Source organism: Hordeum vulgare, chromosome 1H (genome assembly GCF_904849725.1).
Source record: "Hordeum vulgare subsp. vulgare chromosome 1H, MorexV3_pseudomolecules_assembly, whole genome shotgun sequence".
NCBI classification, from domain to species: domain Eukaryota; kingdom Viridiplantae; phylum Streptophyta; class Magnoliopsida; order Poales; family Poaceae; genus Hordeum; species Hordeum vulgare.
Genome location: NC_058518.1, coordinates 412,965,046 through 413,037,134, shown reverse-complemented (window position 1 = coordinate 413,037,134; position 72,089 = coordinate 412,965,046). Strand labels below are relative to the sequence as shown.

At 45.5% G+C, this 72,089-nt stretch overlaps 1 protein-coding gene across 1 annotated transcript; it reads left to right on the top strand.

Moving 5' to 3' along the window:
- Positions 1 to 59,451: 59,451 nt before the first annotated feature.
- On the top strand, positions 59,452 to 61,460 carry LOC123412490. The gene is made up of 3 exons (XM_045105439.1): positions 59,452 to 59,995; positions 60,094 to 60,356; positions 60,967 to 61,460. The coding sequence occupies exons 1-3, from the start codon at positions 59,662 to 59,664 to the stop codon at positions 61,021 to 61,023; spliced, it is 654 nt and encodes a 217-aa protein (XP_044961374.1). The 5' UTR covers positions 59,452 to 59,661; the 3' UTR covers positions 61,024 to 61,460.
- Positions 61,461 to 72,089: the final 10,629 nt, after the last annotated feature.

The following is a 72,089-nucleotide window of genomic DNA, read 5'->3' as shown; positions in this document are numbered from 1 at the left end:
CCTGAACTCGAAATCCATGTCATTTGTGCCCTGAACTCTTAGATCCCGGTCTAAATCTAACCTTGACAGCGTTTTAGTGGGAAACATGCTGATGTGGCCAAGATTTCTTTATGTCTTGTGGGACAGTTTGCTTTATAACGGCAACGCGCAGGGAGAGACGAGGCAAAGGAAGATAATAGAGGCCAGAGCAAAACAGGGTTAGGGGCGGCAGTGGCGGATCCAGAGCGGCGCGACGGCGGATCCTGAGCGGCGCGGCGTCGGAGCAGATTGCGCAGGGCGGCGGCTGATCTATCCAGGGGGATGTCATGGTCATCGGGTCATTCTGCTGTTGCTGCTCCTAGTTTCCGTCGAGCCACATGAAGGAGAGGGGACGAGTCGAGGTCGCCGGTGCCCTACAGGGAGAGCCCGATGGCTTACGAGCCGGCGAAGTTTTGCTGGTGCAATCCTCGTCGGAAGGCACCAAGGTGGATCTCCTGGAGCATGCCTAACCCAGGCAGGAGGTACTACGCATGCGTCGATGCCATGGTGAGTTTTATTTTGATTGTGTTTCTCTTATTTATCCCCTCCCCACTGATTCATTTCTATTACTACAAATGAACAGCATGGTGGTTGTGGATTTGTTGAATGGCATGATGATCCATTGCCAAAGTTTTTGAGGGATCTGATTGGAGATCTGCGAGATGAAGTGCGTAGGCTGAGATGTGGAGGGAATGGTTCTCAGTTTGTTCCTCAGTTTGAAGATGCCACTCCAATTGTGGCTGTGCCTGAAGCTCAAATTGATAGAGAGGTGTTGGCTATGTCTCTGCAAGATCAACTGAAAGAGAAGAATGCAGAGATAGATGCACTGAAGAGGAAATATCACAATGTTGTCTTTGTTTTTGTTGTCTTTGTAGTAGGTTTAGTGGCTGGGAAAATGCTAGTGCAGTAAGATTGTTTACTGACAGTTGAATGCAATGTATTAGTTGTCTTTTGGCAAGTTAAGTCTATCCCAAACCCTAGCTGCAAATGCTGCAAATGGTATTGCTGTATCTACTGACAGTTGTGTGTACTGAATGAAATAGCAGTGAAATTAGTAGTAATTACTTATGATAGCAACTCCTTTCAACACTTTCATTTAGTTATCATTCAGCACTACCACTGATATGTTTGCAATATGATCAACAAAAGATATGTTTGCAACATGAACATTACATCAGAAATGTTTCAAGCATTCCAACATCAACAAAAGTAGTTTCCACTAGTAGTTTCCACTGCAAATGATCAACTTTGATCAGTGACTACGAATTCTCACTGCAAATGATCAACTTTGATCAATGACTAGTAATTTCCACTGCAGGTGAAATACTGATAGGTTGGAAATGTCTCAACAGCCCTTTTTCTACCCCTTATATCTCGAGATCCTGTCCCTCTTGTAGTAGATGCATCAGATGAGCCAGGAGAAGCAGATGAGCCAGTAGCAGACCTCTTTCTTGGAGGTTTAAACCTGTTTCTTGGAGCACCAGATGAGCTAGCAGCAGCAGATGAGCCAGCAGCAGCAGATGAGCCAGCAGCAGCACATGTTCCTTTGGTTTGTTGCCATTTTTTGGCAAGTTAGGATAAGTGTGAAGAAACCACTTTAAATGTAGTAAGGAGAGATGAACAAAAAAATACCTCATCTTGATTCTTTTTCTTAGAAAGATGTGCATTCTTCTTCTTGCCTCTCTCTGGATTCTGCTTACAACTTGACTTGTTGTGTTCAGTAGTACCACACAATGAGCATTTGATAATTGTGCCATGTTTGCTCATTTTCTTTCCCTTAGGTTGCTCAGTTTCTTCTCTTCTCCTATCATTTCTGCTAGGCCTTCCTTTCTTTTCTTTTCCTGGCAACCTAACATATTCAGGAGGCACTGGCCTAGGATTGGGTGACACTAGCCACATCTCCTCACCCTCAACTGGCTGCAAGCAATGCTGATAAATTTTGTTGAACACTTCAACAAAATAGCAAGGAGCAATGAAATCCTCAATACTTTTGTGGCACCTGTAGATGGCACTAATTGCATGGTGGCATGGAAGCCCTGCCAGCTGGAAGTATCCACAAGAGCATGTCCACTTATCTAGGTTCACCGTATATTGCCTTCATCTCCCATTAACTTGCTTCACTTCAAAACCATCTTCTCCATTCCAAAGCACATCCATATATTGTGTCCTTGCTATGCTTTTCTTGAGCTTCTTGAATATAGCAGGGCATATTTTTCCTGTCATCTTCTCACCCTTCTCTCTTTATTCTTGAATTCTCACTAGTAATTTCTTCCTAATTCTTTCATTCAGTGATATAATAGGATAAAACCTAGCATCAATTATTGTATGATTAAATGACTTACAAAGGTTGTTATCAACTGACTCACAGTTTGACCCAATTTGAAAAAATGCCCTTGCCCAGTCCCTGGCTTAGTTCTCATGATATCTTTTGCCCCCTCAGGTGTCAGTTGCGCAAGCTTTGCCTTGTAGTAGTTAAAATTTTGCCTATTTGAAGCCTTGGCAATTGCCCAAAATCTCTTTTGCCACTCATGATCTCTATGTTTCTTCCTCCAATTAGCATAAATGTGCCTAGCACACATTCTATGCTCTGCTTCAGGCATGTAATCCTTCACTACATTTATTAGGCCCTTTTGTTGATCAGAGATTATAACCCAACCAGCACCATTATTGATAATCTCCAAGTCCTTAATGAGCAGCCCAACAAACCACTTCCAGGTTATATTTGTTTCATGCTCAACAACAGCCCATGCAAGAGGATACATTTGGTTGTTGGCATCTCTGCCAACAGCTCACCCTTCACTGCACCTTTGAAGAAACACCCATCAAGGCCTATTACCTTTCTGCAACCAGCTTTGGATCCTTGTTTCATTGCATTAAAGCAGACATAGAAGCTTTGGAACACACTTTTCTCCATAATTGTGGGATCCATGCAAACAGCCACTGTGCTTCCAGGGTTGCTCCTTAGCAGCTCAAGTTGATAATCAAACACCCTGGTGTATTCATTACTCATCCCACACAACAGTTTGTCCATCACAATTTTCTTTGCATGCTTGCACTTTGCAGTGGAGACATCAGTAAACATATCTTGCAGAACAGTTGCTTTCATGCTATCAATTTTCCACATAGGATTTGCCAATATGAAGTGCTCATACCTCTGTGCAATCACCTTTGCAGTAACCAGTTTGTTGCATCCATTCTGTGCACATTGGTGATCATAATTGAATGTTATCACTTGAAACCTTGAAGTAGTTGATCTCTTGTCTGCATATATAAGCCATGGGCAGCCAGGCCATCCACATTTTGCTCTTACTCTGTCAGACTCGGATTTCATAAATAGGATGCTCCTCTTTGTGACTAATCCATATCTTCTCAGAGCTTTGCACAACTGGTTCTTGCTTCTAAAGACCATTGTCAAAGCAAAATGTGGTACTTCACTTTTGGGGTTGTATCTTGGGAATGTAGTCTTCCTCCTCCTTATATGACCATCTGAATCTTCATCATAGCTATAGTATTCATTAGATGAATCATAATTCCAGTCCATTTCTTCTTTTTCAATTTGTTCCTCCAAGTTGGCTATCAGATCAGTTGGCACTGGACCTGTTGCATCTCTTCCAATCCAGCTTCTAATGTCCCTCATCCTTTTCTTAAACTTCCTAGCATGTCTCCTCAGTTCCACAACTTCTCAATCCTCCCCACTGTCATCAGTGTGACCAATGTATTCACTGTCATTGTCAGAATCAGAATCAGAGTCTGAATTATGTTTATCAGCATGTTTAGTTAATGCCATTTCATCATGATCAACTTGAGTAGGATCCAAAACCTAAGAAAAAGAACCTTCAATTATTCTCATTTCATCATGATCAACACCTACTTGTCCTATACTGCTTCTTCTCTGCTTCATAGGACTACAATGCCTCTGTGTGATCACACCAGTTTCATCTGGAATCAGAACATCAGTGTCAGATTCAGCAGGTTCAACAGCAGTTATCACTTCATCAGGTTCATCACCACTGCAGTTATCACTCTCCTCTATAATTTCATCCTCATAATCACTCCCAATGCTGCTGTCATTATCTTCCTCTCCATGATACTCCACATACACATCTGCAACTCCTCCAACACAAATATAATCAACCATCTTAACACAGCCACTATGATCATACAGGAACACCAATACATTGATAAGGTCTTTCCCAGGAAGCAAAAAATAAACTTCATCAATTCCTTATATTGAGTATGATCTTGCAAAAAACCTTTCACTTCCTGCAGAGACAATTTATCCCTCTCAATCTCTGACATTGCTTCTTCTCCCCCAACATAGTCCATATTTGGACCAATGCGCATGAACTCCCCTCCAATATGAAATCGAACGTTCAAAATCTCTGTCAGGTCCATGATTAAACTGAAATAAACACACAATGGAGTCAAAATCAAGCATACCAACCTATTCCTCTCAACAAAAATCGCAACTTTTCTGCCACCAATGTCGTCCCCAAACTCGAACCTAAAAACCCTAACCCTAATGCGGGAACAACCAGGAACTACTACTACCACGGGAGGAGGTCATCGAGAGGAGTACCTGCTTGTGCGACGCGTCCTCAAGTCGTCACAACCGTCGCTACGTCGCCGATCAACCGCCTGTCGCCATTGTCGTCGTCGAGAGGAGGAGAAAGAGCAGGGGACAGGGAGAGAAGGAAACGAAGCAGGGGACAGGGGCTGAACTGGGCCGGCCCACTATTATCAACCCAGGCGCATGGACCCATCCCGGCAATCCCTGCCACGTCGGCAATACCCGTTTGGGAACGCTGCCAAGGTTAGATTTAGACCGGGATCTAAGAGTTCAGGGCACAAACGACGGGGATTTGGAGTTCAGGGTTCGATTCACCGAGGCACTATCAGTTCATGGTTTAAAATGGACTTTTTCCGCCCGCATCAGCACTGTAGCTCTCGTGGGGACGGCAACCGGTACCACAAGTGGCGGCGGAGGTGGAGGCATGGAATGGGAGGCAGCAACAAGGGTAGCATGGAGGGTGTCCGCAGGCGCCAACGCATCGTCGGCGGGGGCCCGGTCGTCGGGGGCGGAGCCGGCTCACTCACAACATGGTTAATAGTATAGCCACCTGCTGGCTATAACTCATCGTCATGTCATCTATAGGCCATCTTATAGACAACATGTACAATAGTTGATTAGAAAAGTATACTATTTTTTTATTATATGGCCCACCTTTCATTCTCATAAAATGCTTAGGAGCACGTGCTAGAGCTGGCTCTTAACTAAGAGTCCCCTTACCTTCTCTCTCCTCTTTCCTTTCCTCCAACTAAGCAAAAATATACTAGTTTATTTCTTATAGCCAGCTGACTCAGGGCAACTCCAATGGGCCAATCCAAACGGATGGCGATTTTGTCCGCTTTTTGTCCGTTTGGGTCGGCCCAGCAAACACGAATGTCCGCTTCGGCGTTTGGGTCGGCGCATGCGCCCAACGCTGGCCCGAGCAATTTTTACCAGCATGCGAAAAAATATATATAAAGTATTTGTGAAAATATTAAACATGCATAATTAAACATTAAAGGCCGGCCATGAAGCCCTACGAGAGTCCACATGTCCGCATTACATTAATTAAACATAAGAAATCCTAAAACTATGAGGCACCCCTAGGCGTCGTCAGCATCGTCGGGGCCGGTGAGGTCGACCAGCGTAGGCGTAGGGCCGGCCATGGGAACGCCGTGTTCCATAGCGCACTTGCCTGCGCCTTCGTCGTCTGTCCCGCCGGTGCGGGCTGTGCTGGTTGAAGTGGCAGCGCAGCACCACGGGTGTCGTGGGAATAAACCTGACAGTAGAGGTGTAGGGTACGAATGGAGAGGGCAGAGTCCCTGCTACAGCAAGATTGTACGCAAGATGTATGTGTTCAGGCCCCTCTCTTGGAGGTAACAGCCCTACATCTCAGGTGCTCGGGAGCTCTTGTGGTGTGTTTTGTGTAATACAGGGGGTGCGAACCCTTGTGTCAGAGGGGAGGAGTGTCTTATATAGAGTGCATCACATCTCATCAATACCTCAACATCTAGGGGCTCGATCAATATGATTTAAAGATATACGTTACTGATAACGTAAGTGGGTAATAAATTCTACTAAAGACCATTGGTTGAATGTGTGTTTGTTGGCCCTCGTGGGTGGCTTCTGGTCTTCTATACCGACTGGAATCCTTCCGAGTGTACATGGCTTGTCGAGTGGATGTAAATATAATCCGAGTGTTTTCGTACCGAGTTACTTCTAAGCACCATCCTCATCCAATCGGAATCTTCTGTCTGACCCTTGGCCTAATAATGAGGTGCCCTTGGGTAGGAAATTTAGGTCAGGCCTATGACCCTACCCTAGGTACATATCCCCATCATTAGTCCTTCAGGGTTCGAGTGATGAAGGGGTCAACGTGAGTTCTTGTCGAGTCGTTCTGATCTTGGTCCTTTTCTTGGAATTGACAAAACTTTGGATCGACTGAAATCTTCGTCATTCGCCTTGATCGATTCTGTTACGAAGTTTTCCCGAGTGATTTCATATGCTTGGGCTTACTCCGAGTGACTGTAGGGATCTTTTGATATGACTGATCACTGCGGCAGGTCAGGATCTTACGGGATTCAAAATTTTGGTTTCGACACGCCTCGCGGTGATGACGCAACTGTCAGACAAGTGGAGCAACGATGCCTCGATTATTGCATCGTCATCATCGCCATGCGTCACGTCTCCATTAATATCAGGATATGTTGAGATCTGGAGGTCCCACCAGTCGGTGACTAAGTCGGTCGCTTATATAAATGCAGTCGTGGCTAGGGTTACGTCTGCGCCTTCGTCTTTTCTTGTTTCTCCTCCTCCTTTGTCTCACCAGCCTTGTTCAATATTCCCCGCACAACCGCAGCCATGACGAAAGGCAAGACCTCCAAGCTTGAGTGCACCAAGAAGGGCGGCAAGGGGAGAAAAACTGGTCGGACCGCAGTGCCGCCACGGTGGATATAGAGAGATTTTCTCCCGTCCACCGTGACGAAGGAGGATGTCTTGGATCTCCTTGAACACGGGATGGTGGCGGAGAAATCATGGAGAATGCCAGGGGAGGATCTTGAGCTAGCACCTCATGAGAGGGAATGGGTCCTCCTCGTCGCTCATGTCGAGCGAGGTTTTTCTCTACCTCCACACCCTTTCTTTCGCGGCTTCCTCTTCAATTTTGGGATTCAACTCCATCATCTTCCTCCCAACACTGTTGCATATCTTTCCACTTTCATCACTCGGTGTGAGTGTTTCTTGGGCTGCCCTTTTCATTGGGGGTTGTTCAAGAAAATATTTACTACCCGATCTCAAACAATGAAAAAAGAAAATCCTGGGGACACTCAAACCAATGTTACCCAGTTGTGTGGTGGCATAGGGATTCAGGAGAGAAATAGGAGTACTTATCCTCCGATGACCCTCCCTGAATCGATTAGGAACTGGCAGTCGTCATGGTTCTACTATAATGATATTGCATCTACGAACATGTCGATTGGCCTTCCCCTTTCACCTTAGATCGTCCGACTGCTACTAGAACATTGACTATATTCGAGGATGAAAAGGCAGAAGTGGAGATGTTGGCGGGGGAAGTGATTAACTTGGTTAGAAACGCGTTGATTGGTTTGGACCTGCTGGAGACGTTCGTCAGTCGACGCATCCAGCCCCTTCAGGAAAGGGACCATGCCATGTGGCATTACTCTAGTTCTGAAGATTCCACTCGGTCACATCCAGAGGAAGTCGATCAGGGTACAGTAAGCCAGTGGATCAGAAGCATCACTGATCCTTACGACAACCCCGAGGGATCCAAACGAGTCGCGCCATATTCTACTCAGAATAAGCCGCGGAAGTTGGTATGTTACATCTTTTCTGATTGTATTCATGCCTTCGTCGAGTGACTTCATATTCATCCGATTGACTCTGTTATCTTTGTGCTTTGCAGGAATGGACAAATCTGCACTCTCCTGTGCCCAACGGGGAGCAGTTTGATCTTGGAGGAGAAAGTGAAGGTGACAGTGCCGACAGTGACTATGTGGATGACACCGAAGAAAGCAAAGATGCTTCAGAATACAGTGAGGGAGAAGAACAATCTCCTCCCCGTCGTGAACCACGAACTAAGCAACGCCATGACCCATCAGTTGTACCGAGTAAAACAATCGCTTCCAGCAGCAAAAGTGTGAAGTGGGACCGAGCCGTCGCAACCGACTCCACGGAGAAGGCTGTAAAACAGCCAAATCCTGACGCGCTGAAACTTTGGAAGTCTTTGCCGCGAATGAGAATCACCGTGCTAGTTGCCTCAGCGTGAATGTTTGTCTTTTCATCTCGCCATTGTGTCTTTTCAAACTGTTGGTGACCTAGTGCAATTTGTTTGCTAGTGCTGCTACTTCGGTGTCAACTCCTGTTGAGATGGGAGAGGATCGTATGGACCTGGACGTAGTGGATCAGCTTGCACCTCGACCAGGTATTATAAACATTAGCTTCACTCCGTTTTATATACTGGATCGGGACTGATTTGACCATCACTGTTTCAGCTGGTGTTATTTTCTTGGATGACGATCCAGAGCCTCAACATACAGCTACAGAACAAACTCCTGCTGAGCCAGTTACATCTGCACTGGAGATGCATGTGACGCCTACGTCAAATGCTCCTCCAGTCAGTTCGGGTGCTATTGCGATGGCCCCTCTGACTGGATCAACTGTTGTGACGACTATGCAAAGTGTGCCCCTAGTAGCCCAAACTATCCGTGTTGTGATGCCCACTTCTTCATCAGTTGCATTCTCTATGCATCGCTTCCCAGAGGAGCAGACTGGCCCTGTCAAAGAGGCCATGGTCCGGGCCGAGTTGATGATGCAAGGACCGAAGGAGGTGTTCGAGGCCAGTAAATTGGCGTATGACGTCAGCTCGGCACTCGAGGCGAACATCCGAGTAAGTTCCACTGTAAGTTATTTTCCGATGGAATCTCGTTTGCCAATCCAACTGATTGTTGTCAATCTTGTCAATCTTGCTTTATTGCTTTACACCCACTCGGGGTTTTCCGCATAGTAGTTTGTCTTTACTCAAGTGGGGGCACGCTTAGTGAACCCACTGGGTGTAGTCCCTGAGACTGTTGTTCAATGCTTGCATCAACAGGAATCTGAAGTTGAGATGTGTGCTCTATTTTTGACTCGGCCAGGTCGGACCTGGTCTAGTGTTTCTGTATTCCAGTGGAGGCACTCTTAGTGCACCCACTGGGTGTAGTCCCCGAGACCATTGTCGTGTGCTTGCCTCGGCAATGGTCTAATTGAGAATCGGTAAATGTACTACTCGTGCAAACTGGTCTGGCCGAGTAGTTTTGTATCTAGCGGGGGCACGCTAAGTTCACCCATTGGGTGTACTCCCCAAGACTAGTGTCGATCGTTTACGAAGGGCAGTAGTCCTAAGAACTTGGGTGGGTGCGGAGGGCCGCTAATCCAACTGTCAACTGACTTGTATGTTTTCACACAGAAATAGAAAAATAATTGCGTCGAATGACTTGTGTTTTTCCACTCGGAGGTAGAAAAATAATTGTGTCAAATGACTTGTATTTTTTCCACTCGGAATTAGAAAAATAATTGCGTCGAATGACTTGTGTTTTTCCACTTGGAGGTAGAAAAATAATTGTGTCGAATGACCTGTATTTTTCCACTCGAAAGTAGAAAAATAATTGCGTCGAATGACTTGTGTTTTTCCACTCGGAGGTACAAAAATAATTGTGTCGAATGACTTGTATTTCTCCACTCGGAAGTAGAAAAATAATTGTGTCGAATGAAACTTACTTTTCCACTCGGATGCTTTTCAGAAGGCTTGCGAGATTGGATCATAGTATACCCAAATGGAATCTGAGAAGAACCAACTACAACTGGAGTATGATGGAATGAAATAGGTGCAGGAAGACAAGGATCTAGTCCTTGCAAAGTTGAAGGAGAAGTGTGAAGTTAATGAACTGAAGCTTGCGGACTTTAATAAGTTGATGGCAGAAAATAAAAAAATGAAGAAGGAAAGAGATGAATGGGCAAAGAAGCTTAACACTATGGCAAAGAGGGGAAACGCCATAGAAAGTTTTGTAAAAGATTTCCTAGCGAAGATGCTTGCGTCCCTCATTGGTATGTTCGCTTTGCCAAGTGAATTTTTACACTTTTCGTTGAATGAAATGCCGGTGATGCTTCGTTTTTCTTCTTCCACGGAATTCTGTCCGGACTTCGAGAAAGAGACCTTCGAGGTGGAACCATACTTGGACCCCATCAAGCTTCCTGTTCCTGATGAGTTGGCCGTAAACATGTATCGCATCAACTGCCGCCTCGTGAAAGTTCAAGGATATCTCACTCGACGGCGAGCTGTTGTGGGGGGAATCGACAAAGAGTTGTGGCCTGAAGATGCATTCCTCGTCGATCTGGATGCGGTGATGGACCGCTTGGGTCGGGTTCCTGAGAGAGTCCAAGCGTGGAAGAATTCCGCCGCTCGATGCGGAGCTGATGTTACGCTTTCACTCGTCAGGGTCCATTGTAAGGAGGCGAGAGAAGACAAACTGAAAACACTCCCAGTAGCGAACACCAAGAAGCTCCAGTTCGAGGATTTCATGGAGACCTTCATCAGTGCTGCGATTCGCATCGCAGATGGAATCGATCTCGATACCTTTGTCGAGCCAGCAAATCTCGGAGGTCCTTGAGGAGAAAACTATTGTTATTCTTAAAAAATTTAAATTTGCCTCGGTATGCCGAGTGGTTGATGTATCGCTTAAACTTCGTTCGGGTGTTGATCCCGAGTACTTTGTGGTTGCGTAGATAACTTTGATCCATGTTAAGCTCTTTTGAATCTATGTGCTTTTGATATTTGCAAGATTTGCTTGGTTTCCTTCGAGTGAATAGATTGCTATTCATTCAGAAAAAAGTTTTTGACTTGGGCGATTTCTTCGCAACTAAGTTTCCGAGTGTGAAGTCTTTTTTCCACTCGAACTATATTTTTACTTAGGCGAATCGTGTCCAGCTAAGCCCCCGAGTGTGAGGATCAGTCTCCACTTGGAGTGCATTTTGTACTTAGGCGCAGACTGGTTCGCAGCTAAGCGTCTGAGTGGATAGTTTTTATCCACTCGGAAGAGTTTGTTAACTTAGGCGAATCTTCTTCGCAGCTACGCCCCCGAGTGTGAGGATCGCTCTCCACTCGGATTACATCTTGTATTTAGGCGAAGACTGGTTGGCAGCTAAGCGTCCGAGTGGATAGTTTTTTATCCACTCGGAAGAGTTTGTTAACTTAGGCGAATCTTGTTCGCAGCTAAGCCCCCGAGTGTGATGATCACTCTCCACTCGGAATACGTTTTGTACTTAGGTGAAGACTGGTTCATAGCTAAGCGTCCGAGAGAATAGTTTTTATCCACTCGGAAGAATTTGTTAACTTAGGCGAATCTTATTCGCAACTAAGCCCCCGAGTGTGAGGATCGCTCTCCACTCGGAGTTCATTTTGTACTTAGGCGAAGACTGGTTCGCAGCTAAGCGTCTGAGTGAATAGTTTTTATCCACTGGGAAGAATTTGTTAACTCTGGCGAATCTTGTTCGCAACTAAACCCCCGAGTGTGAGGATCGCTCTCCACTCGGAGTTCATTTTGTACTTAGGCGAAGACTAGTTCACAGCTAAGAGTCCGAGTGAATAGTTTTTATCCACTAGGAAGAATTTGTTAACTTAGGAGAATCTTGTTCGCAACTAAGCCCTCGCGTGTGAGGATCGCTCTCCACTTGGAGTTTATTTTATACTTAGGCGAAGACTGGTTCGCAGCTAAGCGTCCGAGTGAATAGTTTTTATCCACTCGGAAGAGTTTGTAAACTTAGGGGAATCTGGTTCGCAGCTAAGCCCCCGAGTGTGAGGATCTCTCTCCACTCGGAGTAGGATTGGGGCGTGTAGCCACTCGACCGGAATCGACGAAAATCGAAGAGGTTATTAATTTAACAAGCAACTTTATTCAGCAAACTTCATCTATTACATCAGATAGTCCGGTGATCAATCATAAAAACGTTTGAGCAGATCCGCATTCCATGCACGCGGGTCATCAGTCCTCTTCTGGAGATTGTAGAGTCGGTAGGCTCCATTGTTTAATACCTTGGTGATGATGAAGGGTCCTTCCCAAGCAGGAGCTAACTTATGAGGTCGTTGTTGATCCACTTTGAGCACCAGATCACCTTCATGAAACACTCCACTCCTTCCATGCCTTCAATGAAAACGACGTAGGTCATGTTGATAATCCGTGGATTGAATAAGCATCATCTCGCATTCCTTCTCCAAAAGATGCACTCCATCTTGACGTGCTTGCTCTCCTTCAGCTTCTGAATAGAGATCCACTCGGGGGGAACTGTGAAGCAAGTCACTTGGTAGAACGGCTTCGGCTCCATAGACCAGGAAGAAAGGAGTTCTCCGAGTCGACCGGTTCGGTGTTGTCTTCAGACCCCAGAGAATAGAAGGTAGTTCAGTCACCCAAGCGCCTGCGGCATACTCAAGGTATCACATGAGTCGAGGCTTTAATCCTTGTAGGATAAGACCATTTGCTCGCTCTGCTTGACCATTGGTTTGCGGATGAGCAACGGATGCATAATCCACTCGGGTACCTTGGTTAGTGCAAAAACGTCTGAACTCGTCTGAGTCGAAGTTTGACCCATTGTCTGTGATGATGCTACGCGGGACTCCATACCAGAATGTAATTTCCTTCACAAACTTGATGGTTATGCGGGTATCGAGCTTCTCGATTGGCTTAGCTTTGATCCATTTGGTGAACTTCTCGACTGCAACGAGCAAGTGTGTGAACCCACTCCGACCTGTCCGAAAAGGCTCGACCATATCTAAGCCCCAGACAGCAAATGGCCAAATGAGAGGGATTGTCTTGAGGGCAGATGCAGGTTTGTGAGACAGGTTGGAGTAGAACTGACAGCCTTCACACTGGTCGACAAGATCTTTGGCCATTTCATTTGCGCGTGGCCAGAAGAATCCAGATCAGTATGCTTTGGCAACAATGGTCCGAGAGGACGCATGATGGCAACAGGTCCCTAAGTGGACTTCTTCCAGAATCAGTTGGCCCTCCTCGGGGGAGATGGATCATTGAGCTACGCCGGTCATGCTCTCCCTGTAAAGCTGATCACCCATTACTGTGAAGGCCTTCGATCTGCGGACAATCTGTCGGGCTTCGTCTTCTTCCTTTAGAAGCTCTCGCCTTAAGATGTACGCAATATACGGCACTGTCCAGTCAGGAGTAATCACCAAAATTTCCATGATAAGATCGACAACTCCTGGAACATCAACTTCACTCGGATCAGAAGTACTTGTTGGTTGTGGGGGCTCTTTAGTGAAAAGATCTTCTTGCACAGATGGAGTGTGCAAGTGTTCCAAACATACATTGCTGGGTATAGTCTTCCGAGTAGATCCGATCTTAGCCAATTCATCAGCTGTCTGGTTCTTCGGTCAGGGTACATGATGGAGTTCTAAGCCTTCAAACTTATTCTCCAACTTCCTCACTGCATTGCAATAACCTGTTATGGCAGGGTTCCTGACGTCCCACACCTTCATCACCTGATTGACCACTAAGTCTGAGTCGCCGTAGACCATCAGGCGTCGGATGCCGAGTGAGATGGCCATACGCAACCCGTAAAGGAGAGCTTCATACTCACCTTCATTATTGGATGAATCAAAGTGGATCTGAAGGACATAGTTAAGTGGGTCACATTTTGGAGACACCGGTACAACACCAGCACCGGACCCATTTAACATTTTGGATCCATCAAAGAACATAGTCCAATGTGCCGAGTGAATCTGGGCTCACTGTTGTTGTTCCACCCACTTGGCCATAAAATCAGCAAGGGCCTGATATTTGATGGTTTTCTTTGCTTCAAACTTGATATCCAAATACAACAACTCCATAGCCCACTTGGCCACTTGGCCCATTGCATCCCGATTGTGAAGGATCTCTGATAGGGGAGTATCACTGACGACTGCTATGGAGTGATCTTGAAAGTAATGTGCCACTTTCTTTGTGGTCAAATATATTCCATAAAGAAGCTTCTGGTAATGGGGATACCTTTGCTTCGAAGGAGTTAACACTTCTGAAATATAATAGACTACACGTTGAACCTTGTAGGCTTTACCTTCTTCTTCTCTTTCAACAGTCAGGACTGTACTGACGACTTGATTGGTGGTTGCGATGTATAGGTGCAGTGGTTCTTTGTTGTGCGGAGCAGCAAGCACCGGCTTGGTGGAAAGCAGAGCTTTGAGCTCACAAATGCTGCTTCTGCTTCATCATTCCACTCGAATACATCCAAATTCTTCATCAGTCGGTACAAAGGCAGTGCCTTCTCACTAAGACGAGATATAAACCGACTCAATGCTTCCAGACATCATATAAGTTTCGGCACATCATGCACTTGCACAGGGCTCTGCATTCGGACGATGGCACCAATCTTCTCGGGGTTAACGTCGATCCCTCGTTCGGAAATGAAAAAACCAAGTAACTTGCACCCAGGAACGCCTAAGTGCACTTAGCTCAATTGAACTTGATTTCGTATTTCCTAAAATTAGCAAATGTTTCTGCCAAGTCAGTCAGTAGGTCGGAACCTTTGCGTTACATGACAACAATATCATCCATGTATGCTTCAATATTCCGACCGATCTGGTTGAGCAAAAACTTCTGGATCATGCGCATGAAGGTTGCAGCAGCATTCTTTAGACCAAAAGGCATAGTGATGTAGTACTAACACCCGAAACAGGTGATGAAGGCTGTTTTTATTTCGTATGGGCCAAACAGATGGATCTGATGGTAACCAGAGTAAGCATCCTCAAAAGATAAACGCTCGCATCCCGCAGTTGAATCGACAATCTGACCAATGCGGGGGAGCGGAAAGTGGTCTTTCGGACAGACCTTATTAACGTTTTTGAAGTCGATACACATGCGAAGGGAATTGTCCTTCTTGGGAACCATGACAACATTTGAGAGCCACTCAGAGTGGTAAATCGAGAATGAATTTGGCTTCCAAGAACTTCGCTACCTCCTTGCCGATTGCTTTCCTCTTCTCCGATGCAGATCGTCGCAGGTGCTCTCTGACTACTGGCTTCGCCTTTGGATCCACTCGCAAATGGTGCTCAGCCAGCTCCCTGGGTACACCCAGCATGTCAGCAGGCTACCATGCGAAGGTGTCCCAATTCTCACGGAGGAACTGGATGAGCTCAGCTTCCTATTTGTTGTCGAGTGTCGTGGATATGTTGGTTGTAGCTGCATTAGGATTAGTCGGATAGACGTTCACTGGCTTGACCTCTCCTGTCGACTAAAAAGCGGACTCAGAAGCAGGCTTCTTAGAACGCATTAGGTCAGCTGGGTCGGCACTTCTCCGGTACTCTTCCAATTCTACCACAGCCATCTGCTGATCTGCAATCTTGGAACCTTGTTGCAAACATTCTTCAGCTCTCTGCCGATTGCCAGAAACATTGATGACCCCCTTAGGTCCTGGCATCTTCATCTTCAGATACACATAACATGGTCGGGCCATGAAACGTACATAAGCAGGACGACCCATAATAGCGTGGTATACACTCTGGAAGTCCACCACCTCAAATGTCAACTTCTCTTTGCGAAAATTTCTGTCAGATCCGAAAACAACATCCAGTCCGATCTGGCCGAGTGACTTGGCCTTCTTTCCTAAGATAACTCCATGAAAGGACATGGTGCTCTCGCTGAGGCGGGACATCAGAATGCCCATCCCTTTGAGAGTTTCTGCATATAAGATATTCAACCCTCTCCCTCCATCCATCAAGACTTTACGAAGTTGAACACCTTCGACAATTGGGTCGACTACCGGAGGTTGGCGACGAGGAGTCAGAACAACAGCTGGATGGTCCGACTGATCAAACGTGATGGGGGTCTGTGACCACTTCAGATATGTTGGGGTGGAAGGTACTGCCATGTTCACTTCCCTATTGATAACTTTCAATCGACTTTTGCTTTCTATGTCAGCAAAAATCATCAAAGTTGCATTGACCTTGGGGAAGTCATATTTCACTTCATTATCCTCTTCTTGAGGGTCTTTTCCACTCGACTGACCTTTGAACTCTTGAACCAATAATCGACACTGTCGAGTGGTATGCTTTGGCAATATCAGGTTGCCTTCATCATCTTTCTTCGTGTGAAAAACACATGGCTGATCCAAAACATCTGACTGCATCTTGGACTTCTTCGGGGGGAATGGTGCCTTGGACTTTCCCTTAAACTTTCCTGCCGCCAGAGCGGCCGCTTCTGCTGGGATTGCATTCTCAACCTTTCACTTCTGCTTCCGATTGGAATTAGCGTCAGTGTTTTCGACTGCTTTACTGTTACCGCTACAGATGCAGTCTTCTTCTTCACTGTTTGCATAATGGGTGGCTATCTCCTCATTTTTCTCATTGACATGTCGCCTGAGAAACCAAACTTCAAATATAACTCTCGATATCTGACACCTGCGTTGAAGGCACAGACTCCTTCGTGCTCGGTAACATTCTCCACTGTGTGGTGAAGAGTGGTCCAGCGATGAATGTAATCACGCAAGGACTCACTCGGCTTCTGCATGCAGTGTTGTAACTCAGAAAGGCTAGCAGGATGCTTGCAAGTGCCCTCGAAGGTCTTGATGAACACTCGAGCTAGATCTGCCCAACAATATATACTTGAAGGAGCCAATTGATTCAGCCTTGCACGGGCCGAGCCATCCAGCATCAGGGGCAAGTGCTTCATCGCAACGTTGACATTGCCGCCGCCAATCTATACTGCAACTCGATAATCATCCAACAAAGTTTCGGGCTTGGACTCGCGTGTGAACTTACTGACTCCAGCCGCCAACCTGAAGTTGGGAGGAATATCAGCACAGCGGATTGCCCTACTGAAACACTCGGGACCAGACACTGCAGTTCCACTTCCACTCGGTTGATCTCTGTAGAGACCATCCCGGTAGGCTCTGCCTCTGTCAATCCTTCTCTGTGCAAGTACATCTCTCGCATCAAATCCGGGGTTTCGCTCGTCACTGGACGGGCGCCGTTCATCATAGTGCCGGGGCACATACGTGCCGCTCCACGAAGGAGAATGCACTCAATGGTGGTCATCACGGTGACGACGAGGGGGAAACTGGTTTCGACCCTGGTCTCGGTGCTGATACCCTCGGTGACCTCCGTCCATGTGACGCTGGGGTGACCCTGTACTGTAAACTGACTAAACTATATCTGCCCTTGGAGAATTGCTGTGCGATCTATTGATCGACTGTGGTAAAGCCGAATTCTGCTGCTATGCTGCTTGAAGCAAAGCATGAATCTGTTATAAGCCTCTGTGTGCCTCTGAATCTGAAGGCTGGATTGAATCTGCTATTTTGGATGCTGCTACAAACATTGAGTACTGGAGTACAATATACCTCAATATTGGCGCGATGATCTCCTGAGAAAAGTTGTCGCTCATGCCGACTAAAAGTTTGATGACAACGATGACTGCGTCCAGATAACAGTTCACCAGCCTCGTGCTCGCCGTAACCGAACCTGGGTGGGCTCTCCGCGGATCCCACCATGAAGACCTCTGCTGCTGGGTTGCAGCTCTCGCACTCAGAAGGAACGTCAGACTGGACTGACACTGAGTGGATCGGGTCCTGAAGGCATACAGCAGGCTCGATGGCTACAACCTGAGGGGTCGACGAACACAACGCCTGACGAGCCACCGCGTGCTTCACCCATCACTAGAGTCTAGAGCGACTGATCGCTTGCGGTGGCGAACAACAGAGTGAAGAGTCGGCAACGCAGTCGACGGCTGCAGAAGAAGAACATCAAAGGAGTTTGCATGGAAATGCGTCCCTCCATGAACTGGGATCGCCTTGATGTCGAGTGGCGCTTCTCGGAGCCATGCCAAGTCATCGGCGATGAAGATGAGGGCGCCGAAATGGATCTCACCACCCACGAATGAACCGCCGCCAGAAGACATGACGAAGAGTGAAAAAATGCAAACTTGCGGGAAGTTGCTTAGACGCCTGCCCCACGGTGGGCGCCAACTGTCGTGGGAATAAACCTGACAGTAGAGGTGTAGGGTATGAATGGAGAGGGCAGAGTCCTAGCTACGGCAAGATTGTACGCATGATGTATGAGTTCAGGCCCCTCTCTTGGAGGTAACAACCCTACGTCTCAGGTGCTTGGGAGCTCTTGCGGTGTGGTTTGTCTAATACAGGGGGGTGAACCCTTGTGCCAGAGGGGAGGAGTGGCTTATATAAAGTGTGCCACATCTCATCAATACCTCAGCATCTAAGGGCTCGATCAATATGAGTTAAAGATATACGTTACTGATAACATAAGTGGGTAATAAATGCTACTAAAGATCATTAGTTGAACGTGTGTCTGTTGGCCCTCGTGGGTGGCTTCTGGTCTTCTATACCGACTGGAATCCTTCCGTGTTGGAAATATGCCCTAAAGGCAATGATAAATAGTTATTATTATATTTCCAGTTTAAAGATAATCGTTTATTATCCATGCTATAATTGTATTGAATGAAAACATAGATACATGTGTGGATACATAGACAAAACAATGTCCCTAGCAAGCCTCTAGTTGGCTAGCCAGTTGATCAATGATAGTCAAGGTTTTGTGGCTATATGCAAGTGTTGTCACTTGATAACTGGATCACATCATTAGGAGAATCATGTGATGGACTAGACCCAAACTATGAACATAGCATATTGATCGTGTCGTTTTATTGCTATTGTTTTCTGCGTGTTAAGTATTTGTTCCTATGACCATGAGATCACATAACTCGCTGGCACCGGAGGAATACCTTGTGTGCATCAAACGTCACAATGTAACTGGGTGACTATAAAGGTGCTCTACAGGTATCTCTGAAGGTGTCCGTTGAGTTAGTATGGATCAAGACTTGGATTTGTCACTCTGTGTGACGGAGAGGTATCTCGGGGCCCACTCGGTAATACAACATCACACACAAGCCTTGCAAGCAATGTGACTAAGTGTAAGTCACGAGATCTTGTATTACGGAATGAGTACAAAGACTTGTCGGTAACGAGATTGAAATAGGTATGCGGATACCGACGATCGAATCTCGGGCAAGTAACATACCGAAGGACAAATGGAATGACATACGGGATTATATGAATCCATGACACTGAGGTTCAATGTAGCGACCCGACTCAAAACGAGTCAAGCCTCTGTGTATTTGTGCCATCCCTGGATCAGTATGCTGGCACACACAGTACATCAATGTATATATCAAAGTGCAATCACATGTAAATAACGTATATACCTCAAAAATCTCAACGGTATCAGTCAAAGGGAGTGGAGTCCCAGTAAACACCAACGGCAGGTTGAGTGCAGACAGTAACCCTGAATCGTACTCTTACTCATCGTAGAAAATATATGCAACATAAGACGTTGCAGCCGTGTAGGTCAGCATATTGAATATGTCGGCATGTCACAAAAGAGAGAGGTGAAAAAGTATCATCTATACTATATGCATATATGGCAGGTGGGGATGTAAGTTTTTCGTGGAAAGCAAAGTTTTCTCCTACAACAAGACAGGGCTAAAAGCAAAAATATTACTACATGGTTGGTTGTCAATGAGATGGTTCCACCAACCATTTCTCATACCCAAGTTATAAATATTACCCACATCAATAATAAATGGTGTTGAGAATTCCTGATAGTTTCAGTTCCTTCGTCTCAAGTTGTCCATGACCGTGGACATGGCTAATCGATTAGGTTTGAGTACTCTGCAGAGTTTTGCACACGTTCCCCACAAGATTTGATCGCCTCCATTGGAGTCCTCGCACTTCAGGGTGTTTGATAACCGGATGATCAAAACATGGTCTTTCAACAGGTTCCTCTGAGCCTCTGTCGGTGCCCATCCAATCCTACCGTTCTTCTACATCTCGTAGCACCGCCCGTCTAGAGTCACCACGTTGTCCAACCAAGCCAGAGCGCATAATGACTTGTGGCTCTGCAGGTAAGCCTTGGGTCTTGAAATATCCATCCATCTCTTTGAGCCTAGGTAAAGCTTTCTGCATGATGTCATGGCGCTTCTCCATGCATCCCGGGTCCTCCGCTGGTTTATCCGAGGGAGCCCATCTGAACCGTCCTTCACCCAGAGGTATGTTGCCTCACAAGGTCTCGAAAGTCTTGGAATATCCGGTCTTGATTATTACATTCTCACAACACTCGTGAATAACACTCAACCATAACCCTGTCTACCAAAAGCATAGCAAAATAAAATTCATCATCCCGGGCCAAGTAACAAGGGGGTTGGGTGCCTACAACATGATACTACATCAAGATCCAAATTTCCAAGTACCTACTTTGCATGCAATTGGGTGAAGAAGGTAGAACTACCATGCATATAAAACATGGGTAAAAACATGATCAACGTGACTTGCCTGGTAAGGTTGATGGAGATAGATATCGTTCTCAAGAAATAACTTGATAGAACTATTCGTCACTCTCCGATAAAATCTATATAATCAAACATAGTATTCATATAAGCAATCATACTAGCATTCATCCTAGCAATCAATATAACAAACAACAATAAAAATTGATGCAATAAAATCAATAAGAAAGATCAAGTAGAAATCCAAAGGAAAACTTCAAAGAAAACTATGGAGTCTTCTACAACAACAATCACTAAATATTTTTTGTTCTAATTAAAATTAACAGAAAAGAAAACAATAAAATAGTAAAATAACAGAAAAGAAAATATAAAATTAACTAAGATAACAGAAAATATTTCATAAAACTATATTATTTCAAATAGGACATCAAACTAGCAACGAAATCAATTTGCAAGTTATTACCAAACTAGAATAGATTTCATGCTATCAAATAAAATAAAATTTTGTTGTTGTTGAAAACCTACTGTTAACCAACAGACAACAAAAATATAACCTTTCACTAGTATAAAATAAAATAACAAAAAACAATTATAGCCAAAGAAATAGTAACAATCCTAGAAAGAACTAAAACACAATCTGTTTTACATAAAAATAATGAGTTAAAATATTCCAAAAAATTTGAAATTTTACCTAGTGATAAATAAGATCACTAGTGATTAGTAGCAAAAACAATCAATTAAAATCTATTTTTAAACTCCAGATATAAGTAAAACAAGACTTAAACCAAATGTGTTTAAACTCACATTTAAATTTTCAAACATGGTCAAATTTTATATCTACAGAAACTACATAAAATTTGTGATACCACACAGAAAGAATCACCTAATTCTCAGTTATAGACTAATATATATGAATTTTATAAGTTTGCTCTTTTTCTGGAAAAAAACTGTTATAGGATTTTTTTAAGCTCATTGGAGTTAGTCGCCGGAGTTGGAGAAGCCGACGGGAAGGTGGCTCCGGTGGTGGTCCGAGGTGCCGGAGGGTTGCGGCCAGCAGAGGGGAACCACGGCGATCTCTTGGTGGCGTCGGGGTGGCGCCTGGGGCGTTGGAGGGCGCGTGTAATGCCCCAGATGTAATCCTTGCCATTTTGGGATCCTTTCCTTTTGTGGAACCATGTTTTGAATGTTATAAAGTCATCATTTCATGTGGATCATTTCATGTCATCATCTTTGCATCATGCCATCATCCATTTCATTTGTTTTGCTTTCACTCTGGTGTTGCTAGTTGTTCCATCTTGTTTGATAGCTTGCTTGTAGACATGTGATGTTGTGGTATTTTCAAACCATTGGTTTAATTCATTGCTTCTAAAACTATGCTTTTCAAACAAGGCAAAGCCCCTTTTGATATTTCTAAACTTGTGTGTCAAACCTTGCTAGAACCTATTTTAAAAATGTTAAACATTCCGAGTATTAACTTGTGATTGAGGGGGTATTGTGTTGTGGTTTTTAAGCTTAAGTCATATGGGGTTTTTATTAACAAAACAACATTATAAATCCTGTTTTGAATATAATTGACTTGTTCCAAAAATCAGATTTGTATTTTATTTAAATAGGGCATAATTCCCTCATGCCCCACGTGTTATTATTTTTATTTTCAAAACCCTGTGTTCTCTGGGTATTTTGATTTGCTGTAATGTTTATTTTAAAAGAAAAAACCCATTTTTATTTGGCTTAGCCGGCTCCACAGAGAAGCCCAGGTGGGCTGGCTCCCTCCTCTCCCCGTGGGGCTCGTCCCTTTTCTTTCCTTCTTCGCGCGCAGCAGCCGCTCGGCGTCCCTCTTCTTCCCCGGAAGCCGTCGCTTTTCTCCCTCCTTTCCGTCATAGAGAGGGTCATCGCGAGTGAGAGAGCTCCCGACACCGTGGCCTCACGGACGTCGAGACCGTCCCTCCCCTCACCTATTTATCCCCTTGGCGTGCGAGCCCCTTGTCTAGGGTTCCTCCTCCACCGCCAGCCCCCCTTCTTCTCCCTCCTTATGTCTCCTCGTCAGGTAAGCTCAGAGAGAGAGAGAGGTGAAATTCAGAGAGCGCCACCGTCGATCCCGCGTCCTCCTCGTCGCCGGCAGCCTCCCCCATGGCGTCCGAGGCATCCGCGAGGATGGGGGTTCTCCCCCCTTCCATTTCCGTCGCTAGCCGGGCTGCTCCCCCTCCCTGGCGCCTCCTCCACAATGACATCACCAGAGCGGAGCTTCGGGTCGTCGCAGGCATCCTCCCCTTCATCTTCTTCTCGGTAGCAAGCCCTTCTCCGAGCACACCAGGGTGAGAAGCTCCTCCCCTCCTTCCTCTTCCCGACTCGTAGAGTCTCCGGATGCGCGTAGCCGTCGCCGCAGTCTTCTGTTGTCGCTGTCGTCATCGTAGATAGGTGCTCCATTTCGCCGCCATCGTGGGCCTCCTCCGGTTGCGTTTGGCACGTGAATGGAGTTCCCAAGGCTCCCGCGTCCCGCGCCGTAGATTGCCGTCTCTAGTAGATCGTCGGGTAGTCGACGTCGTCCTCCCCTGTTTCGGCCGCCGGCGTGGTAGAATAGTGCAGAGGGGCTGCTCAAAAGAGCATGCTCCCCCTCTTTGTTTAGTTTCTCCCTCGTAGCGCAGTGGCAACCGAGCCTGGGCACGCGCAGCGCATCGTGGGATCGATCCCCCACAGGCCCCTTTTTCTTTCCTGTTTTTTCGCTAGTAGCAGAGCAGCACAGAGAAGATTAGGCCGTCGGTTTCCCCCTCTCTATCAAGCGCCTAAGTAGTAGCAGAGTGGTGTTGTGCATGTGGTGGCAACATTAGGTTGTGGGTTCGAACCACAACCACCCCCCCCCCCCATTTTATTTTTTTGCTTCATTTCTTTCTTTCACTGTTTGGAGTTATTTCTTTTTAAAACTAGTTGGTGTGTTGATGTTGTGTTGTTGTTTTGAGGCCTAGTGGTGTGTATGTGCTCATGAGTGTGTGTATGTGCACATGAGTGTGTGTATGTGCACATGAGTGTGTGTGTGTGTGCACATGAGTGTATGTGTGTGCTCATGTATGTGAGTGTGTGTGCATGGATGCATATGCACTTGTGCATGAGGGCCTAACCCCTCATGTTTGCCACTATGTTGGTGGTGTTGTGTGTATAGTGCTTGTGTGTGTGCATGTGTAGGTGTAGGTGGTGTGTATGTGAGATGCACATGTGTGTGTGTGTGTGTGTGTGGATAACCACATTTCCATATGTTTGTGTGACCATGTTAATCGATCCATGCTAGGCCTAGATATGTTGTTCTTGTCCTAGGAAGTGCATGTGTAGATGATGCAATATGTGCTAGTTTTACATCTGATGATAGTCATTTGTAGTAAATGGGATTCTATGTGTCATTTTCGAGCTAGCTTTGTGCCTTGATGTTACATGCAAGTACCCATGTATTATATATGATTTTGGGGTAGAATCATCCCACGAATCCATTGGTGCAATCATATTTCACTTTAGAGCAACTTCATAAAACTATTATTTTCTGTCATGATGCCATGTTTAGTGCTTTGTATTAGGTGGTGCCTTGACCCTTTGAGGATGATTCCTTGATGGAGTGATAGTGGGTGAACCCCTCTACAGCATGGGGTCTTTGTTTTGTTCTTAGGAATTTGTATGCACCTATTGTGCCCAGGCAAAGTTGACACTTGGCTGAAAATGTCAAATTTGTGAAACCCTGTGATTTTCACGAAGTCTAGGAATCTGATGTTATTTTCTTCCCATGTTGTCTTGGATGAATTAGCTCCTCTGTTGGGAATCAGCCCACGCAACAAACTAAAGTTTGTGAGATTTTGTGTTTGTTTAGCTCCCTGTTAAATTTCATGGTTATGCACTTCCAGTTGTTATCATTTTGGAGGCTCCAAAATGCTTCACGGCATAAGCAGCTCGTGAAAATCTGTGATTTTCACTAAGTCCCAGAATTTGTGATATTTTGTCTAACTTAGGGTCTGTAGATCTGCCCATGGGTGACTCCTTTGCATTAGCTTCTTGTTTAGGGTTGTAAAGATTTTGGATGGCTTTTGCCTCATATCTTGCTTGATTCATCTAGATGGTTGTAGCTACTTTAAATATTGTAGACAAACTTCTATGTTGCTGTTGAAAATAGATTGCATGTTTGTGTTGATTTGAAGCTTGTGTGGGCATTGTTGATGGTGTGGTGCGTTCCCATGCACCACCCCACTTACATTTTGTTACTTGATCATGTGGCAACCTGGTAACACCAGGGGAGTGCCATTGGAGTGTGTTTGTGGCTGATTTGAACCGTAGGTCTCCATAACTTGATTTGTAGTTTCCGGTTGATCCGTAACTCCGTTCTCTACATTCTTTATATGTTTTTGCATCGTTTTCTCGTGATGCACATGCTCATGCCATATTCATGCATTTTAAGATAACTTAATATGAGGTTCTGTCCAGAATTCAATTAACTCAACTAATGCATATGAAAGTGACTAGAATAGTGATGCATGCTTCCTTCTTCACACATGCATCATATTGGTTGTTACATTTTGTTTTGCCCGTGTTCATTGGATGTTATCTTATATTGGGTAGCATCGGGAACAGAGATCGAGTACGTGGATTCTGGAGAGTACGTGCAGGAAGAACAAGAGCACATCCAAGCTGAATAAATCACATGCAAGATGACCGTCACCTTGACACCGTATCTAGCTTTGTTATGCTTAGAATCAAGATTCCTTCGGTAAATGCTCGCTGCCTACCATTTGATATAAATGCCACTTGTCTTTTCCATGAACCCAAACACCTCCCTCTCCTAGCAAATGTTGTGTGGCTAAGTAGGCTTGCTCAACCTCTAATGTGTAGCTTTGCTAGTTGCAGGTGCCAGCTGTCTCATGTGATAACATGAGTATATTGATATCATTATGTTTAAACTGCTATTTAATTAATGCACCTATATACTTGGTAAATAACGGAAGGCCTAGCCTTTTACCCGGTGATTTGTTCCGTTGTTGCCGCCTTAGTTTCGGTTACCGGTGTTTGATTTCATAACTGATCACTCCTAACACATTCGGGGTTGTTATGGGGACCCCCTTGATAAATCATGTAGTGTTCAGGCTCGTCTAGCAGGACCCAACATTGGTTTTAATCTGCTAATCACCTAATAATAATTTGCATAGGGAATAGCTACCCCGAGGATTTAATCAACAACCAGATTACTCCTTGTATCCATGTACGAGATTGCATGACTAGATATTTCGGGAATTCATAGGTGGGATATCAAGTAGTGACTTATAGGACAATCTTCCTACAGATGCATGATGTGAGGTTGGGATTCGACATTCAGTGGGTACATTTGTTCACGGTCGTCTTACAGTGGTTGTCATGGTGTATTAAAGAGTCCTTGTAGCTTGCTACGACTCGGGGACGCTTCGTAAGTCGTGTGCACTGCCTTGCACAGGATGGCTATTGTAAATTCGAGCCCGTGCAATCATATCCACGAAGATATCGGATGGAATCTCTATCATACGTTTGTTTCGAGTAGCTCTAACTCATACTTGGTTTGCAAGTGGTCTTTAATCAAATTTTGTCGACAGTCACTTTGAGGAAGCATTCTTACTATTTTGTTCGAGTGCAATTGCTAAATATTCTTGTTCAGATATTCCTACCTTTTGATTCATCTTTACCTTGAATGTTATTCTCTGGGCTAATGTGTTGTCCGTCTTCAGGATGGCTCCACCAACTCGCCAGAATCCGGGTCACGAGGGTGCTGATGCTCCGCCACCACCTCCTCCGCCTCCTCCTCCTCCGTCGCCTCCTCCTGCAGAGGCTTGGCAAGCGGTGATGGCTGCAACAAATGCTAACACCCAGATGTTAATCCAGCTGTTGCAAGAGAGGACCAATCAGCAGCAAGGCAACTTCAACCATGGTGGTAATCAGTTTGCATCTCTCAATCAATTCCTGGCGAACCAGCCGAAGACCTTCACTAGTGGAAAACGGGCCTTTGGCCGGGACCCTTTAGTCCCGGCCTGCCTCTGGGCCGGGACTAAAGGCCCGGCCACGTCGCCCCAATTCTCATATCCTCCCTCGAGGCTTTAGTCCCGGCCCGTAAGGAGCCTTTAGTCCCGGTTGGTGCCCCAAACCGGGACTAAAGGGCTACACGGTGTGCAGCCCGCATGTGCGCCACCTTTAGTCCCGGTTTGTGTCTCAAACCGGGACTAAAGTCCTCTGCCTATATATAGCATAGCCCCCCTCTCCCCTCTTCGTTGCATTTTTTTGGATGGAGGATTGTGGGTGGGTGCTTGCTCTCCACTTTTTTTGATGCACTAGAGGTGTTTGTTGAAATGTGTGTTAGAGCGATGCCGCTTCAGTTCACCGAACATAACTACGATATGAGATGACTGAGCCACGCTTAAACCTCTTCCTCTTTATTTCTACTTATTCTAAAAGGTTAGCCACTATATTTCCTCGTTTAGACCGTGCGGTACTAATTTTTAGGATCGTGATTGTATTTGATATACTGTCGTATAACGCAGATGAGCCATCCATGGATGTACGGTGATCGACGCACAGCCGCTTACAGAGAAGGCGTGCATTCTTTTCGAGATGCAGCCGATACGAACAAGCATGGTGGTGGCTATATGTTTTGTCCATGTGTTGAATGTCGGAATGAGAAGGATTACACTTCCTCAAGAGTCATTCAGAGCCACCAGCTTCGGTCCGGTCTTATGTCGGGCTATAATGTTTGGACCAAGCACGGAGAAAGAGGGGTTATGATGGAAGATGGCGATGAAGAAGAAGAGAACGATGATGACAACTACCGATCTATGTTACCTGAGTATGCTGATACCGCAATGGAAGACAATGAAGAAGAAGATCAAGATGAAGAACGGGAACCACATGAGCCCGCTGATGATCTTGGCCGGGTCATTTCTGATGCACGGCGAGGTTGCGACTCAGAAAAGGAGAGGTTGCAGTTCGAGCAGATGTTACAGGACCACAACAAATTGTTGTACCCAACTTGTGAAGATGGCCAAAAGAAGCTGGGTAGCACACTGGAATTGCTGAAGTGGAAGGCAGAGACCAGTGTGACTGACTCGTCATTCGAAAAGTTGCTGGTACTGATGAAGAAGATGCTTCCAAGAAAGAACAAATTGCCCGCCAGCACGTATGAAGCAAAGAAGCTTGTCTGCCCTCTAGGATTAGACGTGCAGAAGATACATGCATGCCCTAATGACTGCATCCTCTACCACAGTGAGAAGTACGAGAATATGGATAAATGTCCGGTATGCACTGCATTGCAGTATAAGATCAGAAAAGATGACCCTGGTGATATTGAGGACGAGCCACCCAGGAAGAGGGTTCCTGCCAAGGTGATGTGGTATGCTCCTATAATACCACGGTTGAAACGTCTGTTCAGAAATAAAGATCATGCGAAGTTGTTGCGATGGCACATGGAAGATCGTATGAAAGATGATAAGTTGAGGCACACCGCTGATGGTCGGCAGTGGAGAAAAATCGAGAGAGAGTTTCCGAGATTTGCAGCTGACGCAAGGAACTTATGGTTAGGTCTGAGTACAGATGGCATGAATCCTTTTGGGGAGCAGAGTTGCAGTCACAGCACCTGGCCCGTTACTCTATGTATCTACAACCTTCCTCCTTGGTTGTGCATGAAGTGGAAGTTCATTATGATGCCAGTGCTTATACAAGGTCCAAAGCAACCCGGCAACAATATTGATGTGTACCTAAGGCCATTAGTTGATGAACTTTTACAGCTGTGGGCCGAACCAGGTGTACGTGTGTGGGACGAGCACAAACAAGAGGAATTTGACCTTCGAGCGTTGCTTTTCATAACCATCAATGATTGGCCTGCTCTTAGTAACATTTCAGGACAGTCAAACAAGGGATACAATGCATGCACGCACTGTTTGGATCAGACAGAAAGTATATATCTCGACAACTGTAGGAAGAATGTGTATCCGTACAATCGTCGTTTTCTTCCGCCCAAGCATCCCTTAAAGAAAAAAAGGCAAGCATTTCAATGGCAAGGCAGAACCCCGGGGGAAGCCTGTCATCCGTACTGGTGCTGAAGTATTTGATATGGTCAAAGATTTAAAAGTAATCTTTGGAAAGGGTCCTGGCAGCCAACCTGTTCCTAATGGCCCTGATAAGCGCGTACCCATGTGGAAGAAAAAATATTTATTTTGGGAGCTACCCTACTGGGAAGTCCATGAGGTCCGCTCGGCAATCGACGTGATGCACCTGACGAAGAATCTCTGCGTGAATATTCTAGGCTTCCTGGGCTTGTATGGGAAGTCAAAAGATACACCGGAAGCACGGGAGGACCAAGAACGTCATAAAGGAAGAGATGGCATGCATCCAGGGCAGTTTCAAGGGCGTGCCAGCTACGCTCTTACTAAGGAAGAGAAGGAAATCTTCTTTGAAGTCCTTTTCAGTATCAAGGTCCCGACTGGCTTCTCGTTGAATATAAAGGGAATCGTAAATATGAAAGACAAAAAATTCCAAAACCTAAAGTCTCATGACTGCCACGTGCTTATGACGCAATTGCTTCCGGTTGCATTGAGGGGAATTCTACCGGAAAATGTTCGCCTGGCAATTGTGAAGGTATGTGCATTCCTCAATGCAATTTCTTAGAAGGTAATTGATTGAGAAAGTCTATCAGGGTTACAGATTGATGTGGTCCAATGTCTGGTCAGCTTTGAGTTGTTGTTCCCGCCATCCTTCTTCAATATAATGACACACCTCCTAGTTCACCTAGTCGAAGAGATTAGAATTCTCGGTCCTGTGTTTCTACACAATATGTTCCCCTTCGAGAGGTTCATGGGAGTCTTAAAGAAATATGTTCGTAACCGTGCTAGGCCAGAAGGAAGCATCTCCAAGGGCTATGGAACAGAGGAGGTCATTGAGTTTTGTGTGGACTTTCTTCCTGACCTTAAACCGATTGGTGTTCCTGAATCTCGGTATGAGGGTAGGCTGACAGGAAAAGGCACACTAGGAAGGAAAGCAAAAGTATGTATGGACGGGCATTCTTTCTCTCAAGCACACTACACAGTTCTACACAATTCCACCGTGGTGGCTCCGTATATCGTGAGACAAAAGAATATTCTACGCTCCGAAAACCCGGGGAAGGCTGACTCTTGGATTAAAGGGGAACACGAGAAGACTTTCGGTAGTTGGTTGCAGACACATCTCATGAATGACGACACCGTTGGAGATGAGCTGTACTGTTTGGCCAGGCCACCATCTTCGACTATATGTACTTTCCAAGGGTATGAGATAAATGGGAATACATTTTACATGGTTGCCCAAGATAAAAGGAGCACCAACCAAAATAGTGGTGTCCGCTTTGATGCAACAAACAAGAATGGGCACTGTTTGGAAACATATTACGGGTACATAGAGGAGATATGGGAACTTGGCTATGGACCTACTTTTAAGATCCCTTTATTTTGGTGCAAATGGTTGAAGCTGACAGGAGGCGGGGTAGTTGTAGACCAAAAGTACGGCATGACAACAGTGGATCTCAACAATCTTGCGTACATGGACGAACCATTTGTCCTAGCAAATGATGTCGCTCAGGTTTTCTATGTGAAGGACATGTCTACATTAACGAGAAAAAGAAATCAACAAAAGAAGATATCGTCCGATGAGCCAAAACGCCACATAGTTCTTTCAGGGAAAAGAAACGTCGTGGGAGTAGATGACAAGACAGACATGTCAGAAGATTATAATAAGTTTCATGAACTTCCGCCCTTCAAAGTGAAAACTGACCCAAGCATCCTACTGAATGATGTAGATTCTCCATGGCTACGACCCAGAAGAAAACAGAAATAATAGATAGGAATATTGGTGCAATAATGTAATAATGTATTAAACCTTTTATGTAATACATGTATGGAATGTACTAAATTTCAAACACTTTTCATTTTCATAGTATCCATGTAAGAGATGAGTTCTCGTTCGAAACCCTGATACTTCGAGAGAGATTGTCCGTTTTGTACACGAAGTGCATCCAATTTTTGTCGTAGCCCTCTCAACTTTTTAACACATGCTATGTGGGTGAAATGATGATAGCATGCCAACTTTCAACATTTTCATAGTTCATTTGTAGTGCTTTTCAATTTCACGGTCAACTAGATCAAAAAAAATAAGTAAATGCACGAAATATACCAAATGAAGTCAGAAATTGTTGATATTTTGTGATGCGCCTTTGAATGGTGCATTTTGAACACACAAAAAGTATGGAGTTCAAATAAGTTAAAAAAATGAAATCCCTTTGTAAGAGATGAGTTCTCGTTCGAAACCCGGATACTTCAAGAGAGATTGTCCGTTTTGTACACGAAGTGCATCCAGTTTTTGTCGTAGCCCTCTCAACTTTTTAACACATGCTATGTGGGTGAAATGATGATAGCATGCCAACTTTCAACATTTTCAGAGTTTATTTGTAGTGCTTTTCAATTTCAGGGTCAACTAGCTCAAAAAAATAAGTAAATGCACGAAATATACCAAATGAAGTCAGAAATTGTTGACCACACAAAAAGTATGGAGTTTAAAAAACCATATTATGAAATTAAATATTATCATTGGCGATTCATCTCTATTATGAAATTAAATATATCAAAAAACCATTGCAGAACATATGACCAAATTAATACAAGTTCATCATCACATTAAAGCCAAAGAACAGTAGTGATCAAATGTTATTATTGCAAAAAATAAATACATAAAGTTCTCTCATAAAACAACATACAACTATGTAAAACATTTAAATGCAACAACAAACGCGATCAAAATCGCAACTAAGGTAACAATTGACCCAACAGCATAATGATACCAAGCCTCTTTATCAATGGCATATTTTCTAATATTCCTAATCTTCAAGCGCATTTCATCCATCTTCAAGCGCATTGCATCCATCTTCAACCGCATCGCATCGATCTTCATCTTGCGATCATCGATGACATCGGCGACATGCAACTCCAGTTCCATATTCTTATCCTCAATTATTTTCAATTTTTTCTTCATGTATTTGTTTTCTTTTTCAACCAAATTTAACTTCTCGACAAGAATTTTTATGTGGGTTGGAATTTCCGGTTCACATACCTCCTAGATTAAAAAAATATATGTCACATTGGTTGTCATAATTGTCATAAACACTAAATAAAACAAATAGTTATAAAAGATAATATATACCACATCCGAATCATAGACAGGACGAGGGCCGACGGAGGTGGATACCAAAACCATCGCACTATATAATAACAAAAAATAATGACAGTGAGTAATTTATACAAGTATGTATCTAAATCATACAAGTAAGATTTTTTTGATTTTAAAAAGAAGATAAGAACAAGAGGCTCACCACGGTGGTGCTCGCAGTTGGTGCACGGCCAAACCTAGACAAATATTAAGGAAAATGGTGCTTGGAGGTCGAGCTTGGAGAGGAGAAAGCTTAAGTAGAGTGGCTCGGGCATTTCATCGAACACGTCATGTGCATGTACTAGAGTGGCAAGAGCATGGCATGGTCACACTTCAACAACCAAAAAACAGGGGATATGGTGGGCAGGGGCGAGGGTTTATATAGGCAACACTTTAGTCCCGGTTCTTGCCACGACCCGGGACTAAAGGCCCCTGCTTCCCGCCTTCTGGTCTGCCGAAAAAGGGCCTTTGGTCCCGGGGCGTGGCTCCACCCGGGACTAAAGACCCCCTTTAGTCCCGGTTCTAGCCACACCCCGGGACTAAAGGCCCCTGCTTCCCGCCTTTTGGTCTGCCCGAAAAAGGGCCTTTAGTCCCGGGTCGTGGCTCCACCCGGGACTAAAGGGGTCTTTAGTCCCGGATCGACCCCGAACCGGGACTAAAGATCCACCTGTATAAGCGGGAGTTAGAAATTTCGAACCCAAATCGTCCATTTCTCTTCTTCTTCCTCTCGTTCTCCTGCCCGGCGCGGCAAGCAACGAACTCAACGACGTCGTCAGGCTGCCCGCCGTCCTGCTCGCCGCCGCCTGCCGTCCTGCTCGCCGTCGCCGTCGTCCTGCTCGCCGTCGCCGTCGTCCTCCTCGCCGCGCGCCGCCCTCCTCGCCGCGCGCCGCCCCGTCCTCCTCGCCGCGCGCCGTCGACACCTTCGGCCGGTAAGCCCCACGCCCCCTCCTCCCCAACACTCCGGCCAGCACAAGCAAAGAAGAAAAAGGAGAAGAAAGGAAGAAAAATGAGAAGAAAAGAAGAAAAAGGAGAAGAAAGGAAGAAAAAGTAGAAGAAAAGAAGAAAAAGGAGAAGAAAGGAAGAAAAAGGAGAAGAAAAGAAGAAAAGGAGAAGAAAGGAAGAAAAAGGAGAAGAAAAGAAGAAAAAGGAGAAGAAAGGAAGAAAAAGGAGAAGAAAGGAAGAAAAAGGAGAGGAGGAGAGGAGAAGAAGAGGAAAAATAGAAGAAGAGGAGGAGAAGAAAAGAAGAAAAAGGAGAATAAGAAGAGGAGGAGAGGAGAAGAAGAGGAAAAATAGAAGAAGAGGAGAGGAGAAGTAGTAGAAGAAGAGGAGAAGTAGAAGTAGAAGAAGAAGTAGAAGAAGAGGAGAAATAGAAGAAGAGGAAAAATTAGTTTAGGGTTACAAGAAGAAGAAATATTTTTTTGTCATTTAATTTTGCTATTGTATAGTGTATATGCTTAAGTGTTAATGGTGTTTCTTAGATTATTGCTTAATTTTGCTATTGTATATGCTTAAGTGTTAATAGTTTAATTTTGCTATTGTATATGCTTAAGTGTTAATAGTTTATTTTTACCAAGAAAATTAATAGAATTAGTTTAATTTTGCTATTGTATATGCTTAAGTGTCCGGGACTGGGCTCCGCCCGGCTGGTATTTTAGAGTTTAGGTTCTAGCCAAGACCCGGGACTAAAGGTCCTCCTATATAAAACGAGCCTTCAAAGTTTCCAACCCCTCTTATATAGTTTGTTAGTTTATTAGTTAATCAAATGTCCGTTTTTTGCAGAACTATGGATCCACATATCAGGAACCTCGAAGAGGAAGAACTTCTCGAAGATATAATCAAAGACGGCCCCGACGTTGAACCAGCTGAATCTCCGACGTCATATCTAAACGACTCCGGATATGGAATGGAGGTCGAGCGACACAAAGATGAAGCCGATGGGGCAGGAGATAGGTCCAATGACGGAGAAGGTGATAGCTCCACTGATGGAGAAGCCGGTGGAGAAGCCGGTGAAGAAATAATAAAGTCCGGCGAGGTATACATATGAAGTTCGACAATCACTTGTAATATGTGAAAAATATTGGAGATAGCTCTATATTGTATACATATACATTCATTTGACGAATGTTTCTCCCTCTTAGGCCTCCACATCGAGCAAATCTACGAAACGAGGCCCGACTAGAAAGTTGGATGCACGGACGCATTACACCTTTGAGGTGATAATACCTACGGGCGAACCCAAGCTTCCTAAGAATGCTGCTGACACATTCAAGAAGCAATGTGGAGTTCTCGTTAGGGATCACGTCCCGATCAGCGTTCGGGAGTGGAACAAGCGCAAAGGGGTAGCCGATAGTGACTATGTCGCCGAAAGGTACAAAGATAATCTTTGGAATGATCTCATGTCACATTTCAACCTGCCAGAATGTGAGAATGAAGACGCCGCAGACAAACTGAGGGCCAAAGTCAAGCAGTGGACTCTAAAGAAGATGGCCAAACTGTTCCATAGTTGGAAGAAGAAGCTATGAAAAACTATCTGAAGACAAAGAAAGTGCTAGTATTCGAGGGGTATCTAGCCAAGCAGGCGAATCACTGGAAGGAATTTCAAGAGTACAAGGAGTCAGAAGATGCCCATGCATTATCAGAAAAGAACAAGATAAATGCCGACAAGAAGAAATATCACCACAAGTTGGGGCCAGGGGGCTATGAGACTGCCATCCCAAAGTGGGATAAGAAAGAGCAAGATCTGATAGATAAAGGCATCGTACCTGAACCACTCCGTGATGAGTGGGAATTCAGAGCAAGAAATTGGTTCCTTGCGCATGGTGGGTCGTACGACGAAACAACAGGGGACCTCATCTGCAATGACAATCTTAGGATACCCAGGGAGAATTGGAAAAGGATAGTGAAATAAATTAAGGAGGGACAAAGAAAGTTCACTGCAGATAGAGATAAAGATTTGCTCACACTCGTCCTCGGCAATGACGAACATGGAGGACGAACGCGAGGCTTCGGTCCTTCTTACCCGTGGTGGCTTGGGTTTGCCAGAGACCAAGACACTTACAGAAGCCGAGAGAGAGCAAAGAAGCGGCAGCAGGATGAGGAGAATGACAAGTTCAACTAGTTGCTTGCCAGGATTAACGAGCAACAGAAGCAGATTGATGAGCTTAGAGGAGTACCGCGCCAGGAAGATCCTGCACTTGATATTACTGGCGCCCCATCTAAGCGGAAAAGCAGCGTGGTTGAATCTGAGGCCCCGCCCGACGATGGATGAAGAATGACAGAGGGCGGTCCCGGCTACCCCGTGGATGGAATCAAGGAGTCAACATCATGTGAACTCCATCAGAAATTCAAGAACATATCCATGAAGGTGGCCGTCGGACAAGCTTTACCTTCTGGCCCTAATGCACGCTGGCATGGCCGTGAGATTCCAGCTGGCTTTGCTAAAGTCGGGGTGGATGAAATCATGACGGGGTTTAATGATATGGAGCTCGACATAGCTGGACCCGAAGATGAGAGGACACTCGGAGAAGTACTGGGTGGAGTCATCCTATGGGACAAGAACTACATCAAGCTTCCAGGCTCGGCCCCAAGGACAACACCGCCTCCGAGTCGTCGCAGGTCACCTACACCTCCATTACCTCCAAGCCCTCCACATGACGTCGGCCAGCACAACACGAGTCCATCTCGACCACCGCCGCCGGACTTGGGTCGTCCGTCTCCGCCGCCGCCCGCTTCGGATACAAAGCGGGAGCGTGCCACCAAGAATGCTCCGCCGACGATTCCTAAGCCACAGAGCACCCCAAAGCGCAAACGGTTGCCCCTCCCAAAGGTACGTCATGCTAATCTTCCTATCAGACCTTATGATCGTACCCCCAAGGAAAATGCCAAGATAGCAAAGGAACATCATGATGCGCAGATGAAAAAGAAGGAACCCGAGCCCCGCCCGGAATACACCGAGAAGCAAATAGCATTTGCAAAATACTTCACGACCCTTCCATCACAGTATGACTTACACCATAAGCCTGATGACTATACACGCATATTGCAGAAGGAAGTGAAAAAGAGCAGATCACGTGCAAGCCCTCCACATGACGTCAGCCAGCACAACACGAGTCCATCTCGATCACTGCCGCCGGACTTGGGTCGTCTGTCTCCGCCGCCGCCCGCTCCGGATACTAAGCGGGAGCGTGCCACCAAGAACGCTCCGCCGACGATTCCTAAGCCACAGAGCACCCCAAAGCGCAAACGGTCGCCCCTCCCAAAGGTACGTCATGCTAATCTTCCTATCAGACCTTATGATCGTAACCCCGAGGAAAATGCCAGGATAGCAAAGGAACATCATGATGCGCAGATGAAAAAGAAGGAACCCGAGCCCCGCCCGAAATACACCGAGAAGCAAATAGCATTTGCAAAATACTTCACGACCCTTCCATCACAGTATGACTTACACCATAAGCCTGATGACTATACACGCACATTGCAGAAGGAAGTGAAAAAGAGCAGACCACGTGCAAGTGCAAGTGGGAGCAAATCAAGTTCAACCACAAGCAAGAAAAAATCAGACGTTCCTCAGCTTGGACAACAGGCCAAACAGTCGATCCCACCCCTCAAGGTGTTAACCGAGAATGTTCCCCCTCCGGTGCAGGGGCTAGCTTTAGAAAGAGCAAAGGAGTTGGCGGCTGCATGTGGTGTCTCGGTTGAAGAATTGCTGTCTTCTCAAGACGACATGATACCCAAGGCTGTGGTAGCCCCTAAGCCACAGTTTGTCATGGGAGCGCCTTTGGTCAGCAAAGATGATCTCCCAACAAATATGCATTACTTGCATCAATGGTACTTAAGTGAATCAAAAAATGGGAGAACGATGATCGTGCTGAGTGTCCCATAGGAGTACTACGGCCGCCCCGAACAAATCCATATCGACGCCCTCGACAAATCGCTTATGAGTTGCTATTGTCTGTGAGTTTTTCAATTCGTTGTCTACATATAACTTGTTTAGTTATTTCAATTCATTGTCTATATATAACTTGTACTCTATTATGCAGAATGAAGATTCTGGATTGTAAAAGTAAGAGCATCCTAAATATTGGGTTTATTGACCTAGATAAAATACATATAGCGGCGCTAACTAATTATCCCAAGGAGACGGAGGAAAACCTTCTAAGGTTTCTAACAGATCAAAATTTCTGTGACCACATACTGTTTCCATACAACTTCAGGTGAGGGTCTTTACTCTGTTGTGTCCATTCACTTATAAGTGTAATTGATAAGTTACTGACATATATATATATATATATATATATATATATATATATATATATATATATACATGTGCAGCTTCCATTGGATTCTGTTGGACATTCAAATTCATAAGGGAAGAGTTGATGCCTTCGACCCATTATCGAGACCCTTGGAACAGTTCCAAAGCCTGCAGGACATGCTCCAAGGGTAATTTCAATCATTCTTGCGCTCTATCGGTCTCTTTCGATGATTTTCTGATATATCAATTAATGAAAAACTTAGCAAATCATTATCCTTGCCGGGCAGGGTTTGGAAGCGGTTCAAGTGCGTGACTCCCGGTATCGAGCATGAGAAGCTGACCTTTAGAGCGGCTCAGGTAAGTAGTAGTATGATATACTTCTATTTTCAATACATTTATGATGCTAGATTATTATTTTGATTATATATATTCTATTCTCGTAAAGTGCGACCAGCAGCCACGGGGAACGCATCTATGAGGATACTATGTTTGCGAGACCATTCGCACATTTACCTCTGAGCACAAGGATCACAGATTCGACGTAAGCAATGAACATTCACACCTCTACTTTTACCCGTCATTCTTTGTTATCATGATTGATATTCATATTCATCTCCGCTTCTTATATAGCACACGGCGATGACGACGAAGGTCCTACCAGAGCAACACGCGATTGCTGTTGCAGAGGAGCTTGCGACCTTTCTGAGGACGGAAGCTATAGATGACAAAGGACGATTTAGTGTAGCTAGGGGCCATTACTGATGTTCGTCCATGTAATCGAATAGACGGGCTCTAGTCCCGATAATTCAGATCTCCATATAATTGTATATATATGCTCGCTTGTAAGATAAGTTAACCCTATATATATGCATAATTATTTCTATTTAAATTATATGAAAACTAATTCCCGAACACCAAACGAGGCATCACGTTAATCTCCCGAACACCTAAACCCTAAAACCCTAAAACCCAAAAATAATTTCATTCAAAAAAAACCCGAAACTAAGCAAAATCTGAAACTCTTTAGTCCCGGCCCATGTAACGAACCAGGACTAAAGGTCCTGCCCCTGGGGCGCTACGAGGCGCCCACGTGGAGCACCTTTAGACCCGGCTTGTAACAGGGCCAGGACTAAAGGTTAGGCCTTTAGTCCCGCCCCTTTAGTCCCGGTTGGTGAACCGGGATTAAAGCCCCTTACGGGCCGGGGCTAAAGGCCCCGTCCCCACTAGTGCTTCACGTCGTGTGCTCAGCCGTTTGACGCTGAGGACTGGATTCGGGACATGAACAAGCACTTTGAGTGCAGCAATGTCCGTCCAGAGGACTTCGTCAAGTTTGCAACGTTTCAGCTCAAGGGGCAAGCAGCAGTTTGGTGGCAGCAGTTGAAGGACTCCATGGGTGGCAGAATGATCAGTTGGGACGAGTTCTGCTGAGATTTCAGGTCGCACTATATCCCGTCTAGCTTTGTGGAAGAGATGCGTGAGAAGTTCAGACGCTTGAAGCAAGGTGGTTCCTCTGTGTACAAGTACAACATCGAGTTCCATGAGCTGGCTCGATATATATGCCTTGAAGGACATTCCAGATCAGAAGAGCAAGATCTATCAGTTGAGAGGTGGTCTGAGAGAGGACTTGCAGCTGGCCCTTGCCTTGCACGATCTCGATGAGTTTGATAAGTTCTATAACTTGGCTCTCAGGTCTGAGGCAGCTTTTCTCAGGTTGAAGAATTCAAGGAAGCGTTTCAGAGAGTCTGGTTCGTCACCCTCAACTCAGGTGGTCCAGAAGCAGCAGAAATACTGGTTGTCTCCTCCTCCTCCTCGGTAGACTTAGCACTTCAAGCAGTCAGGTGGTCATGGTTCTTCCCACCCACCCAACCCAGCTTTCGAGTAGAGGTTTCAGTAGCAGAAGCAAGGGAATCTTCAGGTGCAGTTCCGTCAGCCGGCAGATGTTACTTGTCACAAGTGTGGGCAGAAGGGTCACTATGCCAACAAGTGCACCTCTTAGCTGCGTCTTCCGCCCCCTCCTCCAGGGAAGCCTCCAAGCAATGCTATAGTTAAGTTCAACCCCAGGTCTGCGAGAGTCAATATGGTGAATGCAGCTGAAGCAGACAACTCCTCAGACGTGATTATGGGTAATCTCTCAGTTAATGATATTCCTGCTAAGGTTTTATTTGATTCTGGTGCTTCGTATTGCTTCATGTCCCGTCCATTCTTTGCAAAACATGATTTTGTTTGTGAAGATTTGCTTAAGCCTGTCTCAGTAATCTCCCCTGGGAGATTGATGAAATCCAATTGTTTGGTTTCGGATGTCACCGTCAAAATGGGTGATTACACTTTTCTGGCTTCTCCTATTGTCCTTGGCAACTCTGATATTGATTTGATCCTTGGAATGGATTGGTTGGCTATGAACAAGGCGTCTATTGATTGTGAAGCTAAAGAAGTGAAGCTAACTCATTTTTCGGAGGACGTGATTATCTTCGCAGCGCGTGATGACACGGTCCGTCTGTTTTCCTTGAATGAGAAGGGTGAGATATCTCGAATTTCGCAAATCCCAGTGGTATGCGAGTATGAAGATGTTTTTCCGGAAGAACTGCCAGGAATGCCTCCGCACCGAGCAGTTGAGTTCGTAATTGAGCTTGAACCGGGTACTGAGCCTGTGTGTAAACGGCCGTACAAACTGGGTCCAGAAGAGCTGAAGGAGATGAAGAAACAACTTGATGAGCAAGAGCGTCTGGGTCTGATCAGACCAAGCTCATCTCCTTGGGGATGTGGAGTTCTTTTCATCAAACAGAAGGACGGTACGGAACGACTCTGTGTTGATTACCGTCCATTGAATAATAAGATGATCAAAAACAAGTATCCACTTCCCAACATAAATGAGTTGTTTGAGCAATTGAAAGGGGCTAAGATCTTCTCGAAGCTCGATCTCGGGATGGGTTATCATCAGATTCACATTCACGAAGAGGACATTCCAAAGACTGCATTCAGAACAAGCTTTGGCTCGTATGAGTACACGGTGATGTCTTTCGGTCTGGCTAATGCTCCAACGACCTTCTGTCAGATGATGAATTATATCTTCTCCCCATTCAAGAATGAATTCGTCTTGTTGTATCTTGATGATATTCTGGTCTTTTCGGAAACTGAGGAAGAGCATGAAGAACATCTCAGGCTTGTGCTTGATAAGCTAAGAGAGCATAAGTTCTATGCTAAGTTTTCCAAATGTGAGTTCTGGTTGAAATAAGTTGTCTACCTTGGGCACATCATCTCTGCCGAGCGCATCAAAGTTGATCCGTCAAAGGTGCAGGCCATTGTTCAGTGGGAACCTCCGCAAAATGTAAAGTAGCTTCGAAGCTTTCTCGGGCTTGCAAGCTATTGCAGAAGATTCGTTGAGAATTTCTCCAAGATTGCTAAGCCTCTCTCAAGTCTTCTTCAGAAGGGTGTGAAGTATGTCTGGTCTCCAGAGTGTCAGTTGGCCTTCGACACACTCAAAGAGAAGATCACTTCTACTCCAGTCTTGGTCCCTCCTGATGACTCCAAACCTTATCAAGTGTTCTGTGATGCCTCTCTTCAAGGTCTTGGTGCAGTGTTGATGCGAGACAAGAAAGTGGTAGCTTATACCTCGAGGCAGTTGAAGCCAAGTGAGAAGAATTACCCCACTCATGATCTTGAGCTGGCGGCAGTGGTACATGCTCTGATGACTTGGACACACCTCTTGTTGGAGAGAAAGGTTGAAGTGTTCACCAATCACAAGAGTCTCAAGTACATCTTCACCCAGCCTAACCTCAATCTTTAGCAAACTCGTTGGGTGGAAATGCTCCAAGATTTTAATCCGAGCATTGAGTACACTCCAGGCAAAGCTAATGTCGTGGCAAATGCTTTGAGCAGGAAGGATTACTGCAACCGTCTCATTCTGAAGCCTCTCCAACCTGATCTTTGTGAATCTTTCAGAAAGCTCAACCTTCAGTTAGTACCTCAGGGATTTCTTGCTAATCTTCAGATTTCTCCTACCTTGGAAGACCAGGTCCGATAAGCTCAACTTCTTGATGCAATGGTGCAGAAAGTAAGATTGGCTTGGCAAAGGGAGTTCCCAAATATAAGTACTTCAGTGTTGATGCCAGAGATACATTATTCTTTGAGGATCGTCTTGTCGTTCCGAAAAGGGATCTCAGAAAGGTTATCATGGAAGAATCTCATAACTCTCTTCTCTCGATACATCCAGGAAGTTCCAAGATGTATCACGATTTGAAACAGACCTTGTGGTGGACTCGCATGAAGCGTGAAATTGCTCAGTTTGTAAATGAATGTGATGTATGTCGAAGAATCAATGTCCAGCAGGTCTTTTGCATCCCTTGCCCATTCCCGAGTGGAAGTTCGACCATATTGAGATGGATTTCGTCACCGGGTTTCCGAAGTCCAAGAAGGGTAATGATGCTATCTTTGTCGTCATCGACAAGTTGAGCAAAGTCGCTCATTTCCTTCCAGTCAAGGAGTCTATCTCGTCAGCTCAGCTTGTGGAGCTGTATACGTCAAGGGTAGTCTCATTGCATGGTGTTCCAATGCTGATTTCTTCAGATCGAGGAAGCATCTTTACTTCCAAGTTCTAGGATTCATTTTAGTCTGTGATGGGTACTAAGATTCGATTCAGTACAGCCTTCCATCCTCAGACTAGTGGGAAAGTTGAGAGAGTCAATCAGGTCTTCGAAGATATGCTAAGAGCCTGTGTCATTTCCTTTGGCATGAAGTGGGAAGACTGCCTACCTTTTGCTGAGTTTTCATATAACAACAGCTATCAGGAAAGTTCAGGAAAAGCTCCGTTCGAGATTCCCTATGGCAGGAAGTGTCGTACCCTGCTCAACTGGTCAGAGACTGGTGAGCGTCAGATTCTTGGGAATGACATGATTGCTGAAGCAGAAGAGATGTGTCATGTCATTTGGGATAATCTCAAAGCAGCGCAGTCCCGTCAGAAGAGCTACTACGATAGCAAGCATCGTGACATGTCTTATGAGCTCGATGACTTCGTCTATCTTAAAGTGTCTCCTATGAAGGGCACTCAGCGCTTCGGCATCAAAGGGGAACTTGCTCCTCGTTTTGTTGGGCCTTTCAGAATTGTTGGCAAGAGAGGCGACCTTGTATATCAATTAGAGCTCCCTTCAAACTTCGCAAATGTGCATGACGTGTTCCATGTCTCTCAGCTCCGGAGATGCTTCAAGACTCCCGAGCGCACAGTTGATCTTCAGGATATCGACCTTCAACCCGACCTATCCTACCGTGAGCATCCAGTTGCAGTTCTTAAGACGACTGAGCGCAAGACCCACAATAAGTCAATCAAGTTTCTCAAGGTGCAATGGTCACATCATTCCGACAAAGAGGTCACTTGGGAGAGCGAGGATCACCTCCGTTCCGAATTTCGAGAGTTCTTTCAGTCCTAGATCTCGGGTCGAGATATTCTTGTAGTGTGGGAGAGTTTGTAATGCCCCAAATGTAATCCTTGCCATTTTGGGATCCTTTCCTTTTGTGGAACCATGTTTTGAATGTTATAAAGTCAACATTTCATGTGGATCATTTCATGTCATCATCTTTGCATCATGCCATCATCCATTTCATTTGTTTTGCTTTCACTCTGGTGTTGCTAGTTGTTCCATCTTGTTTGATAGCTTGCTTCTAGACATGTGATGTTGTGGTGTTTTCAAACCATTGGTTTAAAACAATGCTTCTCAAACTATGCTTTTCAAACAAGGCAAAGCCCCTTTTGATATTTCTAAACTTGTGTGTCAAACCTTGCTAGAACCTGTTTTAAAAATGTTAAACATTCAGAGTATTAACTTGTGATTGAGGGGGTGTTGTCTTGTGGTTTTTCAGCTTAAGTCATATGGGGTTTTTATTAACAAAACAACATTATAAATCATGTTTTGAATAGAATTTACCTGTTCTAAAAATCATATTTGTATTTTATTTAAATAGGGCATAATTCCATCATGCCCTAGGTGTTATTATTTTTATTTTCAAAACCCTGTGTTGCTCTGGGTATTTCGATTTGTTGTAATGTTTATTTAAAAAAAACCCTTTCATATTTAGCTTAGCCGGCTCTAGAGAGAAGCCCAGGTGGACTAGCTCCCTCCTCTCCCCCTGGGCCTCGTCCCTTTTCTTTCCTTCTTCACGCGCAGCAGCCCGCTCGGCGTCCCTCTTCTTCCCCTGACGCCGTCACTTTTCCCCCGCTTTCCGTCAGAGAGAGGATCGTCGCGAGAGAGAGAGCTCCCGAAGTTGTGGCCTCACGGACGTCAAGACCGTCCCTCCCCTCACCTATTTATCCCCTCGGCGTGCGAGCCCATTGCCTAGGGTTCCTCCTCCGCCGCCAGCCCCCCTTCTTCTCCCTCCTTCTGTCTCCTCGTCAGGTAAGTTCAGAGAGAGAGAGGTGAAGTTCAGAGAGCGCTGTCGTCGATCCCGCGTCCTCCTCGTCGCCGGCAGCCTCCCTCGCGGCGTCCGAGGCGTCCGCGAGGATGGGGGTTCTTCCCCCGTTCCATTTCAGTCGCTAGTAGGGCTGCTCCCCCTCCCTGGTGCCTCCCTCATGACGACATCGCCGGAGCGGAGCTTCGGGTCGTCGCAGGCGGCCTCCCCTTCTTCCTCTTCTCGGTAGCGAGCCCTTCTCTGAGCACACCAGCGTGAGCAGCTCCGACCCCTCCTTCCTCTTCCCATCGCGTAGAGTCTCCGGATGCGCGTAGCCTTCGCCGTAGTCTTCTGTTGTCGCCACCGTCGCCGTAGATAGGTGCTCCGTTGCGCCCCCGTCGTGGGCCTCCTCCGGTTGCGTTTGGCACGGGAATGGAGTCCCCAAGGCTCCCGCATCCCATGCAGTAGCTTGCCATCTATAGTAGATCGTCGGGTAGTCGTCGTCGTCCTCCCCTGTTTCGGCCGCCGGCTTGGTAGAATAGTGCAGAGTGGCTGCTCAAAAGAGCATGCTCCCCCTCTCTATTAATTATCTCCCACATAGCGCAGTGGCAACCGAGCCTGGGCACGCGCAGCGCGTCGTGGGATCGATCCCCCGCAGGCCCCTTTTTCTTTCCTGTTTTTTTGCTAGTAGCAGAGAAGCACAAAGAAGCTTAGCCTGTCAGTTTCCCCCTCTCTGTCAAGCACCGAAGCAGTAGCAGAGTGGTGTTGTGCATGTGGTAGCAACAGTAGGTTGTGGGTTCGAACCACAACCACCCCCTTTTTATTTTTTTTCTGCATTTTTTCTTTCACTTTTTGGAGTTGTTTCTTTTTAGAACTAGTTGGTGTGTCGATGTTGTGTTGTTGTTTTGAGGCCTAGTGGTGTGTATGTGCACATGAGTGTGTGTGTGTGCACATGAGTGTGTGTGTGTGCGCATGAGTGTATGTGTGTGCTCATGTATGTGAGTGTGTGTGCATGGGTGCATATGCACTTGTGCATGAGGGCCTAACCCCTCATGTTTGCCACTATGTTGGTGGTGTAGTGTGTATAGTGCTTGTGTTTGTGCATGTGTAGGTGTAGGTGGTGTGTACGTGAGATGCACATGTGTGTGTGTGTGTGTGTGGATAACCACATTTACATATGTTTGTGTGACCATGTTAATGGATCCATGCTAGGCCTAGATATATTGTTCTTGTCCAAGGAAGTGCATGTGTAGATGAAGCAATATGTGCTAGTTTTACATGTGATGATAGTCATTTGTAGTAATAGGATTCTTTGTGTCATTTTCAAGCTAGCTTTGTGCCTTGATGTTACATGCAAGTACCCATGTATTATATATGATTTTGGGGTAAAATAATCCCAGGAATCCATTGGTGCAATCGTATTTCACTTTAGAGCAACTTCATAAAACTGATATTTTCTGTCATGATGCCATGTTTAGTTATTTGTATTAGGTGTTGCCTTGACCCTTTGAGGATGATTCCTTGATGGAGTGGTAGTGGGTGAACCCCTCTAAAGCATGGGGTCTTTGTTTTGTTCTTAGGAAATTGTATGCACCTATTCTCCCCTGTCAAAGTTGACACTTGGCTGGAAATGTCAGATTTGTGAAACCCAGTGATTTTCACGAAGTCTAGGAATCTGATGTTATTTTCTTCACATGTTGTCTTGGATGAATTAGCCCCTGTGTTTGGAATCAGCCGAGGAAACAAACTAAAGATTGTGAGATTTTGTGTTTTTTAGCTCCCTGTTAATTTCATGCTTATGCACTTCCTGTAGATATCATTTTGGAGGCTGCCAAAATGCTTCAGAGCATAAGCAGCTGGTGAAAATCTGTGATTTTCACTTAGCTCAGAATGTGTGATATTTTGTCTAAGTTAGGGTCTATAGATCTGCTCATGGGTGACTCCTTTGCATTAGCTTCTTGTTCAGGGTTGTAGAGCTTTTGGATGGCTTTTGCCTCATATCTTGCTTGATTCATTTAGATGGTTGTAGCTACTTTAAATATTGTAGACAAACTGCTATGTTGCTGTTGAAAACAGATTGCATGTTTGTGTTGATTTGAAGCTTGTGTGGGCATTGTTGATGGTGTGGTGTGTTCCCATGCACCACCCCACTTATATTTTGTTGCTTGATCATGTGGCAACCTGGTAACACCAAGGGAGTGCCATTGGAGTGTGTTTGTGGCTGATTTGAACCGTAGGTCTCCATAACTTGTTTTGTAGTTCCCGGTTGATCCGTAACTCCGTTCTCTATGTTCTTTATATGTTTTTGCATCGTTTTCTCGTGATGCACATGCTCATGCCATATTCATGCATGTCAAGATAACTTAATATGAGGTTCTGTCCAGAATTCAATTAACTCAACTAATGCATATGAAAGTGACTAGAATAGTGATGCATGCTTCCTTCTTCACACATGCATCATATTGGTTGTTGCATTATGTTTTGCCGGAGTTCATTGGCTGTTATCTTATCTTGGGTAGCATCTAGAACAGAGAGCGAGTACGTGGATTCTGGAGAGTGCGTGCAAGAAGAACAAGAGCAGTTCCAAGCTGAAGAAATCACAGGCAAGATGACCGTGACCTTGACACTGTACCTAGCTTTGTTATGCTTAGAATCACGATTCCTTCGGTACATGCTCGATGCCTACCACTTGATATAAATGCCACATGTCTTTGCCATGAACCCAAACACCTACCTCTCCTAGCAAATGTTGTCTGGGTAAGTAGGCTTGCTCAACCTCTAATGTGTAGCTTTGCTAGTTGCAGGTGCCAGCTGTCTCATGTGATAACATGAGTATATTGATATCATTATGTTTAAACTGCTATTTAATTAATGCACCTATATACTTGGTAAATAACGGAAGGCCTAGCCTTTTGCCGGGTGATTTGTTCCGTTGTTGCCGCCTTAGTTTCGGTTACCGGTGTTTGATCCCATAACTGATCGCTCCTAACACGTTCGGGGTTGTTATGGGGACCCCCTTGATAAATCGTGTAGTGTTAAGGCTCGTCTGGCAGACCCCGACATTGGTTTTAATCTGATAATCACCTAATAATAATTTGTATAGGGAATAGCTACCCCGAGGATTTAATCAACAACCCGGGCCAGTGCTCCTCATGAGTGTTGGTCCAAACTAGAGTCGTGTGCGGGGCCAACCCGGGGCAACTCGGGAGATGTCTATCAGGCCACTGTACACTGTGCTCATTCGTCGTGTCCTAAGAACGAGATACGCGGGTCCTATCGGGTTCGTCGACACGTCGGGAGGTCCTGCTAGATTGTCTTACCTTAGCGATATATCTTGCGTATAGGAATCCCGGTGAAACTTTGGGTCTCCTCAAAGTTGAGGTTTTCCTCGAAGGAATCTGACGAGATCACGAGTTTCTTGGTAGAGGATTACCTTGCGGCCCGTGGCAGTTTGTGATGGACTAGTTGGAGCACCCCTGCAGGGTTTAATCTTTCGGAAAGCCGTGCCTGCGGTTATGTGGAAAATGTGGATATTTTGTTAACATCCGGTTCTAGTCAACTTGAAGTAACTCTAATAAAACTGCCAACCGTGTGTGTAACCGTGACCGTCTCCTTCGGAGATCACTCTCCGATCGAGAACACGGTGGGGTTATGTTTGACGTAGGTAGGTGTTCAGGTTCACTTGGTGGTCATCTAGTCTTCGATCGCTCGCGTAGACCACCATATGATTACTCTGTTCATTGTAAGTTAGCCACCATATATGCTTAGGTTGTTGCAAACCCATACACTAAACCTTCCTCACCTAATAACTTGGCTAGATTCATTACCAAGGTCATTAGATTGCTGAGTCCTCGTGGCTCACAGATTCCTACAAACCCCAACCGGTACAGGTACGCCCGACGCAGGAGATCCTGATGACAACCAGCTGAAGTGGGAGTTTGATGAGGACTCTGGCCATCTGTATGTGAACTATCCGGAAGACTGAGGCAGTGGTCGTGATCGTGGGCCAGCATACGGGATGTTTTAGTTCATGTGTTTTCCGTTGAAGTCCGTAGCTCGATTTTCTGCTACTCTAAATAATGTGTGTGTAAGCTATATGCTATAATCTTAACAGATGGAAAGTGTATGCCCTACTTGTTACTCTTTTAATTATGTATTGTGATGATTATCCCGTTTGTGAAACGCATAGATGCGCCCCTTTCCCCTTTTGAGGCCTCGCCCCCAAATAAGGAAAGGGCCGCATCTTAGTCGTTACAGCGCGGCAAGAGCTCCTGGAAGCTTCGGTCTGGCCGGTTCTCCGGCGAGGTGTGGGCAGCGGCGAGAGGCGAGGAGAGTGGCGGCTCTTGGGGAAAATGGAGAGAGGAGAGGGGTTGGGTTCTTATAACGGTATCGGGAGGGCGAGGGGAGGAAGGTAAGCGGAGATCGGGGAAGAGGGGATCCTGGCGCCATGGCTGGAAGCTTTTCTAGAAGGTAACGTGCACAGGCAAGGAAGGAAATCATAGGAAGCAGAAGGAAATAATGGGCCTGATTCGGTTTCCTAACTGGCCCACGATAGCTTTCCTAATAAAACGATTTGTTTAATTTTTTATTATAATAGTAAAGTAAAACATAAAAAGGAAAATAAATATAACTCCAAATATAGAAGTATTATATATCAAGATTATCAGGAAAATATTTCCCACAATGTGGACACTTTCTTTTTCACAAAATAAAAACTTTATAAACATTTTTTTAAATCCAATAAAAATCCAACTTTTGTCTTTAAAATTTTTGGCACTCTTTTCTACTGAATTTTATTTTTAGGGGGGTGTCATGTTACCTCCTCTCTTTCTTGCTTGGCAAGTATATTGTCAGGAAAATTTTTGTAGTTGAAATCTTGTGCCAAAAATAAATTCGAATCAAATACCGAAAGAAATTCAAATGCCACCACGATTCAAATTCCTTATAGTTGAATAAGTCATGTTATCTTCTCTCATTGATTTTAAACAGATGAATTTGAATTCACGGGAAAAAGGGGAAAGTCATTTTATTCCCTCTCATTCAAAAGTTTTCAAAAAGTTTCAAACTTCACTCAAGTTTCTATCAGTCAAACAAACAAACAATCAATCTAATAATTTTATTAACATTCCAAAATTTGGGATGTTACATTCAACCGATAAGATCTTCCGAGAATATCTAGGATCCAATATGGGCATCCAGGTGCTGCTATTGGATATTGACCGAGGAGTACCTCGGGGCATGTCTACATAGTTCTCGAACCCGCAGGGTCTGCACACTTAAGGTTCGATGATGTTTTAGTATAGTTGAGTTATATGTGTGGTTACCGAATGTTGTTCGGAGTCCCGGATGAGATCATGGACGTCATGAGGGTTTCCGGAATGGTCCGAAAATGAATATTGATATATAGGATGGTTTCATTTGGTCACCAGAAAGTTTCGCGCAATTCCGGAAGTGCACCAGGAGTGACGAATGGGTTCCGGGAGTTCACTGGGAGGGGCCCACCCACCCGGGAGTGAGCCCAAGGAATTAGGGTGGGGCCACAAGTCCCTAGTGGGCTGGTGGAGTCATCCCAAGGGGCCCATGGCGCCACATAAAGAAATACCAAAAGAGAATAAAAGGAAAAAAGAAAAAGGGGAGGTGGGAAGGAAGAGGAGGACTCCTCCTTCCCCAAACCGAATTGGACGAGGAGTCCTCCTCCTCCTAGCACCGGCGCACCCCTTGAGGGCTTGTCCCTCAAGGCAAGCCCCTCCCCCTCCCTCCTATATATATTGGTGTTTTAGGGCTGATTTGAGACAACTTTTGCCACATGCAACTCAACCCTAGACCACATAGTTCTACCTCTAGATCGGATTTCTGCGGAGCTCGGGCGGAGCCGTGCAGGTTTAGATCATCACCACCACCGGAGTGCCGTCACGCTGCCGGAGAACTCATCTACTTCTCTGTCTTGCTTGCTGGATCAAGAAGGCCGAGATCATCATCGAGCTGTACGTGTGCTGAACGCGGAGGTGTCGTCCGTTCGGCACTAGATCGGAACGGATCGTGGGACAGTTCGTGGGACGGTTTGAGGGACGTGAAGACGTTCCACTATATCAACCGCGTTTCTTAACGCTTCCTGATGTGCGATCTACAAGGGTACGTAGATCCAAATCTCCTCTCGTAGATGGACATCACCATGATAGGTCTTCGTGTGCGTAGGAAATTTTTTGTTTCCCATGCAACGTTCACCAACAGTGGCATCATGAGCTAGGTTCATGCGTAGATGTTATCTCGAGTAGAACACAAAAGGTTTTGTGGACGGTGATGTTCGATTTGCTGTCCTCCTTAGTCTTTTCTCGATTCGGCGGTATTGTTGGATTGAAGCGGCCTCGACCAACATAACTCGTACGCTTACGAGAGACTGGTTTCATCGATTGACATGCAACCTCGTTGCATAAAGATGACTGGCGGGTGTAGGTTTCTTCAACTTCAGTTGAATTGGTTTTGACCGAGGCGGTCTTTGGAGAGGTTAAATAGCAATTTGCACATCTCCGTTGTGGTTTTTGCGTAAGTAAGATGCGATCATACTAGATACCCATAGCAGCCACGTAAAACATGCAACAACAAATTAGAGGACGTCTAACTTGTTTTTGCATGGTATGCTTGTGATATGATATGGCCAATGATGTGATGTGATATATTGGATGTATGACATGATCATGTTGTAATAGTTAATATCGACTTGCACGTCGATGCTACGGCAACCGGCAAGAGCCATAGGGTTGTCTTTAAACTAACGTTTGTGTTTGCAGATGCATTTACTATATTGCTAGGACGTAGCTTTAGTAGTAATAGCATAAGTAGCACGACAACCTCGATGGTGACACGTTGATGGAGATCATGGTTTGGCGCCGGTGACAAGAAGATTGTGCTGGTGCTTTGGTGATGGAGATCAAGAAGCGCAAGATGATGGCCATATCATGTCACTTATGAATTGCATGTGTTGTTAATCCTTTTATGCACCTTATTTTTCTTAGAACGACGGTAGCATTATGAGGTGATCTCTCACTAAAATTTCAAGACGAAATTGTGTTCTCCCCGACTGTGCACTGTTGCTACAGTTCGTCGTTTCGAGACACCACGTGATGATCGGGTGTGATAGACTCAACATTGACATACAATGGGTGCAAAACAGTTGCACACGCAGAACACTCGGGTTAAGCTTGACGAGCCTAGGATGTGCAGACATGGCCTTGGAACACATGAGACCGAGGTCGAGCATGAATCGTATAGTTGATATGATTAGCATAGAGATGCTTACCACTGAAACTATTCTCAACTCACGTGATGATCGGACTTGAGTTAGTGAATTTGGATCATGTACCACTCAAATGACTAGAGAGATGTACTTTTTGAGTGGGAGTTTAGCAAGCAATTTGATTAGTTAAACTCTAATTATCTTGAACATAGTCTAAGTCCACTTTGAAATATTTGTGTTGTAGATCAATGGCTCACGCGACAGTCACCCTGAATTTTAATACGTTTCTAGAGAAAGCTAAGTTGAAAGATGATGGAAGCAACTTTGTAGACTGGGCTCGTAATCTTAAGTTGCTCCTACAAGCTCGGAAGAAGGATTATGTCCTTAATGCTGCGCTAGGAGATTAACCACCCGCTACGGCTGACCAAGATGTTAAGAACGCTTGGTTAACACGTAAGGAGGACTACTCAGTTGTTCAATGTGCAGTCTAGTATGGCTTAGAGCCGGGACTTCAACGTTGCTTTGAGCATCATGGTGCATTTGAGATGTTCCAGGAGTTGAAGTTTATCTTTCATAAGAACGCCCAGATCGAGAGGTATGAGACCTCCGATAAATTCTATGCTTGCAAGATGGAGGAGAATTCGTTTGTGAGTGAACATGTGCTCAAAATGTCTGGGTACTCAAACCGTCTAGCTGAGCTGGGGATTAAACTCCCGCAAGAGGCTATCAGTGACAGAATTCTTCAATCACTGCCACCAAGATACAAGATCTTTGTGTTGAACTATAACATGCAAGGGATGAACAAGTCACCCAGCATGTTATTCGCGATGCTGAAAGTCGCAGAGTTAGAACTCCGTAAAGAGCATCGAGTGTTGATGGTGAATAAGACCACTAGTTTCAAGACAAACGGCAAAGGCATGAAGGGTAATTCCAAGAAGAGCGGCAAGCATGTTGCCAATCCGACGAAGAAACCCAAGGCGGGACCTAAGCCTGAAACGGAGTGTCATTATTGCAAGGGACTGGGTCACTGGAAGCGCAATTGCCCAAAGTATCTGGCTGATAAGAAGGCGGCCAAAGAAAAATCAGGTATATTTGATATACATGTTATTGGTGTGCACTTAACCAGCTCTCGTAGTAGTGTCTGGGTATTCGATACCGGTTTTGTTGCTCATATTTGCAACTCAAAACAGGAACTGCGGAATAAGCGAAGGCTGGCGAAGGATGAAGTGACGATGTGCGTGGGAAATGGTTCCATGGTTGATGCAATCGTCGTCGGACCAGTTTCACTTCAGTTACCATCAGGATTAGTTATGAACTTAAATAATTGTTATTTAGTGTATGCGTTAAGCATCATAATTATATCTGGATCTTGTTTATTACGAGACAGTTACTCGTTTAAGTCAGAGAATAATTATTGTTCTATTTCTATGAGTAATATCTTTTATGGTCATGCACCCAATGTGAGAGGATTGTTCATATTTAATCTTGATAGCGATGATACACATATACATAACATTGAGACCAAAAGAGTTAGAGTTAACAATGATAGCGCCATGTTTGTGTGGCACTGCCGCTTAGGTCATATTGGTGTAAAGCGCATGAAGAAACTCCATTCCGATGGACTTTTGGAGCCACTTGACTTTGATTCACTTGACACGTGCGAACCATGCCTCATGGGCAAGATGACTAAGACTCCATTCTCCGGAACAATGGAGCGTGCAAGTGACTTGTTGGAAATCATACATACCGATGTGTGCGGTCCGATGAGTGTGGAGGCGCGCGGCGGATATCGTTATTTTCTCACCTTCACTGACGATTTGAGTAGATATGGATATGTCTACTTGATGAAGCACAAGTATGAAACGTTTGAGAAGTTCAAGCAATTTCAGAGTGAAGTTGAAAATCATCGTAACAAGAATATCAAGTTCCTACGGTCTGATCGTGGGGGTGAATATCTGAGTTTCGAGTTTGGTGCTCACTTAAAACAATGTGGAATTGTTTCACAGTTGACACCTCCTGAAACACCACAGCGTAATGGTGTGTCTGAATGTCGTAATCGTACTTTATTATAGATGGTGTGATCTATGATGTCTCTTACCGATTTGCCGTTATCATTTTGGGGTTATGCATTAGAGACAGTTGCATTCACTTTAAATAGGGCAACATCAAAATCCGTTGAGACGACACCATACGAACTGTGGTATGGCAAAAGACCAAAATTGTCGTTTCTTAAAATTTGGGGATGTGATGCTTATGTCAAAAAGCTTCAGCCTGAAAAGCTGGAACCCAAAGTGGAAAAGTGTGTCTTCGTAGGTTACCAAAAATAGACAGTTGGGTATACCTTCTATCTCAAATCCGAGGGCAAAGTTTTTGTTGCTGAAAACGAAGCTTTTCTTGAGAAGGAGTTTCTCTCAAAAGAATTGAGTGGGAGGAAGATAGAACTTGATGAGGTTGTCGAACCTCTAATCCCTCTGGATGGTGGTGCATGGCAAGGGGAAAACCCTGTCGTTGCGACACCGATTGAGGAGGAAGTTGACAATGATGATCATGAAACTTCAGATCAAGTTCCTATCGGACCTCGCAGGTCAACAAGATCACGTACTGCTCCTGAGTGGTACGGTAATCATGTCTTATCAATTATGTTGTTAGACAACAATGAACCTATGAATTATGAAGAAGCAATGGTGGGCCCGGATTCCAACAAATGGCTGGAGGCCATGAAGTCCGAGATAGGATCCATGTACGAGAACAAAGTGTGGACTTTGGAAGTACTACCTGAAGGCCGCAAGGCTATTCAGAACAAATGGATCTTTAAGAAGAAGACGGACGCAGACGGTAATGTGACCGTTTATAAAGCTCGACTTGTGGCAAAGGGTTTTTCACAAGTTCAAGGAGTTGACTACGATAAGACATTCTCACCGGTAGCGATGCTTAAGTCCGTCCGAATCATGTTAGCAATAGCTGCATTTTTTGATTATGAAATCTGGCAGATGGATGTCAAAACGGCGTTCCTTGATGGTTTTCTTAAGGAAGAGTTGTATATGATGCAACCCGAAGGTTTTGTCGACCCAAATAATGGTAACAAAGTGTGCAAGCTCCAGCGGTCCATTTATGGACTGGTGCAACCATCTTGGAGTTGGAATAAGCGCTTTGATAAGGTGATCAAAGCATTTGGGTTTATACAAGTGGTTGGAGAATCTTGTATTTACAAGAAAGTGAGTGGGAGCTCTGTGGCATTTCTAATATTATATGTGGATGACATATTGCTGATTGGAAACAACGTGGAGCTTTTGGAGAGCATAAAGGATTACTTGAATAAAAGTTTCCCTATGAAGGACCTAGGAGAAGCTGCTTACATTCTAGGCATTAAGATCTATAGGGATAGATCGAGACGCCTCGTAGGACTTTCACAAAGCACATACCTTGATAAGTTTTGAAGAAGTTCAAAATGGATCAGTCCAAGAAAGGGTTCTTGCCAGTATTACAAGGTATAAAATTGAGTAAGACTCAGTGCCCAGCAACTTCGGAAGATAGAGAACAAATGAGTTCCGTCCCCTACGCTTTAGCCGTAGGTTCTATTTTGTATGCAATGTTGTGCACTAGACCAGACGTCAGCTTGGCCATAAGTATGGTAGGAAGGTTTCAGAGTAATCCAGGAGTGGATCACTGGACGGCGGTCAAGAATATTCTGAAGTACCTGAAAAGGACTAAGGAAATGTTTCTCGTTTATGGAGGTGACAAAGAGCTCGTCGTAAAAGGTTACGACGGCGCAAGTTTTGACACCGATCCGGATGACTCTAAGTCACAAACCGGATACGTATTTATTTTTAATGGGGGTGCGGTAAGCTGGTGCAGTTCCAAGCAAAGCGTCGTAGCAGATTCTACATGTGAAACGGAGTACATGGCTGCCTCAGAGGCAGAAAAGGAGGGTGTCTGGATGAAGCAGTTCATGACAGATCTTGGAGTTGTGCCGAGCGCACTAAATCCAATAACTCTGTTTTGTGACATCACTGGTGCCATTGCCTTAGCAAAGGAACCAAGGTTTCACAAGAAGACCAGACATATCAAACGACGCTTCAACCTCATCCGCGACTATGTCGAAGGAGAGAACGTGAATATTTGCAAAGTGCACACGGATCTGAATGTAGCAGACCCGCTGACTAAACCTCTTCCACGGGCAAAACATGATCAACACCATAATTGTATGGGTGTTCGATTTATTACAATGTAAATCACATGGCGATGTGAGGACTAGATTATTGACTCTAGTGCAAGTGGGAGACTGTTGGAAGTATGCCCTAGAAGCAATGATAAATAGTTATTATTATATTTCTTATTTAAAGATAATCGTTTATTATCCATGCTATAATTGTATTGAATGAAAACATAGATACATGTGTGGATACATAGACAAAACAATGTCCCTAGCAAGCCTCTAGTTGGCTAGCCGGTTGATCAATGATAGTCAAGGTTTTCTGGCTATATGCAAGTGTTGTCACTTGATAACTGGATCACATCATTAGGAGAATCATGTGATGGACTAGACCCAAACTATGAACGTAGCATATTGATCGTGTTGTTTTATTGCTATTGTTTTCTGCGTGTCAAGTATTTGTTCCTATGACCATGAGATCATATAACTCGCTGGCACCGGAGGAATACCTTGTATGCATCAAACATCACAACGTAACTGGGTGACTATAAAGGTGCTCTACAGGTATCTCTGAAGGTGTCCGTTGAGTTAGTATGGATCAAGACTGGGATTTGTCACTCCGTGTGACGGAGAGGTATCTCGGGGCCCACTCGGTAATACAACATCACACACAAGCCTTGCAAGCAATGTGACTAAGTGTAAGTCACGGGATCTTGTATTACGGAACGAATAAAGAGACTTGTCGGTAACGAGATTGAAATAGGTATGCGGATACCGACGATCGAATCTCGGGCAAGTAACATACCGAAGGACAAAGGGAATGACATACAGGATTATATGAGTCCTTGACACTGAGGTTCAACCGATAAGATCTTCGGAGAATATGTAGGACCCAATATGGGCATCCAGGTCCCGCTATTGGATATTGACCGAGGAGTGCCTCGAGGCATGTCTACATAGTTGTCGAACCCGCAGGGTCTGCACACTTAAGGTTCGATGATGTTTTAGTATATTTGATTTATATGTGTGGTTACCGAATGTTGTTCGGACTCCCGGATGAGATCACGGACGTCACGAGGGTTTCCGTATGGTCCGTAAACGAAGATTGATACATAGGATGGTTTCATTTGGTCATCGGAAAGTTTCGGGCAATTCTGGCAGTGTACCGGGAGTGACGAATGGGTTCCCAGAGTTCATCGGGAGGGGCCCACCCACCCGGGAGTGAGCCCAAGGCACTAGGGTGGCGCCACAAGTCCCTAGTGGGCTGGTGGAGTCAGCCCAAGGGGCCCATGGCGCCACATAAAGAAATACCAAAAGAAAATAAAAGGAAAAAAGGAAAAAAGGGGAGGTGGGAAGGAAGAGGAGTCCTCCTCCTTCCCCAAACCGAATTGGAGGAGGAGTCCTCCTCCTCCCCTTGGCCGGCGCACCCCTTGAGGGCTTGTCCCTCAAGGTAAGCCCCTCCCCCTCCCTCCTATATATAGTGGTGTTTTAGGGCTGATTTGAGACAACTTTTGCCACATGCAACTCAACCCTAGACCACATAGTTCTACCTCTAGATCGGATTTCTGCGGAGCTCGGACAGAGCCCTGCAGGAGTAGATCATCACAACCACGGGAGCACCGTCACGCTGTCGGAGAACTCATCTACTTTTCCATCTTGCTTGCTGGATCAAGAAGGCCGAGATCATCGTCGAGCTGTACGTGTGCTGAATGCGGAGTTGTCGTCCGTTTGGCACTAGATCGGAACGGATCGTGGGACGGATCGAGGGACGGTTCGTGGGACGGTTCGAGGGACGTGAATACGTTCCACTGTATCAATCGCGTTTCTTAACACTTCATGCTGTGCGATCTACAAGGGTACGTAGATCCAAATCTCCTCTTGTAGATGGACATCACCATGATAGGTCTTCGTGTGCCTAGGATTTTTTTTGTTTCCCATGCAACGTTCTCCAACAGAGTGTACATGGGTTGTCGAGTGGATGTAAATATAATCCGAGTGTTTTCGTACCGAGTGACTTTTAAGCACCATCCTCATCTAGTTGGTATATTCTGTCTGACCCTTGGCCTAATAATGAGGTGCCCTTGGGTAGGACATTTAGGTAAGGCTATGACCCTACCCTAGGTACATATCCCCATCAACGGACGCGCTCCTCCTCCTTCATCTCCCGTCGTTCCTCCTCCGCCTCCTTCTTCAGCTCCATCAGCCGAAGGCCTTCGGCGCGCTCCGCCCGCAGGTGCTCCATCCTTAGTGCTCGAGGTAGGCTTGCTCCTGCTGCAGGGTCGTGCACAGCCAGATGGGCGGCGCACGAACAAACTCGCCGACGATGTCGGTCCACTGGTAGACCTCCCGTGACTCCGTGGGCTCGGAATTCGGCGGAGGTGGCACGACGAAGTCGCCGGTGGTCGACAGCGCGATGGCCTCTGCGAGCTGCTACTGGTACGCCGCCTCCTCGTCGGCCCTATGCCACTCTTCCTCCTCGCTGTCGCGGAGAACAGCTGCCACTGCCGCTTGATAGGCAGTCTCAGCCTCCTGGTCCTCATCGCTGACCTCGTGCTCCACCGTGAACCAGAGCTCCCAGTTGGGGGAGTCGCCCGCGCATGCAAGGTTTTGTCGCTGCTCTGGCGTCAGCAGACGCCGATAGCGGCGCACCTCCTCCGCGTGCACCCGCGCCGATCGTGGCACGGCCGACACCGGGATCCTCTCCGGATCCATATGCCAGTGGTGCGACAGGGTGACGTCGGGGTAAGGCAGCGGCACGCGGTGCTCCGAGTGCCACTGCGCTTGGTGCACCGGGACGCTCACACACTGGCGAGGCCGGCGGAAGATGCCGGCGGGGAAATGGCGCGGGGGTAGAGCGGGGCCTTGCCCTTGTGTGGGAAGGAGCCGGCCATGGTGCTAGGGTTTGGTCGCCGAGGAGGTGGCGAGATGGGGACGGGTGGGTTTTGGAAGCAGATGAGGCGGAACCCACCGCACGCTCGGATTAAAAAAGGTTGACCGCGGTCGCTGACGCATGGGTCCGAGGAGGGCGGCCGTCATAAATAATTTTGATCACGGTGGTTGGATGCGGACACCAAAAGGGCGCGCGCGTGCGCGCCAACGCATTTCAGTCTTAAATTTAGGTCGAAAATGGATCGGCACGGACACGGAATGGACGTGTTCTAAAAATGGATCGGCGCGTTGGGTCATCTGTTTTGTCCCCGCCGATCCAAACGCGACGGCGGCAGACGAAATGAGTCGTGTTTTGTCCCCGCCGATCCAAACGCGACGGCGGCAGACGAAATGAGTCTCACAACGGGAACTTTCTCACGAGTTGGACGAGTAACTCTGGCTGTATGATATGGAAGGTTAATTATGTGACCTGGTCCTTGTGGCTAAACGAGACAAGGAAGCTTGTTAATACCCAGGAAGACGTCGTCCTCTCGTCCGTACCCGCGCCAGCTCTATCCACCTCGCGAGCTTCACTCAGCAGCTGGCGAGCCCATCACCTCGCCTGCTAGGAATTAAGTACGGAAAAGGACGTCCACAGCACACAGGACGCATCGCCAGTTGGATCAGTTTTTCTTTCTTTTGTTAATCAGCAGCCATCCTCCACCCCCAAGCATCCAAATGCGACCCCGGCTTCATCTCCAGCTCCAGTTCCAAGGCCCGGGCCGTCACGCACTAGAAGAGCCGAATTGAAAAACCTCACGACCAACAGTTGTCATCAGATACCTACCGCCGGATCAAAGATCGGAGAGAGACGAGCTTGTCATCTGCTTCTTCCTTGTTTTATCATTTCTCCCGTCGATTCTTCGGCATTGGACGGCTCGGTTGAATATAGAACTGGGAAGGAGCTGTTAGCGGTTACTGGGGCGCCTCCACATGGGCGCTGACGAGACGACGCCACGTACCGGCGGTTCTCTTCTCTACACCAGTACTAGAAGGGTAGCTACGATCGTGACTGGACCTGGACGGCGCCGTGCCAATTTAAGCTTCAGCTCCATGGCTGGACGGCGCGTGTGCCGTGCGGTTGGTATCTTGTTGCTTGGCTCGATCTGCCTCTCACGGTGCCGCACGTAACACATTGGACGCCATGCGTTTCAACGCCATTGCACCGGCCTGCTTTCATCAGCTCGCGATTTTGTAGAGTATGTAGAAGAAGAAAAAACTATGCACGTCGACGTGGAGACAAAAAGAAAGGGTCGGCATATCTTCAGCATGCACCTACAAGAGTAGGACAATACCGTAGTAGTTCTTCACCTACACAATGCTGTGAATAATGCCCCTTTTTTTTGTTACAGTCGGTGATTGGGTGGGCATTGGGGAGTCTACCCTTTTTGACGGGGCAAACAAAAAAAATTCTCACTTGTCACGAGTAAGGTTTCCTAAGACACTCAAGACACACGAGCAATGCTACATCCACGTAAATGTTTACGTACGTTTACGTAATAATCTAACTTGACAATAACTGATTGGATTAAGAGAAGGATGAGGCCGACCCATCCCTAAAAATCAGGGGGAGCATGTTTAGATTAGTTAGAAAATTTAGTAAACTTATGTAGGCTTTAGTAGGTCTAGCATTTTCACTCAAGACACCCACGACCATGATCCGGTCCAAGTAGGATGAACTTATGATAACGAGCAGGTCCGGTTCACATATGCATCGTGGCACGGTAAAATGCCTGGAAATCGTGGCCTCCTCGGGCAGTTTTTACCCTCGCGGAACCCGCCGTGAACAAGGCGGGTGGGTCAAACTCGCAAGTCACCACGCCACGTCCCCATCAACCGTCGGACTCCACGCGGCGAAGCAAACTAAACCATCTCTCGCCGGCTCCCCCATTCCCTCCCAGCTGCCTCCATCCATCCATCCACCTGAGGAAGAACCACTTCCATTGCCCGCCCGCCCCGACCTTAAAACAATCCGGCCAACGAACCCCACTGCCGCCCGATCACCACCACCGCCGCAGCTCCATCGACCGCAACCCAACACGCTGCCTGCTGCCTGCGCGTGCGGGTTCCGACGGCGCGGGGGGCATGGAGAAGAAGCTGCCGCTGGCGCTGGCGCTGGCGCAGAAGCACGGCGCCGGGGAGCCCGCGTGGGCGCGGCCGTGGCGGTGGGCCAAGACCGCCTTCTTCCTCGTCGCCATGCTCGCCTCGCTGTTGCTCGTCTGCGCGCCGCCCCTCCTCGTCGTGCTCCTCGACCTCGCCCTCCCGCCCATGCTCCTCTCCGCGCACCTCCAAGCCGGCGCCGACCCCCCGCACCGCTCCTTCCTCCCGGCCGTGCTCGACCAGGCGCGGGCGTTCGAGTTCCGGTCCTCCCTCATCGACCTGCCCGCCGTCTCCGCCGCGCGCGCCCTCCTCATCCTCTGTGAGTGCCCGATAAATTGTGTTTCTTTGCCATTGCAACCTCGATTTTCTTGGACGAGCTGCTGACCGATGGAGGCCTTCTTCTTGCGGCGGCGGCAGGCGCGTACACGGCGTGCGGGGGAGGAGGGGGCGCGTACCTGTGGGTGGTGGCGGCGAGCGCCGCGGCGTCCGTGTCGTACGTGCTGGCCAAGGCCGCGGCCGTGCTGCCGCGCGGTGCCGCGCCGCAGGGGAAGGGCGACGCCGGGCCGGAGCCCATGCTGTTGCTGTCCCTGTCGCTGGCGGCCGCGCACGTCGCCGTCGCGTACCGGACCAGCTGCCGCGAGCGCCGCCGCCTGCTCGTCTACCGGATCGACGTCGAGGCCGTGAGTACCATACCATCCCCCTCTCGTCGCTACTGCACCGTGATATAAATTGCACCGTCGTCCATCCAATCCATTGCTGAAAAACCCACGTTCGCGTGACGGAAAACAACAACGCCGTCCCGCCGAGCCGACGGCGTGGTTCCTGACTGAATAATCCAGGCATGCATTAAGCTGGGTGCCGTGTGTGCTTTCGGTGAGAAAGATGGAGGGTCGAGGAACCAAATACGATTCCCTCCACAACTCATTAACGCGTAGCTGCCCATATGTTTAGGCCAAAAGGACTGCTTTTCTACCAACAAGGAACCATCTCATCTCATCATCTAGGAGTAGTACAAAAATGGACCGGACACTTCTGGCACTCTGCTCCGGATGAGAAAATCAAAAGTTTTTTTCTTTCCTTTTTTTACTGAACCGCCAACTGAATAGTACTCCCTCCGTCCGTAATATAAGTCTTTTTAGGGATTTCACTAGAGGACTACATACGGATGTATATAGACATACTTTAAAGGATAAATTCATTCATTTGTTTTGTATGTAGTTCCTTAGTGAAATCGATTAAAAGACTTATATTTAGAAACGGAGGGAGTAACATTTTGATTTGTGGATGCAGGTACGGCTGAAAGGAGGCCACCAAACACCCAAGGGGCTGAAGCAGTGTAGCGTCTGACATCGTGTTCTGAACGTTAAGTTACGAGCTGACCATTTGGTGCGGATATATAGGCGTCAGGAAGGTAGCCAAAATTTTGTCAAGTTGTTATTATGCATTGTGGGGGCCATTTTGGGCACGTTGCATTACATGTAAGTGATGAAGACACTGTAAATACACAACAGCTGCGCTTAGTTCGGCCTCCTGCGATGCAATTGCAACGAAACGCAGGACGAGCCACCCCTTGCCTTTGCGTGCTCACTCTCCTGCTTTCCTGTTCGTGTGGAATTTCGTGCTCACTGCACAAGTTTTCAGAAAGGCCGTAGAAAGTTCTGCTCCTGTCGTTTCAGAAGGCAGGAACATGTCGCTGTTGCAGATCTGAACTTTTGATCCTTTCTCCGGTTTGCCATTTGTGGCCATAGTAAAGTTAAGAAACAAGGCAGCACTTAGCGATTTGATGGCATCGCGTCTCTGGTTTTGTTGTCCACCATGACGGTCGGCCGCGGCGTTTTTATCGGTGGCGTGGCCAGGGGACGTGCGACCTACTCCTGGGGAGCTACGGCCTGCAGGGCAGAAGTGGTGTTCGTTTGCCAAGCACGATCTCACTACAAGTTGCACGCTCTTTTTGAAGAAAGCTCGCAGATCAACTGCCTCTTCTTCTTGAATAAAATGATCAGAGTTTGTTGCCGGGTTATGAATCTACCATCCTCGCCCTTTCAAGAAGAACTGTCACTTTGCTTTAGGGTAGGCTGTCATTTTTCCTTTCCCGGTTTGGCTGTCATTTTATTTTTATTTTTTATATTTTTCAACTTCAATTAATTACGGTATAAAAAAATATATATGCGGTGAACATTATTTCAAAATACACACTGAACATATTCAAAACATACGACAACATTATAATAATAGATGATGAACTTTTTTATATTGTACGATGAACTTTTTTTAATATACACAAGCACATGCAAAAAAACTTTTTTACTTCCTCCATTCCTAAATATAAGTCTTTTAAGAGATTTCATTAAGAGTCTACATACGGAGCAAAATGAGTGAATCTACAATCTAAAATATGTCTATATACATTCGTATGTAGGCCACTAGTGAAACCTCTAAAAAGACTTATATTTAAGAACGGAACAAGTAATATACAATGAACATTTAAAAAATGCAGTGAACAACTACCGAATATGCATTGAACATTTTATAGTATACGTTGAGCAAGTTTCAAATACACACTGAACATTTGTGTAATATACGCCAAACAAATTTCAAAAACACTATGAACATGTTTATTATTTGTTGAACAATATCTAATATATGATGAACTTTCTATAATGCATGGTGAAGCTTTTTTGTAATATACCGCGAACACTTCCTTAATATACGATGAACATTTTTGTAACAAAGACTAAACTTTTTATAATGGAAGAAAAAAAAGAAATAGAAACAATAACGAAAAAAATGAAAATAAAAAGGAAAAAAGGAACAGAAAAGAGAAGAAACAGGAAACCGACTATGGCCGGCCCAAACCGAGGTGTCGGGTGGCCGGGCTTCACCGAAGCCATGACGTCAAATATGATCTTCATGGGAATACCCCCTCTGTTCATGTGAACTTAATGAGGAATATTTGGGAATGTCATCTCATGTGGGAGCATGCAAAAATGGGGCCTTAAAGTATATCAAGGACTATTTGTGGAGCAAAGTTCAAGGTTGGATCAGAAGACCTTGTGTTCAGCAGGAAAATAGTTACTAGTAAAATTTATTGTGCAAGCTATTCTTGTGTTTTCTATGTCCTGATTTAAACTACCAAGAGGTTTGTGTGAGCATTTGAACATGTTGATTCGTAAATTTTGACGAGAAAGCAAAGACGGGCGTGGCAAACCCAATTGGGTCTTGTGGGACACTATGGCACATCCAAAATATATGGGTAGCTTGGGACTCAAAGACTTTGAAGTTTTTAATTTGGCTCTCCTAGCTAAACAGGCGTGGCGCATTCTACGAAGCCCAGAATCAGTCAGTGCAAGAATTTTAAAGGCAATATATTTCCCTTTGTGCTAGATTTTGAATGCATAATTGGGTAATTTTCCGAGCGAGATTTGGAGAGAAGTAGTAGAAGGACGTGATGTACTCAAGCAGGGGTTGATATGGAGAATTCGCAATGGAGCTTCAACTCATATATGGTGAGACAATTGGATTCTAAAAAATCAATCATGTTGCGCCTTTATGGATGTTGGGTAACCAGTCCACCTTTGTTTTTCACGGATCTTATTGACCATACAGTCGCAAGATGGGACATGGACCGACTATAAGAGGTGTATTTACCAATTGAAATTCCATCTATTCTTAATATCCCAATTTGTAAAAATGAGGTAGAAGATAGCTCGGCGTGGCACTTTGAGAAAAATGACTACTACAATATGAGATCAACATACAAGATGATAATCGCTACAAAAGTACAAGCGGGAAGCTTGGATCGATGGCTCGACAGGTTCCTCTAGTATTAATAGAGATGTGGCATCGTGGAAGCTATTATGTAAAACATGAAAAATATGTATGTTCCTTTAGAGAATAGTGATGCACTCAATGCCAGCCGAGGACATCCAGACTGATAGGAAAATGTCCACTACTAGCACTTGTGCTCTTTGTGGCGCATCCAACTCCTCGGGATACTCTTTGCTTGATGATGAGTTGGCAGAGCACTTATGGGAGACAGCTGAACTGAGTTCCCAACAATGGTTGTTTGCGATGATTGATTCAGTATCACAGGAGGCATTTGTTAAGTTGCCAGACATTTTATGGGCCATATAGTGGGCACGGAGAAAAGTGATACATGAGGAGGTTTATCAAAGCCCCCTCGGCTACACACGAGTTCATTAAAAGGTTTATAGTAGAACTGGAGATGACAACACAAATGGAGACAAGGGAGACAACTGAGATTAGGAGACTAGTGGCAAGGCCTAAGGTGCCACCTCGGGGTTTTGTAAAAATTTATGTTGAAGCAAGTGTCGCGAAGTCCGAGATGAGAGGAGCAACATCCGCAGTGTGCCAAGATGATGTTGGGCGGTATTTGCGAAGCTCCTCTCTCGTTGTCCGAGGGGTCATTGATGTGGCTACACTCAAGGCGATGGCATGTAGAGAAGCATTGGCTCTTCACAAGATTTGACAGTTCAAAAATTTATAATCTCCTCCCACTCAAAGAGGTGATGAACGACATTAACAAAGGACCTAAGAGCATCTACAACCTGGACTTGCAAAAATAACCCCTCAAAAGCCCACGGACGCGCCCGAGCGTGTCCGCGGGGAATAATCGGGCACGCCTCAAATAAACACTGCTATAACCAAACATGTCATACTAGATTTTCAAATCCATACAAAAGCATGCAAACATCAAAACCTATGTACTACGTACAAACTAACCACTCCTCATCAGAAATTTCAACGATCTTTGTGCCCTGACGGATAAAAGTGCGGTACTTGCAGCTCTGCCCCCTCCGACTGCTCCGCTACGGCTTCCTCTGCCGCTATCTCCATGTCGAGCTCGTCGAAGAGGGTGTAGGCCTCCGCCTGCCTCTGTCAGATGAGTCGACGGTTGACCTCCACCTCGGCCTCATCCCGGATGGAATCCGGGATGGCATGCTGCTCCGGCATCTCCTTGGCTTGGGCGATGGCGAACTCCGCCTCCGCCTCCGCCATGTTCAATCTTGGATCATGGATCTCTAGCTCATCCTCCTCCATCGTCTCGGGCAGCTCCTCTTCTATCGCCTCCAGCAGCTCCTCCTTTGCTTCCTATTCTTTCTCCGTCTCAGGCTAGTTCAAAGGGAGACACGTAGCGATGGGGGCGGCGCGCCGAGCCTGGATCTCTGCCTCGATCTACATCCGGCGCTCTGGCTTGTGCATAGCATAGGTGGTGAACCTACGACAGACCATACTGACACCGGAGAGCGGGGAAGAGGAGGCGGATAGGCTCGGGTGGTGGCCGAGGGAGGGAGGAGGTGGATGTGCTAGGATTGGGGGACGTCAGTCGGCTTAAATAGGCGGCTATGGCCTCGGGCGGTGAGCCAGAACGATGCCACGTGGCGTTCACACCGCGGTGACGGTCAAGGCGCTGATCAGGCCGTCGGATTTTTGGGAGAGTATGTGTGTGGCCACACCGGCAGGTCGACGTGGCGGGCGTACCCTGGCGGCCCGACCTCTCCCATATTTGGGCCGAATATGAGGGGTGCCAGTCAGCCGGGGCGTTTGAGGCCCGTTTGAGGGGCCCTCCTTGGTCGATTTTTTGTGACCGGTCGGTGACTGGAGGCCTGGCCGGGCGTTTGAGACGGATTTGAGGGGTCCAGCTGTAGATGCTCTAGTTGTACATAGGGTCGTATCATTAGCAAGATAATGCGGTGAGCTAGTTTAGTTAATTTGAAGGTCACACATCAAACACTGTTGTAGATAGGTAAGCTAAGTTTTCAAATACTCTTGATCAGGGGCAAGATCTTTGGTTGATCCATCCCTATGATCCTTTTTATAACATTTCATGTACGCTATGATGAATAAAGCTTATCTATACCTAAATATGTGAATATGGTGTATATTCTTTTGCCAAAAAAATCCACAAAACAAGGCGCAGGGGATGCTTAACACTAGTTCTACCGACCACGCCCCCGACCCCGCCACCGTGGATTGCTTCCTGGCAATTACACTCTTCAAGAGGGGAGATGTGGACGCTCCCTAGTGATGTCCACATCATCTTCTATAGTGTAAGAATAAAAAAAGGAAAAGAAACTAACACGTAAGCAATACACTAGTGTTTCCTTCCCAAGGCAACTCCCCTGTTCTTCTCTCTCTTCTTCCTTGCATTGACAGCCGCGCCCAAAGGAGGTTGTCCCTAACACCCGCATCCTCGTTTTCATGTTGCCGATTTACCTCCTAGCGCATGCATCCTTGGCTCCCCATCGCCATTTTACCCCGTAGTTAGCACCCACCCTTCTCCTCTTCTTCATGCGCTCTTAGGCACTGATTTACCAACTACTGTAGGGTAAAAACCCCACAGCCTTTTCCTTTATTTCAACTCACAAGAGGTTTATTTACGAGATAGGACAAGAATATGCAAGGGGGGCGTGGGTATACAAACCTCAGGGAGGTAAAAAAGGAGATCCACTTGAGGATATCATCTTTAAATCTAGCCTTAATTCTATAAGATAAAAGGGAAATGTCATAAACGAAGTTGGACTTCCATCTGTTGAATCTTGGACGCTCATTGTTGAAGACCATTGTGTTCCAAATATTTCAGCATGCAGTAAAAACAACTTCAGAGAAAAAAGGATGATGGAATTCTCTTTTGGCTCTCAAAGTAATGTCCCACATGGAGGTTCCCTGCCATGAAATTTGAAGATAGTTCCAAACCCTGGTGCTGAACATGCAGGTAAAGAAAAGATGATCCCTGTCCTCTTTGATCCTTGCATGACTCGGAACACACAATTTGGAGTCAGAAACATTCCAATGGTGTCTCTCAAGCATGTCTTTAGTGTTCAATCTGTCCATAATGAGCATCCAGGCAAACATCTTAATTTTCATGGTACAACAACTCTTCCAAACCCAACTTAGAAGAGGGTTGGGAATAATTGGTTGATGGACATGCATGTAATACTTTATGGCAGAACAACTCTTACTGTCCCCACTCCAAAGCCAGACATCCTTGCTTGACTGTTCCCTTTGCAGGTTCTGAAGAAGGCTCTGAACTGTTTGCAATTCCTGGAAGGCTCTGCCAGAAAGTGGTAGATGGAATAGACTTTTCATGGTGCTTGTCTCAAAAGCTTTGAAAACCTCCTCAGTGGTGTAGAAGGTGCCAATAGAAAAAGAGAATAGTCTTTGGAGCCTATGAGCCAGGGGCAAAGTTGAGTCACTCAGTGCCCAAGAATCAGACCATAAGAGGAAAGTATCCCCTCTATTTGGTTGAATGTAAGTGACAGCTCTAAAAGTGTCCATCCTCTTGCAGATATCCTTCCACCAGAAAGATCCACATAGTGATGTGCCCTGTGGTACTGTGTTATGGTAGTATGCGTTCCATATTAAGTCCACCCATGGCACTTTTTCCCTGTTGAAAAACTTACCAACATGTTTAAGCAGAAGAGCATCATTTTGGAGTGGCAGATTCATAATACCCAAGCCTCCTTTCATCTTGGGTCTGCATACCAAGTCCCAAGCAGCAAGAGTAGGTGTGTGATCTTGACCATTTCTTCTCCAAAGGCTTGCCTTTGTATCCTTTCCAACTGCTTGAGAATTCCTGGAGGTATGTCCAGACTACACAGGAAGAAGATGGGTACAGAAGATAGTGCAGAGTTGAGATATTGCAGTCTACCACCTTGAGAGAAGAAGGAATAGCTAGCAGAAAGTCTTCTTTCCATGTTATCCACCAGGGGCATTAGGTCTATAATTCTTGGCTTGGTTGTCCCAACAGGCAAACCCAGATATGTGAAAGGTAAGGATCCAACCTTACACCCAATGGAATCAGCCAGCCTTTGTAGCTCCACCTGATCAATGTTGATTGGCAATAGGGTAGATTTATGGTAGTTTACTTGAAGGCCAGTAGACTGTGAGAACATCTGAAGCATTTTTCTCAACTCCAGTAATTGGGACTCCGCAGCAGGTAAGATGATAAGAGTGTCATCTGCATATTGCACAATTGGGAAGTCCTTATCATGACAAAGGATGGGTAGCTTAATGATTTCACTCCTCAACAATTGATTTACCAAGGTTTGAAAGAAATCTGCAGCAATAGCAAAGAGGAGAGGGGATATAGGGTCTCCCTGCCTGACACCCTTCTTGCACATAATTTTTCTGCCAGGCACCCCATTTAGCAATATCGAGGAAGATCCAGAGGAGAGCAGGTGTTGTACCCATAAGATCCATTTCTCATTGAACCCTTTGTGTCTCAGAACCTGAAAGATAAATTCATGTTTAATAGAGTCAAAAGATTTCTCAAAATCAAGCTTGAGAATGACAATAGGTCTCTTTCACTGATTGGGGATGCAAATGCAGGACCTCTCCTTCTGCCTCTACTACTGCTTGCGGTGACCCCAAGTGTGACCGTCGATTTGTGGGTGAGGAAGAGGACATCGTGCCAAAATCACTTCCATCGTGATTCGCATCCACCTCCAACGACCGGCTAGACCCACTATATAGCGATGCCCAGGGCGCTGCCGCATGGAGAGATGAGTAAATCCAACCGAGGTAAGCCCCTCCTCATTCCCTTTGTTTTGTTGTGTTCCTTATGTTAGGCTGAATTGTTTCCCGCTCCTCTCGATTTTGTTGGGGACGACGTTTGACCGGTGTGAAGGTAATGGGATTGGAGATCTCTGTGTTTCCTTATGTGTTCATATGTTCGTATGAGTGGCATTGTTGTTTGGTTGGTTTATTGTGTGAATCGATTGCCGATCATCACATGTTCATTCTTATGCTCCACCAATGACCAACACTGAAATTGTCTCGTTTTGCTCTGAGTTAATCATAGTGGTTGTCATTGTCGGTATGTGGCCCTATAATTCATGATATTTTAATTTGCCAGTTCTGGCTAATTACATTTTGTCTATATGTATGAAACTAAATGTTATTGTTGCTTAGTCGCATGGTATCTAAACCGAATCTTCATTAGTATGACCGTTCCTTCATCATTGACGTGACTAGAATGATATTTGATTTCTTGCATAACCTTGAAAGCCCAACTCCTATGTTGAGTGTTATGATATTGCATTACTTTCAGTTTAGCAACCAATAAAATCGGATCTACAATGTTGCCTTCTAGACTATTACTGAGGGAAACTACATAATCACTCGTCTTGGTGGGATGTCATCAACTGATCAACATCAGACTACAAAAAAAAAGTTTGCCATCAAATATAAGCACCAGCTTATATTCTCTTATTTCCCCTCCTTCTTTTACATGCCAAGAGGAAGCTTTCGCTTCAATAGATTTTTTTTGCAGCATGCTTAAAGTATTGTCGTTATGAATCTTGAATGTGTCTCATTGTATAATATACTCAAGTTGTACTGCTTCATTTATTGTAGAATCATTCATGCCAATGTTCTCATGTAAACTTTCTTTAAAATGGGAAGGCCACAGATAAATAGAAGGCAATCTACAAATTTGTGTAGCATGAGTGAAGTCTTGCCACACCAGGGCGAGCCTTCTTTGAATGTTGTAAGTTCAGTGGATTTCAAGCTCCAGCAAAAGCGGCGTCTGTTTGATCTATCAATGACCAACACAAAGGACTGAGTGACAACACAAGACTAGTAAGCATTAGTGGTTTAATTATTCTTCCACATATTTGCTCTTTCAATGTTGTACTCTGCACTTACCTTTAATCTGTTACAGAGAAGTTGGTATAAGAACTTGATTTTTTACAAGATGTATCTAACAGACTGGAATCGTGCACAGGAACCTGGCTGCAATTGTTTATATGCACCCATTGCTTCACCACTTCGCCTCTCTATTTTTCAGTTTGCATTTACATGCACATGATATTGTACACTTCTATATATATGATCCATTGTTTTCTCATTGATTGAATGATCGCCCTACAAGCAGAACAGGTAATGCTCCAAAGCAAGGGTCTCAAAACTATGCAAACAATTTTCTAAATGCTTGTGCCATGTTGTCGATTTAACTTGGTGAAGAAACTCCTTCTCCCACCACATACCACGCAAGATATTTTTATTGCCATGTGACTAATCCGATTGGTTATCTTCTACTTCTCATTGTAGTTTTAGCAATTTGCTTTATTGTTACGTAATAAAAATCTAGAAAGTACCGGTTTACAAACTGTGACCGAACTTCTTTGTAGGGTGAAGATGAGAAAATTGTAAACGAGAAGCCCCTTTTGCTCACACGAGATGGAAGGATTTTGAATTTCGCATGTTGAGTGTATGTGATATTGCACCTGCACATTACATGCAAACATTCTATCTTCTCAATTTCAAGTTGTCCAGTTTTATTCCCTGCAAAGGGTGCATGGCGTGAAGTTATTGTTGATCTAACCTGAAAGAATTCCATAGGTGGTGTAACTCTCACGAGATCTTGCTACAATATGATGCAAACCAGAGCTAGACAATAAGTTACAAATAAGATGAATGAAACAACACAGTTGCACATGAAGGAAACCCTAATCAGTTTGCATCATAGTTGCCCAGGAAGGCACGGACTCATTTGGTGTTGTACTAAATGAACTATTTGCTTATAGGCAATATGTTTTCTATCATGAAACGAAGGTTGTTTTAATGTGAGTCTAATGAAGGACATCGTTTCTTAAATCTAACTTTATTGTAATGTAGTACATTATTATGATTTTTTTGCTGGTGTTGTACACATATAGATTAGAAATACTCATATAAATAGACATCGAACAACGAGATGGTGTACTAAGCAAACTGGTCTCTCAATCCTTATTGGTGCTTTTGTTTGGTTATCATAGGAAGAGAAATGTATCTCACTCTCATTGTTGGATCAACACAAAGGTAAGAATTTCAGAAAAATAGAAATAAAATAAAATATCACTGAGTTATCATATTTATCTTCCATGCTTTGTGTGGTCAAATGATCTAACTACTTCTGCACAAATCACCTAAAGATTTAACACTCAGTTCTTGCTTCTCCTTGAGAGCATAGATTAGTTAGAAATGAGCCTATGTTGTTCAGAGTTCCTATACGATTCTCCATTTTAGACAAGTATATTTTTGCTTCCATTTCCAACGCGTCTTCGTGAATCATCCACTTACTTTTTCTCTTTTGCATCTCTCGCATCTTACGAAGAAGCAGCGGTGGCATGGCACCCTTCTTCCTTATTTTTCTCTTCCTCCTTTCGAGTTGAGATTGACTAGCCAAGACCTAGGGAGATGAATTAGAATTATATAAACTATGAATGAATGTATGTGTTTAGTCTTGCTAGAAAAATGGTAATGTATAGTTTCCATCCTTCAAGATGTAGCACTCATGGTGATGATAAGCGTATCCTTTCCAAATTGTCCGTGTGCATAGGTTGCTTTCATGTGACTATAAATTTATAAGTACAAACTTGCACACATGACTTTTTTATTTTTCAACACATGAGCCAAAAATATTGTATACACATATATCGTATCATTGTATCGACGGGGCACAACATGATGACTTGAGGGTATGGCAAATTGTACATGAGTGTCAACACGAATTAAACGAGGCCTATAATTGTACAGAAGCAAGATAAGTGTGCACCAGATCGCTTCAAGAGACGCGCCCTAGGCACATCCCTGCCACTAGCTCCTTATCATTAGGCAATGCATGCAACTCCTTTAATTGGGAGAGATTTCTCACCTCAATCGCAACACGCAAGAGCGTGCATGGTAGGTAGAATTCATTATTCTATTAAGATATACAAGGGCAATATTTCCAAAACATTCCTAGTGTTGGGGATATTATCCCGCCGTATGACCCGTCCTATGAGGCCAAGTCAAGAAGATGGTGGCTCAATGTTCTAACTCAAGATGGCCCTGGCATACAAGGCAGGAGGCGCAAGGCGGTTTACTAAAGTGAGTCGGCGGCGGCCCAGGACACGAAGATGGCGACTCTTGGCCCATAAGGTAGAAGGTCGCCAAGAGTTTCCTTTCTAAAAGAGCAAGGTGAGTTAGAGACTCACCGAGTCACGAATCATGATGTGACCGAGACTCTTGTAAATCCTAGGGTCTCGACCTATATATAAAGGCGAGTCCCTAAGGCAGATAGGGTTAAGTGACAATCAATCGAGAGCTAGGTCAGGCGAATCCACACCCTTGTAATCAATTTCATCATCAATACATACAAAGCAATACGTAGGCTTTTACCTCCGTTGGAGGGGCCGAACCTGGGTAACTCGTCTCACGTACCTGATCAACCCCTTTGAGTCGCCACACAGTTGCGATGGCCTCATCACTAAGTCCTTTCACGAGGACATCTACCATGATAAAATCACGACAGTTGGTGCCCACCATGGGGCCAACACATGGTGGATTTGAGTTCTCAAAGGGAGCCCTTCTAGGGTTCGGGAGCTACACGGTTGGTCTCATGACGAACAATCGTCGTGGAAAGTGCT

What these genes read in the sequence shown, in the direction of transcription:
- LOC123412490 (XM_045105439.1), top strand. Translation starts at nt 59,662, where the DNA reads ATGGAGAAGAAGCTGCCGCTGGCGCTGGCGCTGGCGCAGAAGCACGGC. An exon ending in GCGCGCCCTCCTCATCCTCT is followed by an intron (nt 59,996 to 60,093) that starts GTGAGTGCCCGA and finishes CGGCGGCGGCAG; the next exon opens with GCGCGTACACGGCGTGCGGG. An exon ending in ACCGGATCGACGTCGAGGCC is followed by an intron (nt 60,357 to 60,966) that starts GTGAGTACCATA and finishes TTGTGGATGCAG; the next exon opens with GTACGGCTGAAAGGAGGCCA.